We start from the raw sequence: 72,089 nt of genomic DNA on the forward strand, positions 1-72,089 counted from the left end.
TTTTTCAGTTTTTGTGGATGCCATATAGGGATTTGAGTCCTCATTGCCAACACGTGCTTACAAGGATTCTATAATATGGACTTCTTGTACTGCTTTAACTTCATTTGCAGTTGTAATCTGGCATCAAAGTGATAGAGTCCAATTGCAATTTGGCTTACGACAACCAATCCCCAATAAAGCCCATAATCTTGATAAAATGCACGAAATAGACATGAGAAGATACAACAACACCAACTGGGCTGAATAACATGCAAATTGGATTTCTATTTGGAAAGACAGACGCAAACATGTTATTTTTGGGCAACCACTTCAAGGGCCTCTCCAACACACTCCTAAGTATTTGCAATGGTTTCATGCCAATTCAAAATTATTTCTTTGTAGCCAATATTCTTCATATGGTGCATCCACTTCTAGTACATAACTCCCAATAACTATAGGATTTCAGCAACATTATCCAACACCATCACAAACCCCAGTGGCTGGAGATAACCACCCACCTTATAGTGTGGAACAATATCCCTAATCTTTTTTAATGAATCCACCATTTCATACACACCATGAACAATTCATGTACATCCCACTATCAACAACAGCTCCTATAAAGGACTTCATGAGCAATCTTTTTGGCGTTGATGTACACACGCCACAAAGTGTATATGATTACATGTAAAACATGAATTTTCCTTCATTTTCTTCTTATCACTCTGAGGTCGGTGGAAGTATTTCATTGAATCCGACCACAAATACTATTCATATAGAATATGATGAGGAGCAAGTTGAACTACAACAACCACGCATTGGTCATCAAAACCCAATAAGAAATCGACAACCTCCAAGGTGTGGAATTGGTGGGCATAGACATCATTAAACTAGCTTGCTGTTATGTAATTTGATAGATTGTGATTGTGTTGTTGTTCTTATTTATTAGATCTCCTATTTTGTTGGGATAAATATTTTAAAACTATTCATCTCAATTAAAGTATAATTTCATTTCCTATGTCTCAAATTAAAGAAAATAAAAAAAATTAAATTTTACATAATTATAATTTTAACAAATAATTTACTAAATTATAATATTACATTTTTTTATATTTTTAAAATGTAATTTCATTATTAAAAATATATTATTCTTTATATTAATCATTTTTAATTTAAATTTAACATTATTTTAAATTAATATTAATCATTTTTATGATATTTATAAAAAAAGATATTTTTCTACCAATTTAAACATATGCTATTTCATAAAATAATATTGTTATAAAAATTCAATAATCAAAGTTATTCAAATATCTATATTTATTACAGAAAAAAAAATAACTGAGTTATTCAAAAATATTATAATATTTATATGTTTGACTAAAATTAAAATTATTAAATTCATACAAAATATTAACTTATCTATATTTATTAAGTAAATTTAAAATATTTAAATTATAAAATATATTAAACAACTTAATGAGAGAAAGAAAATAAAAATATATACATATTTAAAAAAATTTAAACAAAACATATATTTTTTGTATAAAATATATTAATGTATAAAATTTAATTTTTCAATTTTAAATAAATTTTAGTTATTATATATATATAACCAAAAAATATTAATTATTTTATTAATTAAAAATATTAATTTTTTTTATATTTATTAAATATAATTTATATATTTAAATTAATAAAAATATTAATATTTTTATATTAAATTTTAATTATAAATTTATTAAAATGATTTTTAGATTTAAAAAGCTTAACAATAATTGGAACAAAAAACAAAATAAAAAAAAAAAACCTGCTGAAAAATTGATTTCTCAAACAATTATAATATGCAAAATGAAAAGGGGTTGAAATTGAAAGGTGAAAAATCCGTCGGGAGAAATCGATTCCTCACCTTTAATAGTGAGTGGGTTTGATAAATAAAAAGGAATTGGATTGTTTAGAAAAATAAAATAAAAAATAATATATTAAAAAAATTTCTCGTTCAAATGTTTGAATATTTTTTTATCCGTTAAGTTGAATGATATTTTTCTTTTAATGGATCTTTCACTCAAAGTAACATGACGTTGCTTTTGCGTTAATGGGTCACATATAACATATATTTTTGACTTATTTTATTTTTTATCTTTTACTTATAATAAAAATTTGGATTTATATATATATATATATATAATTTATAACATTATCATATTTCAATTGTTATGAAAATATTTAAATATTATATATATATATATATATATATTAATTTATAACATTATCATATTTTTTATTAATAATAATTTATTATCGATTCAAATATAATTTAAATAATAATAAAATAAATAATATTCATATTATATTATAAATTTACACATAATTTTATTGATTACACATTTAAAAGTATTTATTATTAAATTTAAAATTATTTTTAATTATTCATCCAAATAAATTTTTATTTTAATAAAAGTAATTTTAGAATAAAGGTATTCAAACATAAATTAAATTAAAATCACTTTAGTAATACTTAAATTTAAAAAATTAAGTTAAACTCAAATTAATTTTTTATCTAAAATCCAAACACACATAAAGTATGTAAGAATTTACGTAATTTTTAAATTATAAAGAATTTTTAAAGTATTTTTTAATTATAAAGATTTAATTAAAAGTCTTATAAATGTGTAGGATCTATATGTTAAGTTAATTAAAATTAGTATATTAATGCATAAAATAATTTTTGTATATAACTTAAATTTATAATAAATAATATTTTAATATATAAATATATTATAATTAAAATTTATTATAAATAAACATATTTAATTATATAAAATTTATTTTAGATTAATAGTAAATAATATATATTAATACAATAATTAATTATTATTATTTAAAAAATAAAATAAAATGATATATTAGAAAAATAAAAATAAAAATTCTAAATGTTTAAAAAGTAGTGAACCATATTTTTATTAAAAAATATTTCTGAAAAATCTTTAGTGTATGAAATTTTTATATATAAAAGACAAAAAAAAAAAATGACCACTTCACGTAATTTTTTCACCTCAACCCAAATTTAATGCGTGATGTGAACTGTCAAGAAATGTGAGGGTAGGCTTCAATGTAAGTTTGATGGCACCTACCCTTTTTTTTTTTCTTTTTTTTTTTTTCTTTTTTCTTTTCTTTTATTTATCTTTAGTTTTTTGTAGCTCCTGTTCTTTGAGAAGCACCTCTACTCTTCTGCAACTGCAGGTAAGAGCTTGAAAAACACGCGTTGGCGAACATGGTTTCCAAAAATCCACCGTTCAAGGTTTGGGCCATTTCCCGTTTATACTTCCTTTTCACCGCTCCCGACATATTTCGATGTGTCAAATGATGTACCTTCCCACCAACTCTGCCTCATAAACGGTCCAAATTTTATTTCACTTCCGCAATACTATTATATATTTGATAAATAAATAGTATGAACCTATCTTCATGTCTTGCAACTTCTTAATGGATGCATTATTTCATTCTTATAATTTCATTTCACATTGCAATGTCCTTTCATGTAATTGACAACTACCCTGTCTTTTTTTTTTTTTTTTTTTTTTTTTTTTTTTTTTTAAGTAATTAAAAAAGGTAAAGCTATTAATATGTTTGTTATTTTATTTTCTATAGATAATTCTGGGCTCTTCTTCGAAGGCTCGCAGAGAGATTCTTGCTGAGATGGGATACGAGTTCACAATAGTGGTATGTGTTATAATGTAATTGCTTCAAACTTATGACTATGATTCATTAATGTGATGAAAGATTGAAATAGTTTGGTTTGGCTTGCAATTTAGACTGCAGACATTGATGAGAAAAGTATTAGGAGGGAAAAGCCAGAAGATTTGGTAATGACATTAGCTGAGGCAAAGGTATGAATTCTTTGGTTTTATATTTGAGCCTGAGAGGCAGTTGAAACACAAGATCCTATCTTTGCTTGATTTCTAATAAGATTTATATCAGAAGAATACAAAAATTATTTAAGGTATTTGCATTGTCGTGATTGAACATGCAGAAGGATTTCAGGTTGTATGTGCCCATCCAGAAACTTCCTTTTAAAATAAATAAATAAATAAATAAAATAATAGAAAAATATATCATAAAGTTGAGAGCTGTGTCCACAAGCAGTTTGAAATCCTTCCCATCTATTGATGCATTTTAGTGTTCTAACCATGATATACTTATTAGGCTGATGCTATTGTGCAAAGGCTTTCTACTGGAGTTTCATTGGAGGAAGATACTTCTACAACACTGTTAATTACTGCAGACACAGTATGCCGTATTCTTTTTGTCTTACACTATTGTATGTTTCAACTATGTATCATTGATTAAAAGAAAAAAAATTACAGCTAACTTGTCCACATATGCATAAAGCTGAAAAGGCATTGGGCATGAGTTCAGTTTTCTTTTTGCTGATAAAATCTGTGCTACTCAGTCTTGGTTTCTACCAACTTAACCTTACGGATACAGTTGTCCATCCCAGCTCATATTCTAGTTTCTAATTACAATCATATAAATTAATTTAATTTTGATGAAAGAATATGTTAGCAGAAAGAAAGGAAAGTGGTACATCTGGGGGGAAAAATAAGGACTTCTCCTAGTGAAAGCTTTTTAGAAGATGTTCCCAAGCCATGAGCTTTCTTCCATTTTCATATATGAAACAGATCATTTAATCAGAGAAAGTTAACACAAATTAAAGCAGATAAACCTACTGAAAACATAAATCAAACTTGGTTGTGCTTTTATGTGTATTAACATTCTCTGATGCAAATTCTGCTTTTTCACTAGTCAAGCTAAAGATTTAGCCTAGACACTGCTTTTTTATTTACACTTTTGTTTTTGGGTTCACCATATTTTCTACATATCATATTCTATATGTTCTTGCTTAAACTTTAAGTTATAATTTGAGTCATGTATGGTCAGTCATCCTGTACTTATTTTCTTTTTGTTAAAAGTCTAGACTTTTGTAAGACTGCTTTTGTTGCTGCAAATTTTTTGTAGGTTGTGGTGTATCGAGGAACAATCAGGGAAAAACCAACTAGTGAAAAAGAAGCACGGGAATTCATCAAAGGTTTGCATAATGGACTTTAGTTCCCTCCTTATGTTGTTGAAGTTATTGACTAATATAACAGCCAAATTCAAAAAATTTGAAAATTTACAGGATATTCTGGTAGTCACGCAGCAGTAGTAGGATCTGTTATAGTAACTAACATTGCAACTGGAAAACGTTGTGGGGGATGGGACAGTGCAGAGGTATGAGTTGCTGCTGCTTGACCTTGTGTAATCTATTTTCTTCTGTGACAAGAAAAATCAAATTATTTTATGTTGTTTGGGTCATCAGGTGCATAAACAAATTCATTGATTCTTAGATTTAAGGAAGTACCTCGTGACATATGCATAAATTGCTGGAAATGCTTTTTTGAGGTTACTGGTTTGTCGCTCAGTATAAGAAAATTCACTAGCGGGGAAAGAAATTGGCAAATTGCCTTCATACGAAAAAGTATTCCCATCCTTTTTTATGTTCTCCGTGCCCCATCAGACTCAAGTTTTTTAGCTACCAACCAGACTTCACTGTTTTCATTGACACACATTGTATTCATTAATTCAACATTTCTCTTCACAGATAACTTGGCTAACATTTGTGTCTATTATGACAGGTTTACTTCCTTGAAATTCCAGATGAGGTCATTGATAGTCTGGTAAACTTTTTGGAAGTACACTTTTCACCCTTTCACTGAACTAAGTATGAAGGTGAAAAGGGTACTTTAACCAGTTTCTTAAAATACATGATCTTTTGAAACTTTATTTCAGGAAATTCTTGTCAATCTGAATACTATATGAGTTTTCTTATTTGATGGGAGCTTCTCAGATTGATGAGGGGATTACATTCAACGTTGCTGGAGGTTTGATGCTGGAACATCCACTGACATTACCCTTTGTGGATGCAGTAGTGAGTTTATCTTGTTTTCTCAATAACACCCACTTTCATAAGTATATGCATGCACATTAAAACATAAGATCCTTATGGAACCGTTGGCATCAGATCCACACATGATAAGCACTACTTTCATACCTTTTTTCTTGGGCTCCATTATTGAGACTTTGTAATCTTTTGCTGCCATTATTTGGGAGCTTTCTTTTATTTCTTCAAGAAAATATTTTCAGCTTTAGTCTTCACTCATTTTCAACACATATATGTCAATGCGGTTAATTTTCTAGATGAGCAAGATTTAAAATGTTTTTCATTAGTTAGATGTAAAAGTGGATTCATCCCTCTTAACAAATTGAGCTATGTGATGCTTGTGGTAGGTTGGCTCAGCGGATACCGTCATGGGTCTTTCCAAAGCTCTTACAGAGAAACTCTTATTGGAAGCTCTATAGATGATGCAGCAATAGTACAATTATATTCTGAGAGATTCCACGTGCTGGCTAAAGGCGAAAATTACTGCAATTATATTCAAAAATTGTTTGACCGATTCATGTAATGCAAAATACAAACAAGAATGCCCGAGACTTCACTGGTCATTTTTGTCACGAGCTGAAAAAGCTTGTTATTTAACTTTAATGATTCATTTCTCAGTTTTGCGTGCATGACATGATTGCGGGCTTTTCTCAGTCTTGCAAGGCATGATTGATTGTATCAGCAATTCACTGTTGGATTACAAGTTTATCACACCAATGAGATGCATCAGAGGTTATTCCTTTGAATTGCATTTTCCAGTCCAACTGTCCAAGGCTGAATATCAGTTCCGGGTGGGGTGGTCATTTCCTTTTACAACAGTACAGTTTATAAATTTCAAAGATTCTCTTGGAATTTACACTTTCATAATTCAGTACAAAAATTCTTGCCACAGCCCCATATCAAACACCAAGAATTTGTGGCCTAAGAATGCTCATTTTGGTGCTTGACTAGATCAGTTATTTTACTAGTGTTAATTCCTTCATGAGCATGGTGAGGATCTTGGGAACATTTAAGAACACAGTTTAACCCTTAACAAAAATTGAAGGAAAATGAACTCATACTCCTGCATACGGGAGAATTATATTCTCTTCTACTCCCCCCACTTCATTTTCACAAAGAAACCCTAAACTACATAATTGAAGGGAAAATAAAATAAAATTCCCGTCTGGTACATCTCATTGATGCAGTGGACAGTCTTCCAAAGATGGCATATTAGGTTTAAGAATGCTCTTCTAATTCTAAGTTTGAACCATTTCATATGAAATAACAATCATTAGTCAAACATGGAGATTCTAGAGGCTATCTCTTGGACCAACCAATCAAATCCCTCAAGCAGACCCTCACCAGTGTATGCACTACAGCCAACTATATTCCAGAGCCAAGATTTATTCACGGCTTCCAAGTTCAGTACCTACGCCATTTCTTTTGATTAGCCAAGGCATTGAATCAAGTATAATACACAATAGATATATCAAAATCAATTTTACCTTCAATGAGCATTGCTTGGATAGCAGATCACACAGCAGCTAACAATACAATGCTCTGTTAACACTAACAGATATTGCATCGCATAAAGTCCTAAATATTTTTTGGGCTTGAATATGTTTTTATTCTTTTAAATTTATGATAAATTTATTTTTGATCCTTTAAATTTAAAACATTTATTTTTAGTTCTTGTAACTTTTAAAAATCTTATTTTAGTTTTTCAGGTCATCAATAACATATGAAAAAAATTCTTTAATAAAATTTCAGTATAAAGACTAATTTTTTATTTTTGAAATTATAAGAATAAAAAAATTAAGTTTAAATTTGAGGGATTAAAAATAAATTTATGATCATATTTAAGTTTTTTTTTTTTTTTTTTTTTTTTTTTTTTTTTTTTTTCATGTTACAAAACATCTAAGATTAGTTGAATGGCCATTCTCACAAACCCCATTGCCCCAAATCACCGAAGGAGGCAAGGAAAACAAAACAGAGTTGCAGTTGCTATGATATTCGATATTCAATAGGTTCATGATATATATATATATATATCTTTTTTTTTTTTTTTTTCATAAGTACACTTCCTTTTAAAAAAAAGTTAAAATTTTAAAATATTCTTAATTTTTTTTATTTTTTATTTTTTAATTTTACACTCACAACATTTAATTTAGTACTTTTTCTTTACATATCTTTCCTCATTTTTTCAATTTTCACATACAACCCCTTACCTTTTTTTCACCTCACCTATTTTGATAGGTAATTTTAATTCTTTTGATTTTACATTACTCTCCTCTCTCCTCTTTCAGTTTTCTTACTCTTATCTCATCTCTTCCGCTTTTGATTTTCACGTACATGTAAAACGTAGAACTAGTTTTCAATAATATTATAGGTGTGTGTGACTTTCTCGACAATAGGTAAGAAATTAGAGAAAGACGAAATGGTGCATGTGAAAACTAAAAAAAAATATATGAAAAAGAAAAAGAAAGTAGCAAATTAAATTTTAAAGATATAAAAGAAGAAGAAAAAAATTACAAATATTTATAATTTTTTTTTTTAAAAAAGGAGATGTACTTATAAAAAAAAAGGAGGTGTATATATGATGAGCCTATTCAATATAATAATGGGATATGAGACCCATCAGAAACCCCAATGACCCAACTAAACGTCCGTAACCATGCATTGGGCTTTTGCTATTTGCAACTAAGTGCACCTGTTTTCGTATTTATTTTTTAAAATATATTTTTATTACCTATAATATCCTTATAAATTTTATCTTCATACTATTTTTGCACACCATGTTTATTATTCTTTAAATTCTATCTTCATCTCCCATGTTTATTTATATTTTTTTTTTTAAAAAAAGCCCATAATTTTAAACTCTCGTCTTTAGCCTCACATTCATAATGATTTTCATGAGAGTGATACATGTGTTTTTCATTAAATTTGTGTTATATTGTAGGTTTTCCTCTATGTAGTAATGTTTTTCAAGTTACATCCAATGCCTTTGCATTTCTCATCCATTTGAAATTAAAAGATCCTAATCAACTTTCCGTAACACTTCATTTTAGCCTTCAAATCAGTGTGTTTTTATTAGTCACTTTGTGTCTAACTTTCAAATAAGTGTGCCTTTAAATTTAAACTTCCTTTGAAAAAAATATCCAAATTTATCATACGTTTAAATTTGGCTAAGGTTTATGACTACCAAAAATATAATTTCTGGAACTGTGTATTTTTTAAAACATATTTTTGAAAGTTATTTTTCAGATTTAGAATTGTTATATGAGTTATGCTACACATTCCGAATACTTGTCCGAAATATTCTCCGAAATTTTAAAATATTAATATTGTATAATAAATTTATTATAATATTATTATTTAACTAAATATTTTATAATTTAAATCATTATTTTAATGTTTCGGAAAGAATTCGGCACACATTTTTCGGAGGAAGAATCATTTTCCTTGTTATATTTTGTTCTACAAAGTAATTTATGAAAATATATTTTAAAAAATACACAAGATTCAAGAAAATACTTATCAAAATTGGTATATATTGTTCCTTTGAAAGTAATTTTATATAACTTTTTAATTTTCCTTTAATATCAAAAGAGATAGTATTGAGGAATAGAATGCGAGTGAAATGTACAAAGGAATAAGGTGTTTCTAGAAGAATAAAAGCGAGCTAAGGAAACAAACTATTATTTGAAAGGAAAATAAAAATTAAAAATATATTTAAATAAATTTTTTTTTAAAAGATAACAAGGTATACTTAGTAAATAGAAAAGGTTTGCAAATGTGTTAGGAAGAAAAGTTCACAATTTACAAGGATTTGGGATACCTTGTTGGGTGAAATGTATTTTTAAATAAAGGAGAAATTATATTTGTAGATGTTTTTAATAGTAAATTACTAGAGTTAGTCTAGTCTATCAAAATTGATATGTCCCATTGAGTTAGTCCAGACAAATTTTTATTTTAGGCCTAAAAAAGACTAATCAATTTGGCCTAGCCTATATAACTAATTAAACCATTCTAATATTATGGAAATATTAACTTTTAGAGCATAGAAAAAGGAAATAAAATAAAATAAATTCACACACACACACGCACACACACACATATAAATAGATTGATATACAATGAATACCCCTAATCAAGCTAATAAAAATTGAGTTTGAAAGATATATGACCAATTTGGCCTAATATTTTTTCTTTTAAATCACATGTAAAATTATTGAAAAAAAAAGGTTGTTCTATTCGTCTTGACTTGACAAGTCAATGGGCTAGTCCAAGTCAAAGAAAACATAGCTCATGTAAAAGTTGTGTCAACCTAGTTTGATCTGACAACTTTTCCTAGTAGTAAATGTTGGAGTAGATGCTGAGGATTAAAGTTCAATCCTCTTAGCTGTTGTAATCTTTCTAATTGATTAGAAAAAATATTTCCAATGTTATTATGGATTTTATTTACATATGCATATAGTGTATTTTTTTTAATATATTTTCATCTAATGATATATGATAAGATTGTTGATTTTTGTAATAAAAGACTAAATTAATTAAGAGTTATCAAAGATGAATGTAGTTCAAAAACCAACTCATAGGGGAGTTGCAAACAAAGGAGTGGTGGTTATAAGGAGCATTATGATGAATATCTTGATTGGATGTCATGGTTAAAATGAGGATTGCAGGTATGAGAAAGCTTGAGAAATCTGGGCATCGGAAGGTTCTTCGTCATTCTGTTTTCATTATGGAATCAAGATGGTGAAGAAACCTATAATGAATATAGCTAAGAGAAAAAAGTGTATATTTGATTAGTGTTTTAGTGGAGTTACAAAAGCATGGGGAACTAGAAAAATCTTTTTGAAAAATGACCAAGTTTAGGGTTATGCTAAAAATGAGGTCTTGTAATGAGCTTTTGATAAAATTTTAATTTATAACTTCAATTTTGAAGGATCTTATAGACACATTATGACATACTCAATAAATCATAGATAGAGAGTTAAATTTTATAATTTATGCACTTGGTGTTAACAATTGAACTGTCTTTTTGTTTATGAAATCTAATTGAAACACTTGTTTGAGAACAAGAATAAGAGAACACTACTCTCAACCACAAATTGGGAGAAGCATCATCTACAAACCAAATATCCCTTCATTAAGTAGAATGTCTTTTTTTTTTTTTTTTTTTTCATTCACATTATGGATGCATTTTTTTGTCAAAGGCCCCATGGTTTTGCTCTAAAATATAAGACCAAACAACAAAATCATCAACAACAAAAAAAAATAACAATCTCCACCTTTTTCCTAGCAAGTTAAGGTCGAATAATTTTGTGGTTTTACCACTAAGACCTCTATATGATTATGGCTGCAAGCCTTTTTCTAGCTAACCACGCTATTTTCTACTTATTTTCACCATTATACCATAAGAATGTTCTCAATTGTCCAATCAAAGTTTGCAATACACTAGTATAAAAATAATATTTTACATTAGGATTGTATATTGGTTATTTTAGTGGAAAATTCTAGGGTGGACCATTTATGAAGGTGGTCCACCATGCACCATAATTATTGGCCCTTTGATTAAATTGAAGTGCAGATTGTTGCTATGGACTTTTTAAAATCGTAACAAATTTTCTTCTTCTTTTTCCTTGTGATCCTTCACCCTTGCTTAATCACCACAAAGCATCCAAGAGAGAGAAAGAGAGAGAGAGAGAGAGAGAGAAAGAGACTTTGCCATTGTTAGAGTGCTACCCATTAGAGGAAAAGAAAGAGATGCAAGTGCCACTGATTAGAAACAGATGTGACTATCATCAGAGCACCACTAACACGGTTATATCTACTTTTACAACAATCGTCATAATCACTGTCACTACCATTATTGTTGTATCCACTACTACTACCACTACGTATGATTGTATCTATCACTACTAACTGCCACTACAAGCACCATTACGACTATTATGAAATAGATTTGAGATCAAAAATCAAAACGACATTAGAAAAAAAAATGACGCAACAGGTTTGCATTAGGCACCTTTATCTCATGTCACAGTCCACATTCACACATTGTGTCTGTTGAGATTCATGTATGATGAATCAAACTCAGCTATGAAGTTTTGAGAGTTTTGATGATAACAAAGGATACAAGCTAATAAAAAAGGACACAAGCTAATCAAGAGAGGAAGACATGAAGATCGTGAAAGAATACAATATGTAATAAGAGTAGTTTATTTGTTCTTATATTTTGAGTTGCCTTGTTGAGTTTATTGTGCATGTGTATGCTTTGTGCATGAGTTAATCTTAATCTAAATTGACTAAGAGTGAGTATGATGATGATTCAAATAACTTGGAAAGTTGTCTAAAGTGTGAAATTGAATTTTTGAAAACTAACTCAAAATAATCGATTATTACTAACTATAATCTATTATTCCAGCAAGAGGTTCAAAGAACTTTGCTATAATAATCGATTATCTGTGAAATAATTGATTATTCTAGGAAGTACTCTCTAGAATAATCGATTATCCTGTATAATAATCGATTATTCTGTTCTTGAGTGATTTCTAGAAATCACGAAAAACAAAATAATCAATTATCCTTAACAATAATTGATTATCTGGGTCTGGAAAATTTTTTAAATAGTTTTCACACTTTGAAACAAGTACAGAGAAGAAAAGAGAACATAAGAGAGTATTCCACTGATTTTGTGAAGTCTTTGTGACCTTCTTGGAGTGTTTTCTTTATGAAACCAAGAAGAAAAATATTTTGTAAAATACTTTGAGAGAAATCATCATCATCACTACATTCTTGGAAGAGAAGGATTGAGATTTGTCAAGAATTCACAGTCTGATTTGTTCAGATTCTAGGTGAATTCATTTCTTTAATTCTTTGTCTAATGTGTAAAGAAATCTTGAGTAGGCGGTCTCAAGTGGTAAGGAATTCTTGTAGTGAATTTCTACAAGAAGTGCTTTCTTAGGTGCAAGAAAGTGTCTATCTTGAGTGTTGAAGTGTGTGCATGTGTGGTATGCTTGTAAAACTTCTTCATTGAGATAGTGGAACAAATGTTGATCAGGTTATGATTGAGGACTGGATGTGTAAACACTAATTTTGTTCCATCAATTTTTCTAATAATTTCTTTCTCAAATCTCCAAATCAATTATTCAAGAATAAAAGAATAAAAGAAAAAAAAAATATATATATATATATATATTTACTTTTGTGATTTGTATATTTAAAATAAAAATAGTGATTAATTATAGTTTTTCCTTCTAAAATATAATATAAAATAAAATAACAAAAAATAGAAAGAAATAAAAAAAAAATCAAATAGAGTATAAATGAGTCAAAAAACAAAACCAAGTAAAAGAATTGGGAGGCACCATTTTGAGTTTAAGAAACAGAGACTTTCTCTTGCACCCCTACGTTCCTCCTATTCTCATACAAGGTAGTGCAAGCCCTGTTCTCCTAAAAAGCTGTCTATGCTACCTCTATGGCTTTTCCCTTTTGATTGAAAAAAATCCTCGGTATAAGCAGAAGAGCAAAAGAAGGAATTCATGGATGAGGAGGGGGGACGATATACAGGGGTCGAGGTTCATTCTCTAGGGGGGAGAGGTTTTGGAAGCGGATAAAGGAAGGAGGAATCTGCAGTGGAAGGAGGAGAGGTTTGGAAGCGGAGAAAGAAAGGAAGAATCCGTAGTGGAAGGAAGAAGTAGTAAGGTAAATGGTTTTTCAACCTATTCACGTTACCCCTTTATTCATTTTTTTTTAGCTTAGATTATATTATTAGCTTGCACACGAACCTGAACAGGAAGTCACCACATCAAAGCCTTTGTCATTTCATGTCATTCCTACATTCACATCAGGTCACTTTCTAAAAGTATATATATATATATATATATAGGATAATAGGATAATATTTATTAATATTAAGTTAATATTTGTTACTATGCATCTGGTATACCTCGTTCATTTACATTTTTTAGAATGATCTTTTTAGTTGTACAGTAAATTTTCTGGAAAACTATGAACTTATGCTTTAAGATTTCGAAACAACTGTAGCAGTAAGACTCGTGAGTGGCCGTAAGACTAATTTGACGATGTTGTCTTCAAGTTCTAAAGCTAGTTCATAACGATTCCTTTTTGTAAATTTATGAAAAAAAAAAGAGTTTTTTAAACCCAGATTCATTGGACAGGTATTAATTTATGGGATCTTATGGAACCAAATGAGGGTAATGATACTAGATACTAGTACACCATGAGTAGTTTCCTCCGCTCCTTTTCTCGTCGTCTTACTGTTAAAGCATCCTCTTCCTCCTCATCTCCTTCAAAAAATCTACTCACTGAGCAAAATCAATCCATAGAGGAAATCCCTCCTAAAAACAATATCTTCGAAGAAGAGGTCTGCTTTGAAGATATCAACCAAGCAATTGATAATTGGGAAATTCCCAAAATACCTCAGGATGAGTTATATATTCCTGATGAAAAACATGTGCGCAGTTCTGATTACATTATCAAGACTACTGAAAACAATATACCTTTAGACCCCCAAGCTGGTGAGGAGTTCCATCTTCTTACCAAACAATCTATTACAGAACATTCTAGGAAGTACAAGTACCTCCATATAGGATGTGTCCAAGTTGCTGTTAAGCCCCTAATTAGGGAAGGTCTTAATGCTTCAATTCTTATGTGTCTTAGAGATACAAGGCACAATGATTTCCATGACTCCCTTATAGGAACCGTCGAAACAAGCTTAGGACATGGTCCTGTTTTTTTCAATTGTTTTCCAAATAAAACTGTGAGTCTTTTAGATAAAAATGTCTTAGACTCATTGTTTTTAAACATTAGACTGCATGGGTTAAACATGAAATAAGGTTCTATCCCTGCAGCCCTCCTTTATAGGATCCAATACAAAGTCATGAACACTTGTAATTCAAGGGTTCTTCTTAAAACAAACGATAGGGAAACCACCTTGTTTGTCACAGACATGACAAAAGCCAATGTTGTTGTTCCCAAACTCATAAAATGGGATGAAGTAGAACTTCCTATAGCTTGGAAACTTGAAAGAGCCACACCAACCCTACCCAGACAAGCCCCTGAATTCCAAGAAATTAGGCAGTCTGATGCTGGCAAGGTAGAGATTATTTTTGATAGGAGAAATTCTTTCTCCTCAAGAACCGAAGCTACTAGATCAGAATACACTTCTGCTAGAAGATCCTTTTCAGTAGCATCACAATCTAGTACAAACACTATTCCTAGAATAATTATTCCTAATACAAATCTTAGAGGAATAGAAACAAATTCAACCATTCCAAGAGCTGTTTACCAAACCAATGAGGAGGATGATCAAAAGTCTATCCAGTCTCCAACCTATTCTTCCCTCAATGATCATTATGATACAATCTGAATTCCAAATTGATAAGGAGGCCCTCCGTAAAGATTTTGCCTCGGAGGAAAACCAACCCCAAAGATCTTGGTTTTTGAAAAATTACCAAGGTCCAAAAAGAATACAGATTCAGGAGATTTATTATAATTTCTTGAACCATGTCAAACTTAATATACCATTTCTTGAATGGTTTCATGCTTATACCATTAAGAAAAATATAGATTATCCTTTTAGAGATGATCTTATAGGACAGTATTCCACAAATGTTGTTTGGCATCTCAAAGACGGAGAGAAGGTCCAATCTGAACTTCCTCCCAAAACCCAATATCAACTCCCTCAAATTAGGGATGACAAAAATAACCCTGTGCTTGCTGCACCATTCAAAACCAAGGATGTGGATGAAAATTTGACTCCTAAAGACATTAAGAGTCTTATGGAGCAAATTAACTATACAAACAAGTATCTTCAGGTTTTAGGTGACAAATTAGCTGCCCATAAATCTGAATCAAGCCAATCACTGGCTAACCAAGCCACAAGTTCAAAACATTTAGAAAAACCTCTATTTCAGCCTTTTAAGCTTAGTCAAAAGGCTAAACAAAATTTGCACAAAGCCAAGGCAAAAGCCAATATGGATTCTTATGCTAGTGAATTATTAAGTAAAATTAATAATTTACTTAAAGCAACAACCATTCCTGAGTCTCCCCAAGGTACTGAAGAAGCCTCTTCTAGACCTAAAATAAGGATGCCAGCAAGAACTATAAGTGTTTTAAACCAAGGATCAGATCAAGATTCTGATTCTAGTAACCCTCAATCCATTCAGATTAATCCTATTATGACCACCTCCAGAAACCAATGGAAAGGTCTAACAAAACCTTATCCCTCCACAGCCTTAAACTTGGCCATAGAAGATAAGGACCTCAATAATAGTAGTTTTAATGCCAACAATGTTTATGAATGGAATATTGATGGTAAATCTAAATACAATATCATGCATATGTTACAACATATGACTATGGTTTGTACTGCCTATCAAACAGCTCATGAGAGTTCTGAGGAAGCTATAGCAAACATTATAGTATCAGGATTTACAGGGCAACTTAAAGGTTGGTGGGATCATTATCTCACTGAAGCACAAAAATTAGGGATCTTTTTAGCTGTTAAAATTGATGACAATGGTGAACCAATCTTCAATAATGGTGAGACCATTCCAGATGCTGTCAATACCTTAATTTTTACCATAGCCCAACATTTTATAGGAGATCCATCTTTATGGAAAGATAGATCTGCTGAACTATTGTCCAATCTCAAGTGTAAAACCTTAGGAGATTTCAAGTGGTATAAGGATACATTCCTCACTAGGGTTTTTACCAGAGAAGATAGTCAACAACCATTCTGGAAAGAGAAATTTTTAGCCGGTCTTCCAAGGTCGTTAGGAGACAAGGTTAGGGATAAGATTAAGTCTTTAACACCTGATAACATTATTCCGTATAACCATCTGAGTTATGGCCAATTAATTTCTTTTGTACAAAAAACAACCTTAGAAATTTGCCAAAATGATAAGCTTCAGAGGCAACTAGCAAAAGAAAAAACCCAAAATAGGAAAGAATTAGGCACTTTTTGTGAACAGTTTGGTTTACCAGGGTGCTCTAAACAAAAAACCAAAAAATTTGTTAAGCATGACCAACCTACCCACTACAAACAACAACGACGATTTAGGAAACCTACAAGAAGAAATCAAGCATCCACTAGGGAACCTAAAACAGAATCAAAACCCCCACCTAGGAAGAAGAAATCTATAGTCTGTTACAATTGCAAGAAACCTAGTCATATCAGTAAATACTGCAGACTCAAAAGAAGAATTATCAATCTCAATTTAGAACCAGAACTAGAAGAACAAATTAGAAGTCTTCTAGTTGCAACTTCTGAAGAAGAATCCACGGATGACTATTCTGATGAAGATATTCATAATATTCAGCAGGATGATGAAATTTCATCATCTGATAGTAGTGATGCCCCAACCATAAATGTTTTAACAAAAGAACAAGATCTTTTGTTTGAAGCAATCAATTCTATTCCTGACCCAGAAGAGAAAATAATTTTTTTGAATAAACTCAAACAAACTTTAGAAAAGCAACCTAGGAATTCTGTTGTAACCAATAAGTACGACTTAAATCCTATCCTTAAGAAGTTAGAGAAAACTTCTACCAAACCATCTACTATCCAAGATCTCCAAGCTGAGATTAACAATCTTAAAAAGGAAATAAGGAGTATTAAGGAACAACAGGTTCTTCATCAAAATATTCTTTCCCAATTACAAGATGATTCTGACCAAGAAAAACCTCCTTCTGAACAAGATTTAGAACAAAATGAAGTCGATTGGAGTGATTTCTTAGGTCTTATCAACCGTTTAACCATTCAAAAATTCTTCATCAATATCAAGATTATTGTTGAAGATTTTGTCTTAGAAACCATAGCTCTTTTTGATACGGGAGCAGACTCCAATTGTATCTTAGAAGGGCTCATCCCAACAAAATATTTCGAAAAAACATCTGAAAAGCTTAGCACTACTAATGGATCTAAATTACAAATTAAATACAAGCTTTCAAAAGCCAACATAGAGAACCATGGCCAACAAATTGAAACCTCCTTCTTACTGGTCAAAGACCTTAGAAATGAAGTTATTCTGGGAACTCCTTTCATTAGGGCTTTATTTCCCTTAGAAATTACTGATGAAGGAATAACTTCTCACAAAGGTGATAAATCTATTATCTTTAGATTTATTAAGAAACCTATTAGTAAAACTATCAACCTGATAGAACAAAAATCCAACCAGATCAATTATCTAAAGGAAGAAATTTCCTTTAAGACTATTGAGAAACAACTTGAGCAAAGTCAAAACAAGATCAAAGATCTTTTGCTTATAATCCAAAACTCTGTTTGTTCGGACCTTCCTCATGCTTTTTGGGATAGAAAGCAACATGTTGTTAGTCTTCCTTATGAAAAAGATTTCAAAGAAAGTCAGATCCCAACCAAAGCCAGACCCATTCAAATGAATGAGCAATTACTCCAATATTGTCAACAGGAAATCAAGGATCTTTTAAACAAAAATCTCATCAGACCTAGTAAAAGCCCTTGGTCCTGTGCATCTTTTTATGTCAATAAACAAGCTGAAATTGAACGAGGAACCCCTAGATTAGTCATAAACTACAAGCCTCTCAACCAGGCACTTCAATGGATTAGGTATCCTATACCTAACAAAAAAGATCTTCTCAATTGTCTTCATTCTGCCAAAATCTTTTCAAAATTTGATATGAAATCTGGATATTGGCAGATTCAAATACAAGAAAAGGAAAGGTACAAGACCGCCTTCACTGTTCCCTTTGGATAGTATGAATGGAATGTTATGCCATTCAGATTAAAAAATGCTCCTTCAGAATTCCAAAAGATTATGAATGACATTTTTAATCCTTATACAAGTTTTGCCATCGTCTATATTGATGATGTCTTAACTTTTTCCCAATCTATTGATCAAAATTTCAAACATGTAAACATCTTTGTCCGAACTATTAGGCAAAATGGCTTGGCAATCTCAAGCTCAAAAATTAGCCTTTTCTAAACAAAGATCCGGTTTTTGGGTCACATTATCCATTAGGGGAAAATTACTCTTATTAGTAGATCCATAGAATTTGCTGATAAATTCCCTGACAAAATCACTGATAAAACTCAACTCCAAAGGTTTTTAGGATGTTTAAATTATGTGGGAGATTTCATTCCAAATTTAAACAATATTATCAAACCTCTGCATGATCGACTAAAGAAAAACCCTCCTTCCTGGAGTAAAGATCATACTACTTCAGTTAAACATGTCAAACAATTGGTTAAGAACCTTCCTTGTCTTTCCCTGCCTATTCCTCAAGCATTCAAGATCGTAGAGACAGATGCTTCTGATGTTGGTTATGGAGGAATTCTTAAACAAAAACTAGGAGAAGTAGAACATATAGTTGCCTACACCTCCAAACATTGGAATCTTGCACAGCAGAATTATTCAACTGTTAAAAAAGAAGTTTTAGCAATTGTTTTGTGTGTTTCAAAATTTCAATCCGATCTTTTAAATAAAAAATTTTTAATTAGGGTTGATTGCAAATCAGCCAAAGAAATTTTACAAAAGGATGTTAAAAATCTTGCATGAAAGCAAATTTTTGCTAGATGGAAAGCAATTTTAAGTGTTTTTGATTTTGACATTGAATATCTCAAAGGCACTTCTAACTCTCTACCTGACTATTTAATTTGTGAATATTTACAGAATACAACAAATGCCTAAAAAGGCAGTTTTGGCCTCAGCCAGAGGTCGAGGTAGAGGAAGACAGTCAGCCTCTTCCAGGACAGAACAACCTATGGAACCATCCTCTCCGGTTCTCAAACTCTTAGAGTCACTGACTCAACCAAATCAAGTTGCAGAGTCATCTACTCAACACACCAATCAAACCCAAAAACAAACAAAGCTAGATTATGCTATACCAATTTCAATCTCAACCCTTATGAATCTTCAAAACCAAAGTCTTACCTCAATTCCAAACAAGACTTGGGCTGACATCATGTCAGAAGAAGAAGATGAAAAAGAATCAAAGGCTTTGGATCTCATTATTGGGAAAATACCAGAAAAACAGATCCAATCCACCTCTCAAAATCAAATTACAACCCAATCCAAATCTCAAAAAACCCAATCACATTACATTCCCAAGAATAAATTTTGGGTGATTACTCAAATGGAATCTGAATTTTGGGATAAAAACCCAAATAAAATTCCACAAAAGATTTTTCCTGAGGGCTTTCATTTTAAACCTCTGGCCCTTAACAAAACTCGAAAGTTTTATGAGTTTATCCTGGTTGATACAGATTCTATAGCAATCAAGCATTATAAGGATTACAAGGATCCTTCTAATGTAACTTATACAACCTTCCAAATTTTAAAGGTTTTAACCCCAAGCCAGTTTGGCCAAAACTCGAGTACTACTCAGAAATTTTCAATGCTTTTTGACCCTATTGGGTATAATTACTGGGATTATATTGATGCCTGGAATAAAACATTCTGGTATCAAAATAAGACCAACCGCCATTCATGGCTGATATATTTCAAACGAAATGTCCAATATAAGTTCCCCAGTTGGTTTCTCCAATGGTGGGACTTCTTTGGCCCAATTGAAGAAATCCTTCCAACCCTAGCAGACGAAGGATTTAAGATCTTCAAATCCATGTATGACAATCAAAATACATGGATCCCAGCAGATCTTCAATTCTTTTCAAGCTTCTCACTATCATGGATACATTCATGGCAGTACAAGTTTGGAAAAGCACAACATCCATTGCAACCTCCTCCATTACAAAGAAACTCTTATGTCAAATGGTGGACTACATTTGATGCAAGTAAAGAAAACCCACAAGAAGTAAAAAATTGGTTTGCTTCCAATACAAAGTTGCTAAAACCAGCTGACCCAGAAACATCATTGTTCCTCAATCAGAAAGCAAAAATTACAGCATCACTGGTTGCTGCAAAAACAAAAGAAAGTTTTGCCAAAAACCTTGAAGAAATTTTAGCTCTACTTAAGAATGAAGGCGAAACTTCAAAATCCTCTTTATCGAGTTCATCAGAGTCTACAGCTTCTCTAGATGAATTCTATCAAAATGAAGATGACTATTTTGGTATAAACCTAGCAAAAATCTGACAATCTTCAATCTGTTTAAAGTATTAATCATGATATATTTATTTAATGGTGGACATATTCACATTACATATTGTGAATACCCTGGACCGCATATTATCGTGGCTATTTACCGATATCATTTTAACCCGACATTGTATGTAGATATCTACCCGGTCTAAAGTGATCAACAGTTCCAGTCAAGATACCGACACTGTAGTGAATAGTTCAAGTCAAGTAACTTGTACTGTTGAAACAGTAAATTTTTAGTCTTTAAAAGGAGGCCTCGTCCATGTTGTGAGGTACCCTTTCATTTTAGCACTTCTTAGAGAGAGAGTTCAAATAGAGAAGCTCTGAGATATTTCTTTGTAAGCTTTTCTATTTATAAAATCTTCCTTTCTTCATTTGGTTTCTTTACTTTCTCGCTTCATTTAAAAAATTTGTGAAAACCTGGGATTTGTAAGCCTGATTCGTCAGGTGTGCCCTTGTCCCTTGATACCCAGTATTGTGCGGACTACCGCCGTGTAAATCTGGTTCATTGTTGCATATTTCCTCTTTATATATATATATATATATATACACACACAATGAAAAGCAAAGAAATCACACACGAATTGTTTTCCTATTGTTACTGTTGCACGCAATTCTCATTATATTCATCCATTTATTTAGTTTCATTTATTTTAAACATGTTTTACCTTTCCAGTCAACAATGAATTCAGTAATATGCCTTCGATAATTCTCAGCTATGTAATTTGTGACTTAAGCTATTCGTCAAATATATTACTTCTAGTATTCTGTAAACTTAGATTAGTTTATATTGTAAGAATTATGCCTAAAGCATATACGTTCTTAATATCATCAATAAGGAATTAATAAAAATATACACTAAAACTAACGAGGAAATATTAAAAATAAAATAAAGGAAGAAAGATAAGTAATATTATAAATTAAGTTTTAGGTAATTATATTTTTCTATTGGATGTTTATTTGATCATTTTTAAAAAAAAATTACCTTCTTATAATACACTTAATCATCGTTTAAATTTATTTTATTAAGAAATTAATTGGACGTAATGTCTTCTTAATCTTGAAGTCTCAAAGCACAAGTTGTGACAACTTAATAGTTCTAAGCTTTCTCCTAAAAGTGAAATATTTCATAATTGTTAATCTAGATTAAGTCATTATAATAAAATAATGAAAACAATAATTTTATTCACAATAAAAAGGGGAGGACTTTTCTAACATTTTGTTTTAAAGAGAGTGAACTAATTAGATGAAACATTTATTTAATCCTAGATGCTTGGAAGCACAAATTGTGATAATTTGATAGTTCTAAAACTTCTCTTTAGAACTTTAAAACATATCAAATTAGCTAAGGAGTATACCTTAGTTGGTTCCATCCTGTAGGACACATGAATTGTGACAGTTCAAAGATCCTACAGTAATAATAATAATAATAGTAATAATAATAGAAATAATAATTAACGTGATATTCTCTTATCAACATTTATATTAATAATATCTATTGTTGGTCACCGCATTCGAGGTATTGTCCGCTTTGGCACTCGTTGGGTCGTCACGGTTTTGTCCTTTAAAAGGCGCCTCGGTGGGTTAAGGAGGGAGGGTGTTTATAAACTATCTTTAGCCTCAACTCATAAGCGATGTGAGACTTTTAGGCATACCAGAACATTTGGCGCTAGAAGGAGGACCTAGGCCACTTTTGCCCCTTAGAATCGACTGGGGGGCTTGTTCTAGTATGCCTAAAAAAGTCCTACATCGCTTAGGAGTCGAGGCTAAGGGTATTTTATAAACACCCTTCCTCCTTAACCCACTGAGGCGCCTTTTAAAGGACAAAAATGTGACGGTCTAATGAGTGCCAAAGCGGACAATACCTCGGATGCGGTGACCTTAACGATGACAGTGGACTTACGGTAGGAACATTTGGCGCTAGAAGGAAGGCCTAGGCCACTCTTGCCCCTTAGCATCGACTGGGGGGCTTGTTCCAGTATGCCTAAAAAAGTCCCACATCGCTTAGGAGTCGAAGCTACGGGTAGTTTATAAACACCCTTCCTCCTTAACCCACCGAGGTGCCTTTTAAAGGACAAAACTATGACGGCCCAATGAGCGCCTAAGCGGACAATACCTCGGATGCGATGACCCTAATGATGACAGCGGACTTACGGTAGGAACATCTATCATTTTAAAAAAGGATTATTTGAATGTAACATTCTCTTGATTCTAGAGCTTAAAGGTGCAAGTCGTGACAATTTATCATCTTAAAGTCTTTATTTAAATTCAAAGTATGACTAAATATCAAAAATATATTTTTAGAATATTCATTATAAATATTGGAAGTCATTATATCAAATTTTTTTTTGGAGGAATGGTTAATTAAGTGTGACATCTTTTTAATCTTTGAATTTAAAATACAAGTTGTGACAACTTAATATCTCTAATTTTTTCTTCTCCAAAATAAAAATATTCAACCAAAAATTCTTTCAATATAATAATATCTATAACAATTATAATTAAAATTTCATTGAGTTGACTTTGATGTACACCTCATTCAATTTTATATTTTAGGATGAATGAGCTGAAACAGTTCAGAAATCCTAAATTAAATAAAAATAGAATTTAATTAAAAAATATCAACACATAAATATTTTCTACAAAGAACTACATGACTCTGATTCTCCATTGCATATGGAGATACGTAGGAGCAAGAAATAAATCTTGTCGAGCCCCAAAAAATAATATTATCTTTTTATATAATAATTTTGATTTTTTAGAAAATAAATGCACTAGTTAAATAAAATATATTTAATTTTTATTGTTAATTTCGATTAATCTAGGGTGAGATAAATATTTTATAAATTATAAATAATTTGTTTAATTAATTAAAGGTAATCGTCTTAGGACGAACGTTATGAGGTGCTATTACCTTTCTTACACGTTATCGACTCCCGAACTCAAAATTCTGATTTTCGTAGACCATTTTCTACTTTGTGGTTTTTCTAATGTTTTTCAATGAAAATAAACATCAGTGACGACTCCTTATTTTTCAATCTATTTTTGTCATCTCATGGTAACCAAGGTTGCTATAGGATGTAGGTCACATGTGGAGTGGTTGAATCAGGATAAAACACTTTGCACTCTTCTTTTATCCTTGTCTCTTGTATTGATTAATCTTTAATTGAATTTTACAATGACTGATTCTGAGTGATTTGCTTGCATGCTTAAAACTGATTAGAAGTGAATATTGTCATTGCATACATATTATTGTGAGAGCTGATTCAATAAAGATTAACCAAGAACTCATATAGAAGTCATTCCCATATACAACTGATTCAATATACTTCTTTGAAAAGTGTCTTAGAAAAGTTTTATATGAAATAAAGATCCTTAAACTCTGAATTTTTTTTTAAAGTATCATTGAATCCAATTCACTCCCTCTTGGATTGAGTTATTCTTTTCAATCAGTGTCATCTTTCCCTCATATAGTGTGCCTCCTTCGACGTCATGTCTCCATCATGTGTCATAGTCTCTCCTCCGTGTGTTGTGCCTCCTCTACATGGCATCGTCTTCCACAATGCTTGCAAGCCTCCTTTTAATCAAACTTATTAATCAGAAATCAAGGGGAAGAAGTTAAAAATTTTGCTGCAGCTGAAAATCGTCTCTAATAATGGTGCATGGTTTTAGTCACAAAATAGAATAAAATATAATAAGATATAGTGTCGAGGGTACACCTCACAAACATGTGTCTTAGATTAATCTAAAGGATAAAAATAGTAATTCTAGATAGACCACTTATAAAACTGGTCCACCTTGAATTTGTCTATTAAAAAATTATTGATAAAAAAAAATAATATCATAATTGAATGCAATTTTTCTATATCGATTATAAAGGAACCAATATAAAATGTCATCTTTTACATCAATTATAGGGTTGATAGATAATAGAAAGCATTTTACATTGGTTTAATCTGTAACCAATGTAAAAAGGTCTTTTAAATCATTCCCAAACCTGTTTGACTCTCACAATTCCATATAGTTCACAACCTTCGACGATGTCTATTAGGTATTTCATTTTTGTTTTTGTGTCATTTTCGATTTCATTGATGTTCTTCATTTTAATGTATCTCATTTTTTAAGATTTCCCTTACCTTGCCTTCAATCCTTATACGTGTGTTTGACAAGTTTTGCCCTTGTTACCACCAGGTACATGATTTTTTTTTTTTCCATAGTTGGTTTCATTTCTTGTTTTTTCTCTATAATACTTTCATTTTTGTTTTTGTTGTCTATGTTTCGTTTAACTTTTGTTTTCGTTTCCAACAATTGATGATAATTTTTTTGTTTAGGATCTATTTACAAATTTGAGATTGTAAACAAAAAACCATTTTTTTTAAAAAAAATTACATTGATAGTACAATAGTAAATGTAGAAATGTTCTCTTTTTAACATTAATTTGCGAAAACAACATTAGTTCCACAACCGATGTAATGTAGAAATGCCTATTTGAATTAGTGATACCTTCTTTGACGCTATAAGTAGTAAAGGGACAAACTAGATAATCGAGTTTATTAATACAATTCCGCCACCCATTGATACTCTATGGGCTTTCCATTTGGCAAGGTTTTTTTTTTTCTCATCGACTCAATAATTAGGATCTAAGTAGAATGATTACAAGAATTGATGCTAATTGGGAGGCCAAGGTAAATAAATGATGAGTTGTTGGCTCTATAATGTAAAAAATTTGGAGTTGTTTAGCCATGTTTTCCTCCACATAATAGTGTATAGATTACTTTCACTACAAAAAAAATTATTATGTAGTGGCACATTACTTGTACTAAAGTTATTTTTACCTACATTATAGATGTAATATTTATTAGTATATTGTTAAAAAAATGTAGGTATAAACTACAACTAGTGACACATAAAATATTTTAAAATAGATGCTTACATATATTATATCTATAATGACACTTTTTATATGTCACTGTATGTAACATTTCTTATAGTATTATAAAAAAAATCAACACATTTAAACCCAAAGACTCAAAACCTCTAAGCATTGCCCACAAGTTCTCCTATGTTGTTGTACCAATTAGGATCATATCATTTGCATATTGGATCTAGGGATGAAAAAATGGATTTGGATCCTATAGGCACTTGCAAAAACACTAGAGCTGTCAAAGTGGGCTCCAGCCCATGGGTCAACCCGGTCTACCTTGAAAATGGGTCAGGCCGGGCCGGGCCAAAAAATGAAAAAATTTATGATGGTCAAAAAATGTGACCCGGCCCACCTGAGTTGAACTCGTGGTGGGCCGGGCGGCCCACTTGACCCACTTACCAACCCATCAATTTAACCCACTAACAACTTACTTAACTATTTATTATTATATATGCATTATTTTAATAAGATATTATTTTTTTATAAATAAAGATAAAATCAATGTTAAACAATATGAAATTGGTATATATTTATCTACCCAAACCACCAATAAAATTTAATATTGATGAATAATCACTCTCATGAAAGAATTTTTATTTTTTTGTTTTAACTTTTTTAAGTTGTACACTTTTTAATTTAATTTTAATGTTGTATCCATGATATTTAGTTTGATAATTTTTACTTTAGATTAGATATTATCTTATATTGAAATTTATTTTAAATTATAATTTTTTTAAAAAAAATTTAGGTGGGTTAGTGGGCGGCCCGTTTAGCCCACCAACCTGTGGTGGACCAGGCCGGGCTAGAAAAATTTGCATAATAAATTTGGTGGGCCAGTCTGGGTTGACCCACTTAAAAAGTGGATTGAGATGGGCCGGGCCAAATGGGTCGGGCTAGCCCGTTTTGACAGCTCTAAAAAACACCCACATGGTGAATGGGTAAATACCAACTTATATGGGAATGAGTACGAAGTGGGTATAGACCTGCAAAATTTAGTGGGTATGGGAGCAGGTATGGGTACTATGGTACCCGCCCCACCCTACCCCTACTTAATAATAATTTATTTATTTTTATGTATATAAACATATATTAATTAAGATAATAATATTGCTATTATTTTATATCCAAGATACAAGTTAAAATTGTTGGAGTACTTTTTTCTCGAGTTTTATGATAGTTCGTCTTCAATTGAAATTAATAATATCAAGAAATTATGCTACTCATTGTTTGAAGAGTATCACACTAAAGTTAAGAGAATAATGGATTTTTCAACTTCGCAAATGTTAATGAGTCAAACTTGGATAATCTAAATATTAAAAAATTTCTTAATGATTATGACTCATTTGTGAATGATACATTTGAAATACAAATAATGTTTGAATTAGAGCTCTACTTGGAAGAAAGTTTTTTGTCTAAAAGTGCTACTTTTGACATTCTTGGATGGTGGAAAACAAATGGGATCAAGCATTCAATTTTGCAAAAAATTGCTAAAGATATTTTAACAATCCCAATTGCAATCGTAGCTTCAAAATCTACATTTAGCACATGAGGTAGATTTTTGAGTCCTTCTCGTTTTAGGCTCCATGAATTTACTTTGGAGGCATTTATGTATATACAAAGTTAGTTGAAATACAAACAGCAAGGTAATAAATAATTGAAATTTGTTTATTTAATAAAAGTTATTTTATTTTTTATTGTTGGTTTTAATTATTAATTTAAATGATCTAATCATTCATTTTCTTATGATGTAGTCTCTATTGGTATTATTGGACTAAAATAATAGATAAACTTGGAAGATAAGCATTTGCAAAAATATGGAAAAGTTGATTCTGATGATGATGTCAAATGCCAACATATTTATTTTTTAAAATTTATAGTATATAATTTAATCTATATATAATTTTAGTCTAACTAATTTTTGTATAATTTTTTTAACAGGTCTTGGAGAATATTGTTAACACATGATCATGATGTTGGAAGTTTAATTACAATTTTTATTATGTTGATTTTTTTTAAAAGTTTATTTACAAGAATCAGATGTTTTGTAATCTTTATTTATAAGAATTGTTATGTTAGATTTTTTTTTAATGTTAAAGACTTGACAAATTAATATTATGTTTGCTTGTGTGAATTGTTATTTTTATATTAATTTATTTCCTTTATACATAAGTAAAATGCGGGTCATAAGTACGAGTATGGATACAAAGGTACCTATAGTAGGTATGGGGATAGAGATTAAAATTACTACCCGCACAGGTATAAGGCTGGATATGAGTATTGTTTATAAACGCGAGTATAGGAACATGTATTATACGACCCTACCCAGACCCTACCCATTGTCATCCCTAATTGGAGCATAAGTGGAAAATTTTCTTTTCCTATTTTGAAGCCATTAAATTTGCCAAGCTTTATTGGTCTTGCCATAAGTCTACTCAGGCCTTATGCTACAAATCTAAAAAAGATAGCAACTTTAATCCAATTTTTTCTATTTAATGTAAAAATTCATGTCACGATCATGTAATCCATAAGTTTTTTCCATCGATAATTGTTGGGCATACGGAGGAGGTTCACACAAATATCTTCACATTAGTGTCACTACAAGAAAATGACGATTTTGCGACGGTTATATGACCTACATTGCGACAGTTAGAACTGCCGCAAAGACAACATTGCGATGGTTTGGGAACCATCGCAGAATTGTCCGTCACCAGGAAATTTTGCGACGGTTCTCAGAACCGTTGCACAAACCTTCGCAAAATTGGAATTGCGACCCTTTCATCAATTGTCACACCAACTGCCTCTATATTAACATTGTGACCCTTTCATCAACTGTCGCACCAACTGCCTCTAAATTAATATTACGACCCTTTTTTTACCCGTCGAAAATTATAATTTTTTTTAATTTTAATAAATTTATTAATATAACAATCCTCATATTTGGTCTCTCAAGGGTTCTATTTCACGATATTTCACTGTTAAGCGTGTTTTATCCTTACTTGTGTAATTTCTTAGAAACTTCCCAGAAGGTTACCCATCCCTGTACTACTCCAGGTCAAGCACGCTTAACTGTGAAGTTCTGATGAGTAAGCTACCAAAATGTATATGTATGTTGTCAGTATAACTTGTACAAATTAATTCATTTAAGTCATCCTCAAATATACAATCTCATATTTGTACTATAATAATAATATATAATAATTTTATATTACAAATAATAATAATAATAATAATAATAATATATTTAGTTATTCTGTATTTATATGTACTTACTTTTATAATTAACATCTACTTATTTCTATTTAAAATTATAATTTAAATTATTTAATTTTATAATTTATAATGATAATATAATTTATAAAATTATAAATATTTATTTATTACATACTTATAAATTAAATTTTAATATTTTAAATAAATTATTAATTAATTTAATATATTTATTTACCTTAAAATCAAACATATAAAATTCAAAAAAAATGTATTTATCCTTGTTTTATTTTCTAATTATCAACTATTAATAAAATACTAACTTAAAATCTTATCTAATTATATATAATATTCTCATATCAAATTTAAAACCAGATATTAGTTATACAAAAATATTAAGATCATATAGTAAATTGTCAATAAGATTTTACTTAAATAATTTAAAATAATTAATGTTTCAATTATATTGTTAATTAGCAAATAATTTATTCCAAAACTAATTAATTTTTTTATATTAATTATTAGTAAAATTTAATAACTTTTAAATTAACAATTAATTGGATCGATGAAATTCAACACACACGATGAGTTATTGAGCGGAATAATTTTACCAAGAGTTATTTTGTAAGTTATCTTAAATCAAACATATAAAATTTTAAAAATTTATTTATCCTTGTTTTATTTTTTAATTATCAACTATTAATAAAATACTAACTTAAAATCTTATCTAATTATATCATAATATTTTCATATCAAATTTAAAACCAGTTCTTACATTTTTGACAAATATAAATTTTTCTGAAATATTTCATCAATAATATAGCTTTTCCTACAAAAATTTTCTTATCGAAAATATAAATTTTCTGACAGATTTAATTTTGTTTTTATAAGAAATCATCTTCGACTAATATAAGATTTTGTATATATGATTTAAGAGTAAAAGATTTTCAATTTAACGGTTGAATTTACAAAATTCACATTTAATATAAAGTTATTGAGCGGGGTAACACTTAGTAAATTTACACCGATGTAATTATAACCCTCCTCATATATATATATATATATATATATATATATATATATATATATATATATATATATTAAATGTGACTTTTACTAAGTATTACACCGCTCAATAACTTTATATTAAATGTGAATTTGGTAAATCCAACTGTTAGATTGAAAGTTCATATCTCTCATAGATTATATATACAAAACTTTATATTAATCCAAGATGATTTGATACTTCATTTTTATAAAATAAAATTGATGTAATATATTCATTTCAAAATACATTAAAATATAAACACTTTGATTACCTTCCAGTTGTTCAATTTTAACAAAATTTGATATACACTTATAAAGTGATATGAACTTTCAATTTAACGGTTCGATTTACAAAATTCACATTTAATATAAAGTTATTGAGCAGCATAATACTTAGTAAAAGTTACACCGGTATAATTATAACCCCCTATATTATATATATGTATATATATATACAGGGACAGATGCACGTTTGGAATAGTGGGGCACTTGCCCCCACTACTATTTGACATATACATAATTTTTTATCTAAAAAAATAATATATTTTAAAAAATAAAAATTATATTCTAATAAAATAAAAATATAGATTCAAAAAAAATATTTATTTATTTGATATCTGTCAAATTTTTGAAAGAAATTAATTCTCATGTGATAAAATTTTTTCTTAATAATGAATTAATTTTTTAAAAAAATTTAATTATAATATATATATGTATATATATATGTCTTAATATTCACATATACAATGTAATATATTAAAATATATAATTTTTTGATAAAATAAAATTTGTACCATGCATGTTTATCTTTTGTGTTTTTTATTTATTATATACGTTGATTGAAAAAATCAAAATAGTATTGTATATATTGATTAAAAAAATCAAAATAAGAAAAATCAGAAGATTTATATTTCATTTAGAATTGTTATTATAAGATATATTTTAAAATAAATTATCATCTAAAAATATATATTAGATATTAAAAACATATTTATATCATAAATAAATTAAATTGGATTTTTATAAAATTTAACATTTTTATTTTTATATTTTTAATAGTGTTAAAAAGATGGACATTTAAAATAAAATTTATAAAATTTAACATTGTAAATTATTCAATAATATGTGATCTGATAACTCAAAAATTAAGTTATAAAATGATAATTATATTTATTTATATACTCTAACACATCCTACATACAAGATAAATTCATAAGTTTGTTGAAAGATAAATTTATATTCTAGTCACGATTTTGAAATTATATAAAGAAAAAAAAATCGTGTACCTCATGTTAAAGGAAGTATATATAAAATTGTTAATAAAATATAAGTTCATTAAGATAATATACATAATACTTTAAAAAAAACTTTTAAATTCTAATATAAAAAATTGTCTTGTAGATTGCGACGGTTTATAGTAAACTGTCGCAATGCTGAAAATTTTGCGACGGTTTATGACTAACTGCCGCAATGTTAAAAAAAAATTTGCGACGATTTATGATTAACTGTTGCAATGTTAAGCAAATTTTGCGACGGTTTACGATAAACCGTCGCAATGTTGAACAATTTTGCGACAGTTTATGATAAATCGTCGCAATGTTAAACAAATTTTGCGACGGTTTATGATAAACCGTCGTAATGTTAAACAAATTTTGCGATGGTTTACGATAAACCGTCGCAATGTTGAACAATTTTGCGACGGTTTTGAAAAACTGTCGTATGAAGGGTCGCAATATCAAAGCGACGACGATTTCTAGATAACCGTCGCAATTTGTCCGTCGTAATTTATCATTTTCCTTGTAGTGTGTGATATCATCTATTTTGGGTCTAAGCTCTCATGATTTTACTTTTGGTCATTTTTTTAAAAAATCTCATACCAATGAAGACTATATGTATATTTTATAAATTATTATTTCTCCTTAATTATGATCCAACGATGTGGGATACTGTTTATACTCTAATAATCCTCCCTTTAAACAAAGGACCATGGTTTGGTTTAACCTCCCTTTAGTTGAAACCATTTTTTTCATCCACAAGTATTCAATGGTGGCCCTTTATAACTTTAGCCACACCTATCAACTTAAGATACTTGTATCGTTGTTAGCTCACATCAACAAGACACGTCACCTAACCTCCACATTGATAGGAAGAATTTCGACATAAAGGATCCATACCTGAATCCACTACCTCTCATTGCTAAATACTCATCCAAAACTCTAAGTCAATCACCTGGTTGAAACCATCAACTCTGATACGACAATTGGACACTAAGATTTACACACGCACATGTCTCTATATTGGTATGATATTGTACACTTTGAGGTTAAACCCTCATGATTTTACTTTTGATCATGTTCCAAAAAGGCTTATACTAATAGAGATTGTGTGCTTTATAAATTATTGTTTCTCCTTATAATCCAGTGATGTAGAACTTTGTTTGTACTCTAATAATAATATACATTTATGCATATTATTGATGTAAAACTTCAATTTTAATTGAAGAACAATGTCAATTGAACCTAAAAAAATTATACTTAAATTTTATTCATTCATAATTCTCAATTGACAAAGTCGTAAACCTTTTAAAATCCACTATTAAGATCGGATAATCTAGCTTGTGTGAACTTCTTAGCTAGCCAAATCGACTAACTCATTTAGCACCAACACACCATCAAAGTTGTAATTTAATTAATTACTTGTCTTGTCTTTTTTTCTTCTTCTTCTTCTTCTTCTTCTTTTTTTTAATACCATCCCACAATGTGAATCAATGTACCTAATTTAATTTATTGATACTCTCAACTAAGTACAGTATGGAAATCGTGTTTAAATAAGAGTCTTGAATTTTAAAAAATAAATTTAGTGAAAAATTGTAATTGCCTACCAAAAATATTCAACCTTCCAATAACTTGTCACAAAGTCATTGTATTGAAAAATTAGTATGCATGTGTATAATTTTTTTCTCTGATAATAAGATCCATCCATATAATTCATTATGTTGATGATTTGAAAATGCTTCAATTTATTTATGGTATATACGCAAATCCACATCATCGGTGAATGCATCTTATAGTTGCATCCACATTGTTTTGAAAGAGAAAAAAAACGGTATACCAAAAAAAAAGGAAAAAAAGAAAAAGTGGATAGTACGCAAGGGATCCCTTAATCAATTAGGTAGTCGCCCAAAGTACTTCACGCTTAATTAAAAACGAACAAATTCAGAGAATTGCCTTTTAGCATAATTAGTCCACATAATCGACAAGGCCCGTACTGTATAATTAATAATAATAAATGAAAAGATAAAGAAATGCTCTTTTAAGGCGCATAGTATATGCACAGTGGTTTAAGACCACCTTTGACCAAAAGGTTAGACCTCCTTAGAGGAGACAATTAGAGGTTACAGTTTGTAGCCTGAGATGTTATGATACTGACAAGAACTTAACTTTCTTAGGGTAGCATGACTTATTAGGGGTTTCTCTTACAATACAATCCCCTTTTCTAAACGTTGGTCCACAGCCTCCACCCTCGTTTTACTATATACTACTTTATTTTTCTTCCCCCTAGCTAGCCCTCCTTTTCCTACTTCATATTCTTATTCCATTTCTTCAATGTTGGTACTTTGAAACCTTACCTGGCACTGCCAAAGAAGATCCCGTCAACAACAAGATCACTAGACCAATCCCAATTCCCCTAGCCATTGAAAGTATCTCTCTCTAGTCTAATGAATCACATTTTTGAACTAAAAATATAACAAAGTGGAATGTCCCTAACCCCAAGTGAGAGAAAGACAGACATTCCAGTTGTATCTTGTTGCTTTTGAGGAGTGTAATTTTATGTGTTCCCAAAGTTTATCACGGCAATTATTGTGTTATTTGTTTAATCTTGATATGTATATACGTACTTCTATATGCTTGTACTATAATATAAAAATGTAGCTACGGCCTACAGGCGTTGTTTAACACATTTGCATGCATGCATGCAAGCAAATCCCTCCACGATACCCACGTGGCATCTTGATAGACGATATTGTTTATTGTTCTTGTTAATCGTTAAAATCAATTCTAGGATTTTCGTCGAATTAGGTGTTGGATACGATTTGGGTAATTATTATTTTTATTTATTTTTTCTACCCCTTTACATTGGGAAAGTGAAACACTGTGACAGATGGGTCCCATGAAATCCAACAAGCCACGTAACATCATGATTAGGGAGAGCATTACATGTAAGACCGTGTAGAACTGCGGTTGTGAGGCGGTGACCATTACTTACACCACTCGCATGCACGTACGCTCTCGTTTTGAAGACTGTAAATACTTTGGACTACTACAACAACAAAAACAACGCTAATTTGTTTTGAAAACTTGCATTTATTTATATGAAATTTAAATAATTACTACTATTAAACGAGTATTTAGATATTTCCCTCGTTATACGTGATTAAATACAACTTTACTTATTTAAGGATAAACAAAGTAGATACATTATACATACATTCCTTCACACGTCACATGCTAACCAGACAGAGCAGAAGAGGAAAGGCTCAAACTTCGATGTGAAAAAGAAAATCTTGGTTATACATACATAAGCTCATGACAGCGTATTAAATCGATTGAAAATACTATTAAAAAAAATTAATCAAGTACAAGTTAAGAAGGAAAATATTAACACTAGCCAAGAACTTTTGTTGTTCAAAAAAGTATAAGAATCACATTAAAACTTGAAAAAACTATATGGTCCCACAAATGATAATTTTGAAAGAATTTATTATTAAAAGGTAATGAGAGAGTGTGCTAGAGTATGATCCACGTTAGACGAGGTTGCGTGAGGATGTAGAAAATGTGTGTAAATGAAAACATAATGTCTTGGGCTAATCGTAGTTTACAAAGCGAATAGAGAGAGCATCTTTTGGAAAGCGGTGGTCGTCCCCGTTTGTCGAACTATGGTTCATCAATCTCTAGACGATCTGATTCTCTCACTCTCTCTCTCTCTCCGTGAATGTTTTTGAATCTTTTGATCGAATGGGGTCGATATTCCAGAGGAGGGTGTTTGGGCTTGGCCATGATGAATGTGGGGTCCCTTTGCTTGTTTTTATAATATTGATTTTGAAAACATAGTTTATTTTTTCTTTTTGGTATAGTAGTTTCTATCTTTGACCCATAGAAATGTGTTGTTGTCTAGTGGACTAGACACATAAGAAGCCAAGTGAGAAGCCAGGGCAGGCAGAGTTGCTTTGATGATTGCAGGGTATCTCATTTGTGATACCTTTATCTCTTTCTCTCTCTTTGGCCACTTTTTCTCACTGTGATCCAAAAACCAATCCAAATCTCAGGATCTTCTTCTTCTTCTACTACTACGGCTACTAATACTGTTGCCCCCATCAGCAACTGGTCCTAAAAAGCAATGTTGGAGTGATGGGGTTTGGATTCGGGGCATGAGGTTACTATCATGACAATTGACGAACTTGGCTTTGTTTTGGATTCACGTGATTCCCACGGTACAAAAACTGGTCGTTGTGGTTTGATGTTTCTTGTTGCTGCAGACTTGATGGATTGGACGGCCTATAACAACTAACGGAGTAGTACTAGTTTGGAACAAGAGTGGTCATTGTTCTGTTCAACTTCAAAATAATAATAACTCCTCGCATATATGTACACTCAGTACTGCTACTAACCCCACAAATTGGACCTATCCCACCACTCATCAAAGTGCGTGACAAGCCAAAAAATAAATTTTTTCTCGCATCTACCATTAGCCAATCAATATTTAAGATTAAATCATGTGCATCTCACAATCCTAAACCGACAAACATTGCAACTTCAGATTCACTTACACACATGATACAATTACTATATATCAATTATATATGATTCTTTGATGTTAATTTTTTTAAGTGATTTTGTCATATGAGAACTTTGAATTTATTTTATAAATATTTATAATATATTTTTATTTAATATATAAATTAAAAAACTTTAACACGTTTGAATTTGACTCGGTCAAACTAAGGTTCTTAAATTAACTATGAACACATATTATTCTGAGTTTTATTCATATAAATACCGTTTTAAAATATTTTTACACAAATATTTAATAGATTTTGATTATTTGTCACATTATCTTTTTATTTATATAACGTACAATTTTATGAGTTTAATTAATGGTGATATATAGCCATCGTAAGATACCTTTAAAGTGTCATTCAATCATAAACTATAGTTTTTTGATTAATTGATTATGTAAAACTTTTTACTTTAACAGGTTATTATTATTAAATTCAAATTTTATTGAACTCTTAAAAATTAAATTCTTATTATGTTTCCAATTTATATACTAGAACTTTCAATAATTCTTATTTTTAGTTTTTATAACTTTAAGGTTTAGAGTTTAGGGTTTCAATTATAATTAAAGTTTTATCTTTAATATACATAACATTATTAAGATAAAATTTTAATTAGAGAATAACATCAACAACATTTATGATATTGTATTTCAATTCTATCATTTTATCTATAGTTAAATTAATTTAATAATGAAACGCCTATTCAACTTTGGTACACATGAATTTATTTATTCTCTATAATAATATAAGTTGGACTAATGAGTTAAAATATTATTTTTTTAATTAAATATAGTATTATTATAAAATATATTTTTTTTCCATTGAAATAAAAAAAAATGTAATAAGAGAAACAGACACTAACAAATAATGTTATACAAATTATTTTATGAATTTGGTATACATGTATCATTTTTCTTAAATATAATCATAATTTAGCCTAGTGATTGGGTGTGGAGAGGTTGGGGTAGTTAGAAGCATGAGGACCTAGGTTCAATCCTCATTGCAACCATCTTTATAATCTTTCCTATCTTTACAAAAAAAAATATAATCATAATTAAATCATTTAATTCAAAGAACATGTTGAAAATAAAATTTAAATTTATGAGATTATTAACTAAAATTACTTAACACTTTTATTAATTTTGATAAATTAATTATTTATTTCCTATATAAAAAAGTATTTTATACTTTCCTTGTTGTATAAAAAGTGTCGTATTAAAAGAAAAATTTGTCTAAAACTAAGTGTTATATTAAATTTTTAATGTACTATTAATTACCTTTTCTTCATTTATACTCTTAATAATATTATGTGGAAAGTGATTGTTATATTGCATCATTTTTAGAAAAGAAGATTAATTATATGATTAAATTTATTTTTTCATCTATTTATTAATTTTTTAACATGTGTAAAATAACTTTAGACCATACTTATTATGAAATAGGAAGAATATTTTATAATTAATAACTAAGTTTTAAGATTTATAGATGATAAATTGTGACTTTTTGTATAATATATAGTTTTTAATTTATATTTACATAAATAATCTATTTTATATATTATTTACGTAAATATACTAAAGTACTGTGTGTAGTGAAGAATTATTTCTACATCAACCGATTTGTGAATTAAAATTTTTTTTCCAGTTTTTTTAAGTCTCATGAGAAATCGGTTTTTCAAAAACCGATTTCTCAATGAGGTTACTTTTTTTTATAATTTTTTTTTCGAATTTTTAATTTATTTTGTTTAATTTTTTTCCAAAATTATTTAAATTATAATTAAAATTTTAAATATAATAATTTTATAATTTTTAATTAACTTGAGTATTTAATTTTTTAATACAATATAGATATTTTAATATTTTTAATTATTTTAATAATTTTATTTTATTTCAAAAAATAAACATGTTTTAATATTTTTATATAAATTTTTAAAAATTATTTTAAAAATACATTTTACTTCATAAACAATTTTTTTGGCGTATAATTACAAAGCGCATATAATTACATGCAAAGCATGTAATTATAAAAATATTTGCATAAAAAATATTTAAATATGTATATTTTCTGAAATAAAATGAAATTATTAAAATAATTAAAAATATTAAAATATCTATATTTTATTAAAAAAATTAAATACTCAAATTAATTAAAATTAATAAAATAATTATATTTAAAATTTCAATTATAATTTAAATATTTTTTAAAAAATTAAACAAAAAAATTAGAAATTTATTTTTTTTAAAAAAATAATAATAATTTTTCTATTTTTCATGAAGCTTAAGAAAACTGAAAAAAAAAATTACGCTCATAAATCGGTTGATGCAGTAACAAATTTTTATTGTGCACAGTACTTTGATATGTTTACATAAATAATATAAAAATAGATTATTTATGTAAATATAAATTAAAAACTATATATTAAAAAAAAAAAAAGTCGATAAATTGTTGTAGAGATAGAAATAAATGCTGTGTATTTAGGTTGAGAATATCAAAATTTTAGCATTTAATATATGGTATTTCCAATGGCACAGGCGTGTATAGCAGAGAGTATAGGGTTAATTAGGCGTATTGGGATTAGAGCGTGTTGGTTGGGGCAAGGGAAGGGAGCGTGAGTGAGGTGGCGTAATGAAGAACTACTACTACTATTCCATTTTCCTTGGCACTTGGCAGAGATACGGATAGAGACAGAGGTTTTGATGTAGTAGTATTGGGTTTGAGACTCATAAAGCCTCGTGATCGGAGAAGCCAGGCAGATAGATCCACACTGTTTCCACTGTCACGTGCCCACTTTTGACTACCCAATGACCAAACCAAACCACACCACACTCCCCTATAAATTCACATCATGCATCAAAACATTTTTATATAACAACACTCTTGCTGTTGCTGTTGCTCATACTCTGGGTCCCCTCCCTCTCACACACTTGTGCATCCCCTCCCTTGGCAGTTAACGACAACGTGCACTGCACCTGCTGACTACCATTTTAACTCTTTCAAACGCTTTATCATTGCACTCTCCCACTTCACTCCTTCTTTTAAATTCCACCCCCAACGCTCACACTTGATTAGTTGCTCGCTCGCCATGCATCCTTGTTACTGCGGAGCCTCCCAGGGGCACGTGATAGGCACCTGCACCTGCACCATGCTCTATGACTATGACTATGCCCACGCCCCCTACGACGACTATTCCTCTTTCACGCCCTCTCCTTCTTCCGTCGACTGCACGCTCTCCCTTGGCACCCCCTCCACGCGTTTGACCCAAGAAGACCGTCGCTCTTCTGTCTCTAACTTTTGTTGGGACTTGCTCCAATCCAAACACACCTCGCACAACCCTTCCAAGTCTACCAGACCCTCCAATGCTTCCTCCCACAACGACCCTCTCCTCGCTCGTCGCTGCGCTAACTGTGACACCACTTCCACTCCTCTTTGGAGGAACGGTCCTCGTGGCCCTAAGGTCTCTCTTTCTCTTTCTCTTTCTCTTTAACCAATTCAACATCTCTTCTCTTCTTCTTAATTCGACATAACTCTTTTAATATTAGTAGAGCTTATATATAATATAGTGTTTCTTAACTGATATATTCTGATAATGATGATACATTGGTAAGCCCAAGTGAGATAGACATGGCAATTAAGAACTAAGGAAAACTTTCATTTCCAAGAATCTGAGCAGTTAATGTTTTTTTATATTCTATTGATATTTATGGTGTGGTGTGTTTGAATTGAACTGCAGTCGCTATGCAATGCTTGTGGGATCAGATTCAAGAAGGAAGAGAGAAGAGCGAGCGCCGCCGCCGCCAGCGCCACGTCAGCGGCGGTTCCCGGCGGTGTAATGGAATCGGCGCACGCGTACGGGCAACACAGCAACACGTGGTACGCGCAGTCGCAGAGCCAGAAGATGGGGAACGAGTACCGCTTTATGGAGGATTCCGATAGAGAGTCGGAGAATGGCATTCCGTTTCTCTCTTGGAAGCTCAACGTGGCGGACCGAACTAGCCTCGTTCACGACTTCACCAGATGATGGAGCATCGAACGAACGACGCTGATATGATATCGTTCATACGTTAACAATAACGAAGAAAAATGACAAAAGCATGTAGCTAGCTACAACCTTGACGTTCAAGACCACGCAGGTGTACGTCGACGTTTTACGATGGATGGTGATGTAGATGTTTTTGATTGCGATGGTTGCATTATGGTCTCGTCAATGTGATGTTTTTTTTTTTTATTCATTTTCTTTTTTGTTTGGTTCCTTTTTCTCCGTCTTGTGAAAGATGGAGTGAGAACGGGATAATTCTATGTTCTTAGTTTGCTTTTTCTTTGGTCTTGGCTCTTTAACTTTCTCTTTCAGTTACTTGCTAATCCCACCTTTCTGTTGGTTCACTTTCTCGGACTCTCGGTTATATATATTATTCTAATTCTATAGTATCGATGATGTCCATGACAATGATCGCATGTGGACCTTTTGATGCGTTTTATGGTCCATTTTGCAGTGTTCTAAGCCGAACTCGTTTTTTGAGTTTGTGTAGACTCATACGCTGATTTGATACACTTTGGGAAAGAAAGAGAGTGAGAGGTTGATGGATTTAACTGGGGTGTTGCAATTCTGACGGTTCTATGTGTATATGTTGGATCACTGTTCTCTCTGAACCGGACACCGTGCGGTTCAGAACAGTAAAACTGAAATATCTTTATAGATCATTTCATCCAATCCCTCGGCACTCACTGCCTACTAAGTTACCTTTTCCATCATCAAATCTACCATCATTATTTACAAGTACTAGTACTATTTTTTTGTTGACCTATGTGCTCATCAAAATTATGTACTTAGTTTTCAAATAAACGTTTTTCAGAAATTATAAGCAAGAAAATGATTATCTGTTCGAATTTGTATATTTAAAAAAAATTAGAAAAAAAGGGAAACCACATTCTTACAATTGTATATCTAGTTACTTATTTAACAAAATGGTGGAGAGAAATTATAAGCAAGTGGCTATCAGTTTGAATTTGTCTATACAAAATTTGGTTTTAGTTTAAAGGGGGCAATTCGTTATTAAATATCTTTAAAATAAAAGTTGAAAGAGTATTGTCCTACAATTATGATCGACCCACAATGATAATTTAGTTATCGGAATATTTAATAAATCTCTTATCTTTATTTTCGATAGATGGGTTTTGTTTTTAAATTGAATATTTATCTCCTCTAAAGCATTTCATTTTTTTTAACATAGTGGTTGAGCCTTGTGGCCTTGATTTTTTAGCCTATTTCCTAATTCTTGATCTCAACATTTTTTTATTATATCCGTGATTATTAAGTTTCATGTATATTGTACATACTTATCTTATCAAGTAGTGGTTTATATCTCTTGTTTGGTATTATAGACAGGTCATAATTAGCGAGATAGATCAATCATCTACCCTCTTATGATAGATTTAGTCAACATTTGAGTAACATAACGAGGTTGGTCAACCAAAGACTTATCAGGGTACAAATTGTATACATAAAAAAAAATAATTAACAAGATATTGAAATGAGTATGTGATACTTTGGAGAAATACTAAAATTAATTTTTTTTTACCTAAACAAAATTTTTGGTGTAAAATTCAAAGTTAAATATTTAGATACCTTCAAGTTAGAACCAATATGTCGGTGTACTGATGATGCTGCTACAAGAAATGTTACATATAGTGACATACAAAAAATGTCACTATAAGTATAAAATAAATAGGTATAAATTTCTTTGACATATAACTATATACAATTTTAATATTGATTTTGAATAAAATTTAACAACATATATTGTGTATCACTATAATCTATAACTATACTTTTTAATAATATACTACAATATATTGTACATATATAATGTAGGTAAAAATTATTTTTAATGTTAAGTATTATATCACTATTGTGACACCTTCTACATTGCATGTGATAGTAAGCATAAGAAAGAATGTTTTAATCAAAAATTGGCTTTATTCATAACTAACTTACTGAATAATACCAAGTCTGGAAAAGGTTACCACATAACTAACTCCACATGTCAATACTCCAACAATTACTTCAAAATAAAAATATAACAAAATAGTCTAACATCATGTCCTAAGGGAGGACTGAACAACAAAAGCAATGAACTTTAGCTATGTCTCGATGTCGCATATTTTATCAAAATATTCTCATATAAGGATTATGTCTCGTCAGTCGTCACCAATATCATCAACATTCCGATGAACCTCCCCTACAATAACATACATACAAAAATAACATTAAAAACAAAGAGTGAGAAACATCTCGCTTTGGTTCATAGCATAGAATAAGGTTGAATAGTCACACTACATTAAGATATTATCAATGTATATATAAACACTTAAATTAATATCAACCACGTACAATTGGATCAATCAAGATTCACTATATCATTCATCATATAACTCGTTACACTATACACAGACTACAATTTGCATATGCATACAATGCCAATCAAATTTATATGTATATACACACACACAATATATATGTATGGATTTGTAGATTTACGTGCATATAATACATGTCACACACAAGACTCAATACAATATCATGTTATCAATATGCATATTCATAACGATTTTTCATCATCACAACAATTTGCCAACATTGTTCCATTTGCAACATTCATTCATCATAACATCACAATCATATAAATTCAATCATCATACTTAATCATATTCATCAATTAGCACAAGAGTCATTCATATCATTCACTATTAGCTATAACAAAAAAAGATACTTGATGGTCTGGCACAGGATGGTGCCCAATGACAATCAAATCGCACCTAGCGTGGCACAACCAAAAAGCATCTATAGCTCTTTGAATGACCTGTGTCCGATGTGACTCACCTCACACCTAGTGAAATATCCACAAGGAGTTCACACACTCGGTGAGGACCAACCCACGCCCAACATGAGCGGTACAGAGAGAAAATTTTGCTCTCAACCTATTGATACTATCACAGTGTTGATAGATCAGTATTGAAGAAAAGGAAGGGAAAACATACTGCTGAAAAATACATCAGAATTGCATTCAGAAAAAAATGATGAAAGATTACAAAACTATATCTTATATACACGAGGCTAAAAAAACTAATTAACAACCTATAACAACCTAACAATTAACCCAAGAAAAATATAAACTAACTAGAATACATATTTACAGTATAAAGACAGTTGTATAATTGTATACTCCAATATCCCCCCCTCAAGATGGCAGAAAAGCATTCTTCGGTAAGGATTTAGTGAAAACATCTGCTAGTTGATGGTATTTTCTGACATGAATCAACTTGATAACGCCTTTGGTGACTTTATCTCTGATGAAATGTAGGTCAATTTCAAGATGTTTTGTTCTTTCATGAAAAGTAGGATTGGAGGCAATGTGGATGACAACTTTATTATCACAATATACAGATGCAAAAGGGGTGTTGATGTTGAAATCAGCTAGAAGGTTCCTCAGCCAAGTAATTTCATTAGATACAGAATATATGGCCTTATATTTTGCCTCTACAGATGATTTACTCACTATTTGCTGTCTTTTGGATTTCCAAGAGATTAAGGAATTTCCTAGGAAAACACAAAAGCCAGTTGTGGACTTTCTACTGTCATGACAAGATCCCCAATCCGCATCAACATATTTATGCAATCTGGTATCTGAATTGGCTTTGAAGAAGATACCTTGTCCAGCTGTGTTCTTGAGGTACCTAAGTAACATATTAGCTTCATTCATATGGTTAGTATATGGATTAGAAACAAATTGACTTAACTTATGTACTGTGAAGCATATGTTAGGCCTAGAGATAGTCAAGTATAACAATCTGCCAATAAGCCTTCGGTATTTTCCAATGTCTAGTAGCTTTGTGCCATATTTTGTTTTTAGTTTCAAATTGGATTCCATTAGGATAGATGAAGGTTTGCATCCCAACATTCCACAGTTTTCCAAGATTGACATAGTATAGTGCCTTTGACACATAAATATTCCTTCTTTGGATTTGGAATATTCTAATCCAAGAAAGAATTTGAGGTCTCCGAGATCCTTCAACCTGAAATGTTTTTGTAAAAGAGTTTTGTATGTGAAATAACATCATTGCTAGGACTAGCAATGACGATGTCATCCACATATACTAAAAGAGAAATGAAATTTGAATTAGTCCCTTTAGTGAACAAGGAATAATCAAATTTTGATTGCTTGTAACCATGAGATAGTAAGGTAGTACTGAATTTATTAAACTAGCTCTTTGAAGCTTGTTTAAGGCTATAGATAGATTTTTTAAGTTTACAAACAAGAGGAACAGGTGTGGTACTAATGATATTACCATTTAAAAAATCATTTTTGATATCTAGTTGAGCTAAATGCCAATGTTGAGATGCTACCAAGGATAAGAGTAACCTGAGTGAGGTGATTTTTGCCATAGGGGAAAAAGTTTCCTGGAAATCAAGACCATACCGTTGAGTAAATCCCCTTGCAACAAGTCTGAGTTTAATTTTAGCTTGAAGAGCCACTTGCAGATAATGGGCTTTTTGTCTAGAGGAAGAGACACCACATCCCAAGTATTATTGACTTCCATTACAATCAATTCATCAAAAATAACTTTCTACCAGGATGTGTGTTTGATAGCCTGAGCATAAGTTTGTGGTTCAACATGTTTTGAAATTCGAAAAATATAGTGTCTATACGAATTGGATAGATTGGAATAATCAAGGTAATTTTGGATAGGATATGTAGTGATCGAAGAGTTTGTGGCATTATAACAATGATAGTCACTTAAGTATCTTGGAGGATTGGAAGTTCGGTTGGATCTTCGAAGAGGAGGGTGGTCCGCAATGGAAGGTTGTGTGTCAGTTGAGGTGATGTGAGGAATAATGGTAGTATGAGGTGCAGTAGGAGTGTGATCATCAGTGTCATCCAAGGTATGTGAATGAGTGATATTAGGGGTAATATAAGAATCTGTGTTGTCAGTATCATAAATGGTTTGATGTGCAATTTTGAATGGGAAAATATGTTCAAAAATTTTTACATCTCTTGAAATAAAAATTTGTTTGGTGGAAAGGTCAATAAGTTTGTAACCTTTGTATCCCTTGGGGTAACCAAGGAAAACAGCAGCAATAGCCCTATGAGTGAACTTGTGTCTACTAGATAAAAGGGTAGATGCATAGCATAAGGAGCCAAAAACCCTGAAATCAACATAGTTAGGAATTTTATCATACAAAATTTCAAAAGGTAACTTAGAATCCAAAACAAGACTTGGAGTTCTACTCATGAGGAACACAACAGTTTTGACACATTCGCCCCAAAATTTTAATGGAACATTAGATTGAAACATTAAAGCACGGGCAATGTTTAGGATGTGTAAATGTTTCCTTTCAATCACACTGTTTGTTGTGGTCTTTCTACACAAAAGAATTGATCAATGATACCTTTCTTTGAGAATAAATCAGTGAAAGAAAGTTCCTTGGCATTGTTAGACCTGAATGTTTTAAGAGTTTTATTGAATTAAGTTTCAATATAAGATATGAATTGTGGTATGACAATATTACAATCAGATTTATTTTTCAATAAGAAGATCCAAGTGAACCTGCTTTTGTCCTCAACAAGAATTAAAAAATATTTAAAACTATCATATGTATGTTCCCTAAAAGGTCCCCAAATATCAAAATGTAGTAAATCAAAGAAGTTAGGACTAAAATGATTAGGATTAAGGAAATAAAGTCTATTCTACTTAGCAAGTTGACAAGTGCTATAATGAAAATGAGAATCAACAGAAGATAGAACAGTTTTATTAGCAATCAAATTGTACACATTAATAGGAACATGACCTAATCTTTTATGCCAAGTATCATATGAAACAAGGTTACAAGAATCAATGGTATTGAAAGTAAATTTTGACTTAGGAAAATAAAGGAATAGTAACCCTTGATCTTGTTTAGCAGTGCCAATCCTCCTCATTGTAGCGAGGTCCTAAAGTACAAAATTGTTAGATTGCATAGTAAACTGAAACTAGTTTTCATTAATCAAATTAAGAAGTGAAAGTAAATTAAATCGAAATGATGGTATGAATAACACATTGTGAAAATGAATGTCATCATTTAGTTGAATACTTCCTATTCCTTCTATTTTTACTTTAGTGGAGTTAGGCAGCATATCATAAGAATCAGATAAAGAAGTGTATGAATGGTACATGTTTCTATCATAGTATATATGAGATGTGGCCCCTGAATCAATAACCCATCTATAATTAGTATTATGCATCAGTAAATTTGTATTCATGCAAATACTTGTCACATTTGTAGGGATAGCTTCAACAGGATTGTCAAGCTTCATTTGATTGGTTAGGAAATTGATTAATTGTTGGCATTGAGCAGGTGTTAAATTGTCAGATTTGTTCTGATTTAAAGATTCTGGGTTGTCAAGGACTTGATTGGCAACATGAGTTTGCCAATTCTTAAAGCTGTAGTTAGGAGGATATCCTACAAGCTTATAACATTTATCCTTTGTGTGGCCTAATATACCACAATATGCACATTTTGGCCTTTCCTTTCTATTGATTTTATTGTGATCAGTAGTAGAAGATTTAGTGGAAGAATTAACAAGAAAAGCCATATTATCAGAGTTTATAAAAGGAGTGCAGGTTACAACAGTATCAATCTCTCTTTGTGTTTCTTCTTGAAGAACCAAAGAAAGTGCATTACCAATTAGAGGTAGTGGATCTGATAAAAGAATCTGGCCATGGATTGGGGAGAAAGAATCGTTCAAACCCATCAAGAACGACATTACATATTCTAATTCATTGTAGAATTGAAGATGTTGCAAGCCTCCACAAGTGCGTGGAAAAGAGGGTTTGTATCCTGATAACTCCTCCCAAATTGACTTTATTGTACTCACATCATTAATTCCTTGTTGAAGAGACATGAGTTGCCTCTTGAGTTGAAATATACGAGGACCATTTTTCCTCGAAAATCTTGATTTCAAATCGTCCCAAATTTCTTTGGCTGTATTTACAAATAGTATATTGGTTATAATCTCATTGGAAACAAAATTATAGAGCCAAGAGATAACTACATTGTTCCCACGAATCCACATAGCGTATGTAGGGTCATCAATAGTAGGTTTTGGAAGGGAACTATCAACAAACGAAATCTTGTTCTTCACGGAGAGAGCCACCAACATAGCACGACTCCATGTTGTGTAATTCTTGTTGTCAAGTGGCTAGGAGGTGAGAACAAGGCCAGGGCCATCGAAATGGTGAAGAAAAAGTGGATTGGTTGGATCTAAAGTGAGATCTTTAGGAGTTTTTGCCATGGAAGCAAGATTACAGACGCAAGAGGGTCAAGAAGTCTAAGTTTATCCTTCTGATACCATATTGATACTATCACAGTGCTGATAGATCAATATTGAAGAAAAAGAAGGGAAAACATACTGCTGAAAAATACATCAGAATTGCATTTAGGAAAAAATTGATGAAAGATTAAAAAACTATATCTTATATACACGAGGCTAAAATAAACTAATTAACAACCTAACAGTTAACCCAAGAAAAACAGAAACTAACTAGAATACATATTTACAGTATAAAGTCAGTTGTATAATTGTATACTCCAATACAACCATAATGGCACCTGGCGGTCCCAATATGGCACTTGACATCGTATTAGAGAAACCGTGACTTTTAAAAAGGAAAATTGCATACAATGAGTATAATTTATTCATTTACAAATGCAATCAGTAAAACACTTCAAAAAGTTAAGACGCGAATCTAAAAGATAAAAATCACACATAATTATATTCTCATGTCAACTTCTTATACAATTTACCAAAACACATTCTCTTAGGGTTCTTACGGTAACCCATGGGCAATCCAAGATCCACAAAATTAGTTTGATACACAAATTTAATCATACATACAAGTTAGTAACATCAATTAGAGCATTGAAGAATCATATAGAAGATAGAAACCAAGAATCAGATACAAAATTGAGGTTTTTCCTCATATGATGCATTTGACAGAAAAGATATTGGGGTCAATCTCACTACTTCACAATTATCCCATATTCAAAGTGAGATTACTCACTCTCCTTGTACCTTGATGAACACTAGTCGAAGGAAGTCAATCTCCAAGGTGATCTCCCACAAATTTTGGTTTTTCTCCCAATTCTTTAGAGCATAAGTGTAGAATGAAAAAGATGAGAACCTAAAAATAGAAAAATTGTTGTAATTCCTCTTTTAAAACTTAACTCTCATTTAACCCTTCAATAAAAATATTTTAACCAAGGTTCACCTTTGCTTCCCTCAAATATTAATAATAACATATTATAATAAACCCCACATATTTCATATAAATAAATTACATTTATAAAAATTCTCCCTCATATATAAAAACTAAAATTTAATAATTAATGAAAATTTTGAGGTGTTACAACTATGGTATATATCACTATATGACATTTTTTTGTAATGTGTTGTCGTGTTTGTAATATTTTTATTAATAAAAAAATATGTTTAATTATACCAAATGATTTTAAAATAAATTTATTATTACTTAATTCAAATTAAATATTTTTATTGATAAAATAAGATGTTCAATTTTTGGATTTATCAAATAGAGACTGGAAGCTATAAAAGAAATAAAGAAGTTGGAGAATGTTCTTGTGCCATGAATGATAAGATATAACTTCATGAATAAGAGTTTAGTATATGGTATTGTGATTTGGTGAAGTGATTCTATAAACATGATGGAAAAATTCATACATTTTTAATAATTCACACGCACTGGGAATAATAGGATATAACTTCATGAATAAGAGTTGAGTATATGGTATTGTGATTCGATGAAGCGTTGATTCTTTGAATGTGGTGGCAAAATTCATATATTTTTAATAATTCACATATGCACAAAAATCATACATTTTTAATAATTTACACTCGTGAATAATAGGATATAACTTCATTAATTAGAGTTGAGTATATGGTATTGTGATTCAGTGAAACTCTGATTCTTTGAATGTGGTTGCAAAGTTCATACAATTTTAATAATTTACACACACACATAAATGTTGCCTACACACACATGCATGCATGCACACCACACACGCACATCGCACACATAAAGACGCATGCACATACACACACACCTAAGGCACACTTTTCCCTAAACATGCATAAAAACTAATATTATATTAGAACATAGCATGACGAACAATACTAACAAAAGAAAAACGGAAAAACACCTGAGACAATCACATTCACCCTCCAAAGCTCAATCGAGATTAGTCGCACTCAACAACGCGAGCATAACCTTGACATCCAAAGGAGGAGACAGTTTCACTAACTCATTACACTTACTAACCTTGGCCTTTATAATCTCCATTTTACCCTCATCGCTAAATCTATGGGAATTATTAGGGGTGGCAAAACGGGCCAGCCCGCCCCGTTTTGGCCCGCCCCGCCAATGGCCCGCCAAAAACGGGCCGGGCCGGGCTGGCCCGCCAATGAAAAACGGGTTGAAAATGCTGGCCCGCCCCGCCTAAGGATGGGTTGGCGGGCTGGCGGGCCAGCCTGTATACCCAAAAAATATTTAAAAAAAAATGGAAAAAAAAAATATTTTATGTTTAAATAAAAAAAAAATGAAAAAAAAATTATAAAAAAAGGAACCATTGCTTGTTACCATAAGCATAAGTACCAGGAGGAATGGTATGCTCTTCGGTGGCTGCGGCTGGAATGGAATTCATTTACGTTTTGGCTGTTGGCTGAAATTGGTTTAGGTTTTGGCTCTTTGGTGGCTGCAAATGGGCTCTATTGGGCCTGATTTTTTTTTTTTATATTAAGCCTATTATTTATACTAGCCCAATCACTAAATCAATAAATTACCTATACGGGCTTGGTGGGTTGGGACGGGCCAGCCCGCTATTTGGCCCGCCGGGTTGGCGTGTTTGGCGGGCTGAAATGATGGGCCCGGCCCGCCAATTTTTGGCGGGCCAGCGGGCCGGCCCGCGTGCCACGACCCATTTTGCCATCCTTAGGAATTATCCCTCTAGTACTAGGGAACATCGATTGTCCCATCGAAGCCCTAAAATATATAATTCCCTACCTCATACCCAATGGTAGCCTATAATGAACATACTCACTCTTAAAACCTTTGAAAAACTAGGCAAACAAACTAAACAAACCCTTCTTTTTAACCTGTTCAAAGAAATCCAACCTACACCCGAACTCTCATTCATCTGATAAAAGAACATGAACTTCGCCAAAGTCAACTTTATCCCCATATAAGTACACAACACTTTTTAAGACTTAAAGGAACACCTAACTGTTTAGATGAAGCTAGCTCGAGGCAATGCTTACCCATCTCAAATACTCACATTGAATAATGTTGAAAGGTAAAGTGACCCCAATATCCTAAAGGATGTAGCGATAAATATACATAATTAGGCAATAACACATCTCCTTACTCAAGTATACTTAGTCTCCCTCAGCATATAGAGTCAGACCATGAATAAATGAAAATTAGAAGGCATAGATAGGGCACAACTATCTAGTAGTGCCACCAACGCCTCCTTCGTATGTAACCAAATCTCAAGTATACCATCCCTCTCCAAAGGGCCTTTACCTCTATCATCACCTAAATCCTTCGAAAATGACTTCGCAACTTGTTCAACCCTAACAAAGATGGACTATACCACCACCACTCACTAAACCATGCTAGCAATAATCATCCCAACACTACCCACACCAAACATCCCCTCACAAACAACAAGAGAAACATTCTCGTTGGGCAACCTCATAATAACATTGAATGAGTCACTATCCTTAGAAGATAATCTTAAATGCCTCATTTCCATTCAAACACACACAAAGACAACACGAGCCAGAAAACTAAAAGGTAACAAAGGCGAAGAAGTATACCTAAAGCATTAATAAATTGAAATGAAGATTGGAACACAGAACTGTGGAAGAATATATTGTACAAGATTTTGATGATGGCAAAGCAATTGTAGAAAAAAAAAGGTCAAGATAAAGCAAGTTGATCAAGAAGCAAAAATTTCAAGAAATATCTAGATAAGTCTTGAATACTTAGTTTAATATGTAAAATGAACTTTTAAAGTATTGCAAATTTTTACTTGGCCTTTAAAATTAGAATTACAAGAAAACCTAAACTTAATCTTTTTGAATTTAAGAATAAGTTGTTTGAAAAGAAAACAAAAAGAGTGTTCAAAAAGATTTTACAAAAATATTTTTGACTGAAAATTAGAAGTTTCCTATAATCAAAAGTTTGGAACATTGTATCTTTTAAATTCAAATTTTTGAAGATTCATCTTCTGGTAATCGATTACAATGACTGGTAATCGATTACCAGAACACATTTTGTTTTCAAATTTCAAAGTTGATGTTTCCTTGCTCTGGCAATCAATTACATGAACTGGTAATCGATTACCAGACAAATATTCATATAATTGTTACATAAACTTTTGATTATAGGAAAATTCTAATTTTTAGTCAAAAATATTTTGTAAAATCTTTTTGAACACTCTTTTTGTTTTCTTTTCAAACAACTTATTCTTAAATTCAAAAAGATTAAGTTTAGGTTTTCTTGTAATTCTAATTTTAATGGCCAAGTAAAAATTTGCAATACTTTAAAAGTTCATTTTACATATTAAACTAAGTAGTCAAGACTTATCTAGATATTTCTTGAAATTTTTGCTTCTTGATCAACTTGCTTTATCTTGATCTTTTTTTTTTCTACAATTGCTTTGGCATCATCAAAATCTTGTACAATATATTCTTCCACATTCTCCCCCTTTTTGATGATGACAAAATATTGTTGGAAAGAAACATAAAATAGTGTATATCGATCGGTCCCCTTTAATCTCCCCCTTAGTAAATCATTTTTTGATGTTAATTTTATTTTATACAAAGATTTGTATTTAAATAGACACTTCAAATCATAAAAGTCAATTTTTGATCAGGATTTATAAAAAAAATTATAATTTCTTTTCCCTTTTTTTTTCTTTCCTTTTCCTCTCCCCCTTTGGCAACATCAAAAGGAATGAGACAACAAAAAAAATGTCGAATGAGATAACAAATACCAGTTAGAACAGAAGTGAAAAACAAATATGTTCCAATATCGAAGTAGTTATAGTCAAACTGCAGGAAATCCTAGAACACCCTTAAAACCAAGAGTTCAGAAATTGATTAAAAGTAACCCAAAACATAAGGTAAACTAAAAGAAAACTATCAGAACCATAGCCAACTAGCTACTCGAAAGGTTGGCGAAGAGATTTTACTTCATCTTTAAGACGAGTCATGCGAGTGTCAAGGGAATCAAACAGTTCACCAACATAGAAACGAAGATTTCTAATTTCATTGAGAACATCTGAGAGAAGTGCCGATGAAGAATCCTGAGGAGGTGGTGAGAGAGTTCTATCATCAGGATCAACTGCTTTAAAATCCTGCTTCCTGACCCAGGTATTTTCCAGTGTCTTCTTGTATCCAAAAGAAGCAATCGCAGTGGCCCTAATCTCAAAGAACCTCTTAACTGGAACCCATGTTTCATCATCCAGAGGAACATTAAAATGTTCCAAAATAGTAGTGATAAAGTGTGGATAAGGAAGAAAAGCATTAACCCGCAAGGCCTTATTCATACGACACCTAATCAGATGAGCCCAGCTAAACTCCTAACCAGTTATTATATCCCATATCAAGATTAAGTCTTCCTCAGTTGCCTGTGCAAGGTTAGTGGTATGGGGAAGCAATACTCGAGTAATTATATAGTGCATGATGCGATAATCAAATTTTATGGATCCAGCCAATAAACGTCCAGACATGTCAGCATCATCCACAAAAATCATACTACAAGCATTGGGATGGGAATATTCTGGTTTCCATGTATAAGGAATTGTTCCCTCAAACAGTGTACCCTGATCACTTAATTTTGATAGATTACAGAACAGAGATTGATCTATTACTATTGGAATTTTCTTAACCTCATTGTGAATAACCCCATTCCTGATTTCCAAATTATTGTAAAAGACCCTGACTAATTCTGGATAAATAGGGTTCTTCAAAGACATAAAATTCAGCAACCCAGAATTTTTAAAAATTGTATAACACTCAAATGACTCATCCTCAAAAAAATATATACTTATATACTTGGGATCAACAATATTGGACTCTGAAAATAACTGGAAGTACCTATCTCGTTGTTCATCCGTGGAGAACAGAGAGAGAGCGCGTCTAGAGTACGGAATTGGATTCGTAGGAGCAGGGGGTCTTCGAAGGGATTTCGTCGTTGGCGGCCGGCAGTGGTTAAACGGGATGACAAACCCTTATGGAATTTTGATGATTCTGGCATTGAATGAATGTTTTGAAAAATAGAATTGGTAGAAGTGAAGAGAATTGAGAATGATGAAGAATGCAAGAAACGAGACTTGATTCTAATAAAAGAAGAGAAAGATATGATGATTTGAAGTTCTTTGGGGTTTTGACGGAAGCGAGAAAAGGTGAGACCTTTGAGCTGCGCGGAGTGAGAGAGAGAGAAAGGGTTTTGAATTTTAAGTGCAGACGTCGTGTAATCGATTACATATATATGGTAATCGATTACACGTTTTCCAGATTCGTGCATTTTGTTTCTGGTAATCGATTACATTTCATGGTAATCGATTACTCTTTTTCCCAGATAAGTGCAAACACACAATGTAATCGATTACAGGTTTTTACAAAAGGAGCAAATAGCCTCTAGTAATCGATTACAATAACTCAAAATTTTGGATTTTTAAAAATCATTCCCCTGGTAATCGATTACTATCTCTGGTAATCGATTACTAACCTTAAAATTGTATCTTTTTAATATAGTGTCAAAAGTTAATGTGAGAGGAATCTAGAATCCCCAATTCTTGTCTAATTGAAAAGAAGTTTTCTTTTGTAAGGGCTTTGTGAATATATCAGCTAATTGATTCTTTGTTTCAACAAAAGTTTATGTAACAATTATATGAATATTTGTCTAGTAATCGATTACCAGTTCATGTAATCGATTACCAGAGCAAAGAAACATCAAAGTTTGAAATTTGAATACAAAATGTGTTCCGGTAATCGATTACCAGTCATTGTAATCGATTACCAGAAGATGAATCTTCAAAAATTTGAATTTAAAAGATACAACGTTCCAAACTTTTTGAACTTAAACCGTTGTAATCGATTACCAAGTCTTGTAATCGATTACCAGAGCCTCTTTTCTGAAAAAAATTATAGAGAGTTACAACTCTTCATAAAAAGACATATCTTAAGAAACAATTGTTTATAAATACCTATAATTTTTCAGAGAAAGGTTACGAACTCTATTGTGAAAAATTCATTTACAACAACTTCTTGGCCAATTTCATTTGCATTATTCTAAGAGTTCATTAAGATCTTTAAAGGTGTAATATCTACTCTTAAAAGAGTGTTCTTATGAAATTCCATATTGATCATTGGATCTGTGAAGGAGAAAGGGTTTTTCTCCTTGTTGTTTTTGAATCTCAACACTAGGATAGGGTATTCCAAGGTGTTGGAGGATTCAAGTCTTGTAAGTACTACAAGAATAGTGGAAATCTCAAGTTAGAGACTTGAGGACTGGATGTAGGCAAGTTTGGCCGAACCAGTATAAAAATCAAGTTTGCAATTCTTCTTCCCTACACTTTTAGTTACTTGCTATTTAATTGTGGTTGAGTAATTTTTATATCATTACATACATTTTGCTTAAATAAGTAAATTTTTAGAAGGCATCTTTAAAAATTGAGAAAGAGAAGAAAAATTAAGATAACTTAATTCACCCCACCCCTCTTAAGTTATACGAGACTTATTGACTAACAAGAACAACAACCAAGAACTCACAAATGAGCAAAAATAATAAGCAAATGAAAGATGAAGTACAAAAAAGCAAGAATTGAACAGTCCATGAACCACTATTAAAACATAAAGCATAACTGTTAACCCCTTCTCTTGTAATCAATGGACCACATTCAAATCTAGAACAAATACAACCATTAAAATAACAATCATTACTCATTAAAGCAAAAAAACTATCAAAGAGAATATCATTTATATGAGAAATTGTTATTTTTAACATTTATGATTAAAGTATTTGACTCTTTAGTAGGGCTTGAGGTATTCAACCAAGTCATGTTATTTAGATGAATTATGATATTAACTTTTAATATTGGACTTAGTCACGCCTAAAGTTCATTATCTCTCCCAAACAATGTGTTTTAAGATATTTTGATCGCACATATCCATGACCTAAGATTGTTTTTCCCATTTTATTGGCCTATGAAAGAGTAGATAAGTCTTCCTTTTATATTAATATTTAACTAGCATTTTCACTTATATAATCCAGAAGTTAAATATTTATTATAAATAATTAAAATTTTAAATAGTTTATGCATATAAATGTTATGTTTAAATATATAAATTACATTTAAAATTTGAATAATAGATATTTTTAACACATAAATTATATTTTAGATATATGATAATAATTTATATTATAACACAAAATTATTTTTATTCTAAAAATATAAAATTTAATTATAAATAATTATAATAATCAAAATTAAATTAAATATGAATTTATTTTTTAAAAAATTCTTCATCTCGAAAAGAATTTTCTAAAAATATTTTCACATAAAATAATCATTTGTATTTTGCACATAAAGCGGGATGTATCCACCAAACCACTTATTCTTAATCCATTGCCTTCATCGTCAATTGCATCCTCTAAACCATGCACAATCCTTGCCACCTACTTCCTCAAAATCCTTTATCCATTATTGTCATGATTGTCTCTCATGATTTGTCACCTATAAAAGGTGGCGATGATATGTTAAAATTCTCTCCTAATTGGGTGTTGAAGGCTCCTCTTGCTTGGGAATTGAAGGATATTAGAACGAAGTAGTGGGTTTCGGAACAGAAATTGAAGTGCTTAATTGATAATTCGCATTATTGGGTGAAGGAAGAAGCCACGAAAGTGTACGAAAGCACTTGGCAGTTGGCAGTGACACTGATGGGCAAAACTTCCGCAGTAGAACACCGTAGGATGGGCCATACATTAGTCTTAGCCCATAGTCTTTAATGTAACACTACAACAGGCAAAGAATCGTAGGAGTCCACTAACGCGTCTGGGCCTTGGATTTACTATCAATACAAAACTTAAACATGTGGAATAATTATGGCAGGTATATATATATATATATATATATATATATATATATATATATATATATATATATATATATATATATATATATATATATATATATATATATATATCAAATAATTCAAATCAATGCATAAGATGATTTTATGATTATCTGTCAATCTGAATTAATGAAATAAAATATCAAATGATTTCGAAATTTTCTAAAAATTTGCAGACTTGATCTATGCATTAAGAACTTTAAATTCAATGGTTGGATCATTAAAATTTAATATAAAACATGAGTTATTGAATAAAGTAAATCTAGGTAGACTTACTTCTAGAGTAAACGGATCTCTCCTCTTTCTCTCTCTCTCTCTCTCTCTCTCTCTCTCTCTCTCTCTCTCTCTCTCTCTATATATATATATATATATATATATATATATATATATAAGGATCCATTTATTCTAAAAGTGAGTTTATCTAAACTTATTCCGTTCAATGATTTATGTTCTACATCAAGTTTAAAGATATAACCATTAACTTTAAAGTTCTTAATGCGTAAATCAAGTCTAAAATTTTTAAAATAATTAAAAATTATTTGATACTTCATTTCATTAATTTAAATCAACGTATAAAATATTTTTATGATTATCCGTCAATTTGAATTAATGAAACAAGATATCAAATGATTTTCAAATTTTAAAAAAATTTGGATACTTAATTTATACATTAAGAACCCTATAAATAGAAATTTTGATCTCGCTTCTATATTGTTAGAAAGTTTTCCATGAAGAAGTGTTTACATTTTGTTAATTCTTCCATGACATTTTGACTAGTAAAATATAATTTTATAAATTGATTATCTCTATTATGATTATCAATATTTGCTTTGTTATCACGTGATATATTATATAAATACTTATCTCCATGTTCTTGTGTGTTTGAGCATTGTTTCTTTATCTTCTTGTCTAATATTTGTTAGGTTGGATTAAGTTTAAATTATTTTAGTACTTAATTCAATTAAATTTAATTAGGTTGAGTTGGTTGAGTCTGTGAACATTTTTTAAGCAATCAAACTCAACTCAATGTGACTATAATCAAGTTGAGAAATTAAAAATAAATATATCTTAAAAAAGTAAAACAAATAAAAAATAAAAAAGAAAGATGCTTAATTCAAATTTTTAACAATTTAAGGTATAAACAATATTACAATAATTATAAATGAGAAATTACAAATATTTGCAAACAAGAAGCAAATATTATGTTGCTTGTGACACCCATCCTAAGATACATATCAATAAAATATATATACATAGTTCGTAAAATTTGAAATCATCCACATTAAAAGTTATAAAGAAAGTAATTAGATCATCTGAAGATTAAATAACAATTATAACTTAAATGTACTTAAACTAAAACCAAAACATTTAACATAATTTCCTAACTACTCCAAATCCTCGATGTCACATTAACATCAGAGTTTTCCTCACGTACCTAAATTTCTCTATGTTCCTCCCAAGACTGAGGATTCTCGTCTACTAAACATACAAAACATATCAATAAACAAAGAGGAAGTGAGAACAATCTCACTCTATAAGGAATGGGTGTAACGCTCAGCATCCCATCCCTTCACGACAAACAAATATAATAACAACCTTTAACACTTCTAATTCTATTATAACATCATCAATGCCATTCACAAAAGACATACACATAAATGCAATGCCATGTGCACCTACGCCTAAATGCATGAGGTACCCATCCATCATCATCGAGATTATACAGTTGGTACCTAAGTCCTGAGTTAACCTTAGGCTACCAACATAGAAGTGTTCCCACCAGAACACCAACAAGTTCCTACCAAACCCACAAAAATAGGTTCCTACCAGAACCACAGAATCATGCAAATATGATGCATGTCACAACCATGCAAATGCTTCTATATCAATTCATCATGATCATCTTATAATTCATTATTTCACCAACATCTATATTCATCCACATTAATTATCACCCATTCCAATAATAATTATCATTCATAGAGTATCTATATACATTCATCATCATATAATTCACCATTCATCAACATCTATATTTATCCACTTTGAATGTCATCCACCAAGATATAAATCATCATTCATCAAGCATAAATGCATATATACATATTCATCACTACATAATCAATCGTTAGCATCATCATATCAACATTTAAAACATCATAAAAGAGTCTCTTGACAATCTACGTCGGGCTTGGGAACCCACACCTAGTTTTAAGCCGAGATAGAGAGCATTTTGGCTAACTCACGCCCAACTTAAAAAAGAAAAAAACAAGCTTGGCTTTAAGCCAAGACAGAGAGCACTCTGGGCACTTCACGCCCAACGTGGGCATCTCCACGCCTGGCGCCAACACATCTGGGCAATGCCTTCATACACCTGAAGGCACGCTTAGCATCGCGTGCGATCCAACACCCAAACACATCAACATTTGAGCAATAATCTTAAACACACATCACCATAATCAATTATACAAATTAATAATCACCCAGAACTCGTTTTACATCTAGAAAATTACTAACTACAACGTCTACAACTTTTATCCCTAAGATTCATCAATTCTTTTACTTAGGGTTTTAACCCCTTTCCACAAAGCACTCAATTAATTACTTTAGAAACATTTGATCATCAACTAGAATTCATATTCAGAATCTACTTAGTAAATCACATCAAACACACATAAAAATTCACCAAACATAATATTTATGGGATTGGGGCTAATCCCTCTAGCCTTCATGCATACACCCAATTTCCTGAGATGAGTGTTCTCACTCCTCCCTTACCTAGAGAAATGCAATGTATGTAATCTAAACCTCTGTCTCCTCTTCGATGATTCCTTCTCCTTGTTCTCTAGATGCGTGCTCTTTAGAGCACTCAAACGTTAAAGAATGTGAAAGTAGAGACGTAAGAGAGTTTGATCAGAAAACTATTATTTTAAAAATATTAACCTTTCCTTAACCCTCCTTTAGTTAAAACACTTAACTAGTTACAAATTCCCTGCCCCTTTAATAAATATTATAATAACCTTTAATAAAATCTCTATCTATTATTACATTCTGAAATATATTAAACAATTAAAAAAATATTTAACAACCCTTACTAATAAAATAAAATATAAAAATTATTAATAAAATACTTATATTATATTTTATGAAAAATGAGGTGTTACATTACTAACATAGCAAATCTTGAATTATATAAAAGTATAATTAAATCATTCTTCTTACTCTATGTCTTCTTCAATTTAGCTAATCAACTTATTTCTACAATATTTGGTGAAGAAAAAGTAGAGTTAAATATATGTACAAAAGTATATTATGTGTTGTATATAATATTTTTAATTTAATATTTTATTATAATTTGAGTTGGTTCAAATTCATGAGATAACAAATTCTTTAATCCATTATCTAACTCAAATAATTAAGTAGTGTAAAAATTATCCAGCCTAACCTAATGACCTAACTTACAAAAATATAATTGAATTAATTTGAGTAGGTCTAGTTTGCGAGTGAATCGTTATCCACTTATTTATTATGTTTTCCTTGGCTTGTTAGATGGTAGCAGACAAAATCAATGTGATATAGCTAATGCTTGATCCCTCCATGTTTTTTAATTAATAACATATTTTTGTCATTTACTCTGTTCTGTATAAGAAAAAAAAATATTCTTTTGAATAATCATGGTATATTGATATAGAGACTAAGGCTAAGGTGAGCCATCATTTTATGTGGTGTATGGTATAACATAAATATTAACCTTCAAATTAACTGTATACTCACTTTCTTGTGGTGCACCCGCTACATCATATCATTTTTTATCTACTTAAACAAACCTATCTATAACACTTCCTCTTCCATAGAGCCCTCTGTAGACACCCAATTTCGTCCGGGGGCATACAAACAAGGACATGGACCTCTGTTACGAAGGGAAGGAGCTCCCGAAGCATGCCAACAAGAAGACAGGACTTTAGAGGGCCCAAAAGCACAAATTAAATATTTTTATTGGCCCGGAACGGGCCGTTTCAAGGTACAGAACGGGCCGTTTCGAGGCTCCCAAAAGGCCAAAAACCCTTATTTGGAATGGGCTGTTCTGAAATTGGAACGGGCCGTTCCAAGATTGGAACAGGCCGTTCCAAGATTGGAACATGCTGTTCCAAACTCCTCAAAAAGGGCTAAAATGGTTAACTGGAACGGAGCTGGAACGGGCCGTTCTTAAACTGGAACGGGCCATTCCTAAATCTGGAACGGGCCGTTCCAAGGCCGTTCCGGTCTAAGAAATCACATGTTATTCTCACTACTGGAACGGGCCGTTCCGATTTCAGAACGGGCCGTTCCAGTATACGAATTTCACATGCAACGGCCATATCCAGAACGGCCGTTCCGATTTTGGAACGGGCCGTTCTGGACCCCCTTCCCGAAGTCTATAAATAGACATCTGGGGCTCATTTCTCAGGACTCCAAAATTTCGTCCAGACTCCCTAGAGCACGAAATTTCTCTCTCCCCTCTCTTTGCATTTCTTGAGATTTTTGTGAGGCATTGTAGTGTGAAAGGTTGCCAAAAAGTACCCAAATCTCCATCTTTGAAGATCAATAGAGCTTGTTCAAGAGGTATTTCAGCTAATTTTCTTCTCTCTCTTTTATTTCTTATTTTTAATAAATATTATTTATAATAAAAATAATCATGTAGACATTTTAGGGTCAATCGTATAATTTAAATTTCAAGCATGTAAATAATTATTAGTAAAAGGGGATTTAATATTTCTATTATTATCATTTATAATGCTAACTTCATCATAGGGTACCAATTAAGGGCGTTGTATGGGTGCTTAATACCTTCCCTACACGTAACCGACCCCTGAACCCAATTCTGGTTATCAAGGCCATTATTGGACTTTTAAAAACCTTTTCTTTTTCCAATGTTTTGAGTAAAACATTAGTGACGACTCTATGAACTCATTTTTCAAAACCATTAATTAAGGATTAGTTTGGTGTCCGGGCATTCCTTAATTGATGAGCCTTTTAAAAGGATGTCTAAACCATTAATCGCAAGATCGGAAATTTTCGGGTTGCGACACCCTGCACCGTAGTTGTTGCCATCAATGACCGAGCTCTCAATTAGATCTATCGTAGGGTCCTCACTCTCTTCGACTTGTTTAACCTTAACAACAAAGTTGTCTATAACAACTCGGCTTGGTCCTTACATTGTACGACACAACAACTAGCAGCGGAAAACATCTAACTTAAGACTCTAGATATACAAATACTAAAACATGTATTATATTGCAAGTATATAAGGAAAATCAACTAAATAAATAGACGCAATATAAATACACTAGTCTAGTAATATAAACTATATATCCTAAGTTATTAGTCAATCAACTACACTATCTACACAAAACTACCACCAATAGGTAGTCATCAAAATTTCCTCTATCTCCACACCATTGGGTGGTCTCCACAGCCACTCTCTAGCCTTATCCTTGCCCTTTTCCTATACCATGTATGATCATCGTAGTCCACACCACATAAAAACATGCAAGGGTAAGCTAAAGTAAAAAAGAAACAACATAAATACATCACAAAAACATCACATCATTATTTCATCTTTAACAACACAATAACAAAACAACACAATATACAATACAAATCAACACAGTGCAACTCTAAATCAACACAACATCACAGATAATCTCAATACAACATAGCATGTGAACATCACAATTAACTCAACACATCATATGTTTAACACCGCAACTATATGTGTCATCATGCATTTCCACTAGGAGATCTCCTACAGCACAAGGTGAATAGTTTAAGTAGCTTGATTCTATCAAACCGATAACATAGGGTGATTTTTTTGGGCTTGCTAGATCAACAATAAATTGGATATAAATCCACAAGACAACAACTCAATTTCTCGGATATCACCACTTAAACAAGGAAGTATAGTACTAATGTCAGGATTGAACAGTTGGGTACGAGCCTACCACGACATTAGCTAGCTTAACCATGCCTCCTATGGGATTAACCAATCGACTATCCTCCAAATACTACAACCTTTTGATATTTGACTAAGAACTAATTTTTCAACTTCGTACTTTACTTGTTTGGTCACTTGTAATCAATATAGCTTGACTTGTCCCCTATACTGTGGTCATTTCATACACGTGTGCCTCGACATTACTCACACACGATAACAACAAAGTTATAAAGGAGAACAACACAACATTCACTTCAAGGATCAACTTTCCAAGAAGGTTTTTCAACAAATTGGACCATTGGAGCACCACAAGACAATATCCACACAATGAGATATGCAACTTTAAAAAATATTCTCTCTAATTCTAAGTGGTTAACATAGCTCAACAGCACAATAGCTCATTATATTTTTAACACAACAACAAAATCAACACGTAACTTTACAACTCACATTTCAATCATCACAACTCATTTTTAACTCTTTATCAACATGCATCTCAACAATACATCGTACTTTTAACATAATTACACGATCAATATATAACTTGGTCAACACAAAACATAGTCAACACACAACTTACAACTCATATATATACTACTCAACTAACAACTCACAACTAAATCATCATATACTATGTCATCTTTTTACAACTCATTCATCGTATTATCATATAACAACTTAAATCATCAAGAAAACAACTTTTCATCGATCATACCGTCATGCTTTTCTTCAATAACTCACACTTGACACTACTCACCTTATGCTCACCATCATCCAGATAGGGAGTTTTTTTATCTCGCCCATGGCTAGTGCTACACAACTTACACTCGTCGTGGCTGAGGTAGAGGCCTCTAAGACCTCATGCTTAGTGTGGAAAAGCACCACACCTAGCCCCATCTCAGATAGAGAGTCTCTACCCGAGTCTTGCTGGGCGTCACCACCTCGACACCTAATGAAATCCAAATAGAGGGCTCTGGCTTGGCCATGTTGGGGACCACACAACTTTGGACCTGACATCATCAAGTTAAAGAGCTCTTAAGGCTCCCACGCTCGACGCCATTCAACCATGCTAGACATAATTCCAACTTGAGACGAGTCTTTCTCCTCACGCCTAGTGTCACTAATCCTCTGCTTAGTGTGACAGAGAACCTTGAATTATAACAATGCCTAGCGCCTTGAAGGTGCCCTTGGCGTGGCATCAAAATTCTGTATATGTAGAACTTGATCTAGCTACAACCTAAAATTCAAAAAATCACCAACACATGCAACACAAAACAATAAACATATACATCACAAACAACTAAAAAAGGTACACAAACTCAACATACAACTACAAATCAACTCAATTCATCTTATCTTTCACAAGGAACCCAAAACCCTAACTTTCACCTCAACCTACTCGAATTTGATCCACACCCAGCCACGATTCAACAACAATTCATGCAACAAAAAAGTCATAATTCATTCAACATTTAGCAATCCAATTCCAGGACAAAGATCTAGTATCCTTTACCTTGGGTAACTCGACTCTAAGGTAGAAGAAGAACGTCCGGCTCTACAACGAGATCAACGACTTGATTCGAGGTTTTCACCACCTGAATCACAATAACACAACTTAGAAAATCATTAGGAAGAAGAAGAGAAAAAAGATTGAAAGAAAAAGAACTCAGGGACCATGACATTCTCTCTGGAATCCTCTCTTTAAGAACTTGAAGAAAATGAGTTTATGAGACTCTGTTTGAAATAAAAACCTTATATATTTTTCCTTCCAAGGTCAAATTGGATGTTTGCCCAAATAAACTCCTCTTAACACCACTAAAGCTTAATAGGAATCCTTAGACTCTCAATACTAACAACTTAACTCAACATCACAAAAAAATTAAGAGTGATATAATACTATCACAACTTATAGTATTACATCGTCAATGACATCCAATGCAACCACTCCACTAGATCCGTCATAGAGCCTTCATTCCATGTCTCTCCTTTCTATTTTGGATTGTAAATAATAAAGGAATATGTGTTCCTCAATGGCAACAAATGAAAAATAATTGGTATTTAAAGTTTCAAGACAACCAGATAATTATATCCTTTCACTTTGCAAGAAATGACAAAGACAACAAAAAAGTCGTAAGAAATTGCCTTTGACAAAAACATACGGTAGTCGGTGGTAAAGTAGCTTTGAACAAAAGTTTTTCTATCATATAAAAGGTGCATGATAATGATATAAAGATTAAATTAATCTAAAGGCTTACAATTCTTGTGCACGGTAGATCACCTTAGAATTTGTAGAATTTGTCCGTTATACTACCAAGTATCCCTTACAAAAAAAATATCTTATTTTATTTTATGGTCAATTTTAGGTAGTTTAACATTCTGTTTTACTATATTTGGAAAAAAATACTTTGTATTTTCGAGCATAGGACAAATGTTGCATAAACATTTCATGTTATTATTATTAGTATATTTATATTATTTAGTGATGTTTCAAATTTTATTAAATAAATAATTAATTAATATTATGGTAAAATAATTTTAACAATAATATTTTTATTGATATATAAAATTAGCTTATTTATATATTTTGATTAAGCTTATACAATAATATAATTTGGTTTAAACATTAAAATTAAAAATTAAAATTTTAATTAGTTGGTTACATAATAATATTCAAATTGACATGTAAAATTTTTGTTACATCAAATAATATGTAAATTTTTAAGTCTTTATGAATGCAAAATATAAAAATAATGGTATCAAATAAATGAATATAACAAAACAATATAATATATGAATTGAACACTACTAGTACTATTATATAAAACAGGATTTTTCCTACAGCTGATTCAATGTCAGGTTTAACATATTTAATATTATTTTTTTCTTCTAAAACTTTAATTACATCATATTTTATTTTTATTTTATATTTATAGATAAGAAATATTAACTGAAATCAAACAATTTATTTATTACATATTTTAAAAAAATTACTTATTTATATATTTATACCTTGTCTAATAATGGTATTACGTTATATGAAAGAAATCAAACTAATTTATACATTAATGGAATTAAAGAATTAAAACTAAAATGATATAATATAAACTAATTTAAGTTACATATATATATATATATATATATATATATATTTACAATTTGTTTATCTATTTTCAATTAATAATATAAATATAATTATTAAATATAATTTTAATAAAAATATATAAAAATATGTAAATTGGACGAATAAGTAGTTTACTATTTTTATTTTATTTTAAGGATATTCCTTAATAAATATTATTAAAATATTTTTTCCTCAATAAATTGTTTTTTCAAATATTTAGTTATAATTTAACACCTTTTAATATATTTAAATACACAACTACGTCTTGATTCTATTTTTAATAAATGCTAGTATGTTAAGTTGTCAACGAAAAGAAGATCCACCATGTTCATATGCATTTATTTGACAATATGATCCGAAAATAATCTCCGTAGGGGATAACAGTCGGTTTTTTTCCCCCCAGAATTTGACAATCAAATTTTTTGAATTTCTTAGTGACATTACTTGTGAAACATTTTTATCAAAATGTCACACTTTATGTTATTTTGAGAAGTCGGGTATGGAATCCGAGTTCTCAATGTGTTTTTCTATTTTTTTTAACTTAAAATTAATTTATAAAATATATTTTAATATATAAATATACTTTTAAATTATTAAAATAAAAATGAAACTTAAATAAAATAAATTATAAAAGTAAATACATAAATATTAATATTTATTAAATTATTCAAACATAAAATATATTTAAAAAAATATTAAAATAATTGGTAATCACTTTCTTTTTATTTGATTAAGTTTTTTTTAAACTCGTTGTAAACGTTAATTTTGGTGTAATTTGATTAATTTTTGTGAGATGTTTTGATTCCAACAATAATTCATATTCATAATTCTTTTTAGCGAATACAATAGTATCACTTTCACATATTGAATTGGTTTTAAAAGGTTTTTAAAATAATGTCTAAATTGAAGTAATAAAATATTTTTCTTACTTAATCAAGTCGTTAAATGTCATCTTAGGGGCCATTTTTTTTTTCATTGACTCTTTTAAAAAAATTACTCAAGCATAAATTTCATTAAAAAAAGTGCAATACAAAAAGTAATTAAAAAGTATCAATGTCAAAGGTGACCATCAATTCCACAAGGTGACAAGTTTTGTTTCACATAGGATTATAATAAGGAAGAAGTTGTCTTGGATGTTGTGTATGGTTATTTTTATCATCAACAATATGTTGGTCTTACAATAGAAGTTTATGATAATTGTCGACATAATAAACAACAAAAATATTTTTCTTTTACTAAAGATAAGATTCATGTTAGTTAAAAGATGGAATGTCATTGGGATACAAACTTTGCAAATATATTTTAGTTGACTATGGTGAACCAACATTTACACCAAATATATTATTCATAAATTCTTTCGTTGTTGATGTGAAATAATGTTAATGATTGTCATATTATTGATTAGGTTGTTGTTGTGATGGAAGAGTTACAATAATGAATTACATTGTGGTTCCTGGCCAACCCGTGAGTTTGCAACCTATGAGTTTTGTAATTATTGGGACACAGAAAAATAAAGATTTGTATGGGATAAATGACCATTGACAAGTTTCTATGCTAAAACGTTTTATCGGTGTTCCATCCATTGTTGGATCCACTAAGCATATTCTTTTGCCAAGTTATTGTAATCATTTTCTCACATGGATGTCTCATCTTATTGATCCAAATTTTGAGGTGGTTGTGGTATATCCTACCATAAACCAAATTTGAGTTTTACCCTATTTACTTGTTGTCATTCAACCACCGTGAAACAAATTAAAGGTATACAAGTGTTCTATATTGTTGAATTTTTAAATGCATTATTTTTTGGTAGTACGCACTCATAACCTCCAAAGAAACTGCAGAATTAAGAATGAATATTAATGTCAAAATACATGATAATTAACAATTTAAAGGAAGTATATTTACCCTCATATTTGGATGTGGACTAGGTCACCTCTTGGTGTCTCATAATGCCTCAACTCGCTACCACTTCATTTGGTACAACATATATGACGTGAGTTAATAAGCAATAGTAACAATAATAAGGAAAAAAGTGTGTTTAAATTTTATATACTTAATTTTTAGAGGATATAATCCTTTCGGATGATTAACTTGTGGTGCCATGAAAGGCATGTGATATCATGCCCAATACTGTAAAAATAATGCATACTCACCCATAAATCATGCACCTACAAGACTTCCTAGACACAACTCCCTAAACAAGATTGCACTATACAAATTAGCAGTCAAGATTGCACTGATTTAAACACAAACACAGTTCACAATCACATAACTTTGTAAAGGGGGGGTTATCTTTGTGACAGACAAATCGATGGTCGAGATCGTACTATACAAATTGACGACCGAGATCAAACTGATTCAAATGTAAACACTATTTATATGTCGGGGATTTTATAGGGGTTTTTCTTTTGTGATATACAAATTGACGATCGAGATCCCATCGTACAAATCGATGGCTAAGATCACATTGATTCAAATACAAATACTATTCACATGTTAGATAACTTTTACAAAGAGTTGTCATTTTTGACAAACAAATCGATAGTCAAGTTGCACTGATTCAAACACAAACATTGTTTACACATCACACAACTTTCTAGAGGATTATCTTTTATGATGGACAAATCGACAACTAAAATCACATCATACAAATTGACAATTGAGATCGCACCAATTCAAACACAAATACTATTCATAGAGCATGATCCAAGAAAGAATAGTGTCATGATCCAACAATGTAAAGAAATCCTAAAGATCATCCAAAATCTACTTGCATATACACTAAAATGGACCTAAGAAAAAGAGCAAACTCAAAAGATACGATTATTGTCGAATTGTTGATCATTTAAGAAAAAAAAATGTCCACAATTTCAAATATTATGATCCATGTTTTTTTTAAAGTAATTTGTGTTTGAATAATAAAAAAACATGTATTTATTTCTTTGTAATTTATATTATTTAAATTTATTTTGTCCTTTAAATTTAATTTATACTTTAATTATTTCTTAACAACATTATACTTTACTCATTCATATATATATATAATTACATTGGTGTAACTTTTACTAAGTATTACATCGCTCAATAACTTTATATTAATTGTGAATTTTGAAAATCTAGCCGTTAGATTAAAAGTTCATATCACTTTATATGTGTATATCAATCAAATTTTGTTAAAATTGAACAACTTGAAGGTAATCAAAGTGTTCATATTTTAGTATATTTTGAAATTGATATATTAATCAATTTTGTTTTATAAAAATAAAGTATTAAATCATCTTAGATTAATATAAAATTTTGTATATATGATTTAAGAGATATAAACTTTCAATCTAACGGTTGGATTTACAAAATTCACATTTAATATAAAGTTATTGAACGGTGTAATACTGAGTAAAAGTTACACTGGTGTAATTATAATCCCCCTTATATATATATATAAAATACAGTTTTATAAATTAATTTTTAAATTAAAAATAAAAAACATGTTGAGACTTCGTACCTAACTTCTCAACGTAACATATAATGTATGATATTTTGATAAATGTTTTACAAAGAGTGAAATTATGAAATTTAAATATATCAACAATCTGTAAATTGTCCGAATAAGTTAACTAATTTTTTCCCCATTAATTATAAATTATTTTTTGATTATAATTAAAAACCTTTTAATATATTTAAATACATAACTACCTCTCGATTATCTTTTAATAAATGCTAATTTTATGTTAATGAAAAGAATATCCACCATATGCATTTATTTGACAATATGATCCCAAAATCATGTCTATAGGGAATATAAGCCATTCTGCCTTGTTTCATAGAGAAAAAATGATAAGAAATAAGATGAAGGAAATAAAAATAATAGAATAAAAGTAAGAAAAATTGTTTGGTTGAGGAAAAATAGAATAAAAAAAATTAAAAAATGATAAATCTCATCTTCTTATTTATTTATTTATTTCTCTCTTCTCTCTCTTACATATATCTTATTTCTCACTTATTTTTTTTATATATTTCTTTTCAACTTAACAATCAAATTTTTACTTTATTTCTTATTATTTTTTTATTTTATATTTTATTCTTTATTTCTCACCTATTTCTCTCCTTTTTACCAAATATATTTTTATGCATGCATTTAGTTGAAGGCCGCCATCCGAGGCAATCTGATCGCAAGGAACAACTGTGCAACTGTGACTATAGTAATAATTATATCCGACAGTTCCAACAATCACCATCTTTTATTGAATCAAGAGTGTCAAAAGTCAAATTAGAGGATAGAGAACATGTTTCAAAGTCCACAAATAATTTCTCACCAACAAGGATGGGCAAAGGGCCCACAAAAGCCAAACGCTGGATGATATTACATATAAGGCGATCTGGTGGTTGATCAAAACTAAACAACGTTGTACGTGGTAACTATATGCAAGACAACTATGTTAAGCCAACATTTACGCATAATAATATTCTTTATATACGGTCGAGATTGCGTGCAAGAAAACTGTGCAAATCCTTTGATTAGATTTTATTACCATGAACAATATATCTCGTGGTAGGACCAGTCTCATTACATAGGCAAAGCTAATATGTACAAATTATATTATGTTATATGTTTATAATTTGCTTAGGCAAAGCTACTAAATTGATTTCATATTAATTAAGTAAATCACTAAAAGATAATCACAATTTGAACCTTTCATAATAGTCATCAAGTTCGTCCAAGAGTTACAATACATCTTTATTAATAGGTGGGTTTAAGTTGAGACTAAGTTACTTTTACAGCACTAATTTGTAACGTGAGGCTATCCCTTCCCTCATCTATATATGAGATCTCTAACAATATACCTTAAACATGATCCATTACAGTGATGAGCGTGGGATCATAATATAAACAGGGTTGAAAAAAAGTGAATTAACTGAATTGGTGTCGAATTAAATTATAAAAATTGAATCATTTTTATAAAAAATTCAACTGAATTATTATTATAGAAAATTAAATCGAACCAGATTATTTGTAAATAACTGAATTATAAAAAGTAAATTATTTTTAAAATAAATAAAAATTAGATATGTCAAAAATAGTCCACCTAGATGAACTAGTTTAATATTTTGATGGTTTGGACTTCGAAAAAAAAAGTGGTCCAACAAATTTAGACAAGTTGATCATGTCTAATGGACATCCCAGTTTATTTGGTTTAATATTTTTTTTATAAGATATAAATAAAAATGAAATACAATGAAACCAATTTTACTAGTTTTTACAAACCAACAAGTCAAAATAATATAATTCAAACTACAAAGCCAATTCAGATAAATTTGAATTGCAATTTTTTGATGAATCAAAAAATAATGCAATTCAATTAACTATTTTTCAGTGGAAGCACTAGGACACAATACACATTTTACGTCGGTTATTTTAGGGGTTTTTACGTCAGAAAAACGTCCGACGTAGAAGCGGGAGACGTAAATTTACGTCGGGGTACGAAAACCGACGTAAATTTACGTCGGACATGCCAAGGTCCGACGTAAAAAGTCATCAAAAATTTAAAAAAAAAAAAAAAGAAAACAAGTGCAGCAGAACGACCCGTGCTGCTTGAAGAACGGCCCGTTCTGCTTGAAGTACGGCCCGTTCTCCATGGAGTACGGGCCGTTCTGCCAGCAGAACGGGCCGTTCTCCAAGCAGAACGGCCCGTTTTGCTTGATATACCCAGAAACGCATTCTCCGAACCCAGACTTCACTTCCTTCTCCTTTTCCATCTTCAAAAACTCGAAACAAACAGAAGAAAAAAACATCATTTACGTCATAGAACCTCATAGAAAAGCCCAGAAACAAAAAAACACAAACTTGATGGAAGATGCTACCTCATAGAACCTAGATCCCAGAAAAGCCCATGACCACGCGAAGAAGAAACAGAAGAAGATGCAGATGAACGCCATGAAGGAGGAGGCGCAAGAGAAGGAAGAAAAACAGAAGAAGGAGGAGGAGGCGCGGGAGAAGGAAAAATTGAAGAAGGAAAATTAAACAAAATTACGTTTCATGCCACCACATTTTTATTACATCGGGTATTTCTATATCCGACATAAAAAGAATGACGTAGTATCCTATTTTTCCACTAGTAAAGCCTTCCTAAGCTTAGTTTATTTTGCACCCATAAATATGACATCGTTGATAACATTACATTGAAAAAAAAAAAATTATAAGCGAGCTACGATTAACTGCCGCAATTTAGTGTGGGACCATGTCATATAATAATTGTATAAAATTTTTACAGTAACTTTTGTCCAAAAATTGCAGTTAGCGAGCGACAATCAGCTACCTGCCAGCCACATTAATGCGGCAGTGTATTTAAATTCGTCCTCATAAAAAGAAAAAATTATTATATTTTTTTATTATTAAAAAATTAATATTTTTATAAAGTTCAAAACATAAATTCAACATCTTAAAATTCGAAACACTAATTAAGTTAATATATTTTATTATTAAACTTTTTTAATAGAGTGACGGGTTACAATACAAGTGATAACAACCCAGCACCAAACTTGACTAATCCACGTTAGCCTCCTCGTATATAAAGGAAAGCCGTTTCCATTGTGATTGAGTTGATAGAGAGAATGGTGAACCTAGTGGCGGCACAGAAGCCATTGCTTCACGGGCTAATGAAGATGGCCGGGATCAGGCCCTACA

At 30.8% G+C, this 72,089-nt stretch overlaps 3 protein-coding genes and 1 long non-coding RNA gene across 11 annotated transcripts in view; 3 read left to right on the forward strand and 1 right to left on the reverse strand.

The window, feature by feature from the left end:
- The first annotated feature begins 3,123 nt into the window (after window positions 1-3,123).
- On the forward strand, window positions 3,124-6,717 carry LOC109810484 (Maf-like protein). 8 transcript variants are annotated; one of them, XM_029273793.2, is made up of 9 exons: window positions 3,124-3,280; window positions 3,631-3,702; window positions 3,795-3,869; window positions 4,186-4,269; window positions 4,999-5,068; window positions 5,159-5,250; window positions 5,655-5,696; window positions 5,867-5,947; window positions 6,307-6,717. In XM_029273793.2, exons 1-9 carry the CDS (start codon window positions 3,254-3,256, stop codon window positions 6,376-6,378), a joined length of 615 nt encoding a protein of 204 aa, XP_029129626.1. In that variant the 5' UTR covers window positions 3,124-3,253; the 3' UTR covers window positions 6,379-6,717. The 8 variants fall into 8 exon arrangements, 5 of the variants coding, with proteins under 5 accessions (XP_029129626.1, XP_020229550.1, XP_082931232.1 ...); XM_020373961.3 differs by having other exon boundaries at window positions 3,187-3,378; XR_014433997.1 differs by lacking the exon at window positions 3,124-3,280 and adding an exon at window positions 3,457-3,520 and having other exon boundaries at window positions 5,655-5,681; window positions 5,809-5,947; window positions 6,307-6,375.
- A 31,912-nt stretch (window positions 6,718-38,629) lies between these two features.
- Window positions 38,630-40,375, forward strand: LOC109810503 (GATA transcription factor 18). The gene is made up of 2 exons (XM_020373991.3): window positions 38,630-39,514; window positions 39,791-40,375. The coding sequence occupies exons 1-2, from the start codon at window positions 39,143-39,145 to the stop codon at window positions 40,076-40,078; spliced, it is 660 nt and encodes a 219-aa protein (XP_020229580.1). The 5' UTR covers window positions 38,630-39,142; the 3' UTR covers window positions 40,079-40,375.
- A 1,639-nt stretch (window positions 40,376-42,014) lies between these two features.
- Window positions 42,015-48,373, reverse strand: LOC109810454 (uncharacterized). Its single transcript, XR_014433741.1, has 2 exons — window positions 48,168-48,373; window positions 42,015-42,296 (listed from the first exon to the last, which is right to left on the reverse strand). It is a non-coding gene; the product is annotated as an uncharacterized LOC109810454 (long non-coding RNA).
- Window positions 48,374-71,985: 23,612 nt separating this feature from the next.
- Window positions 71,986-72,089, forward strand: part of LOC109810485 (uncharacterized) — a 6,274-nt gene continuing 6,170 nt past the window's right edge. The window contains exon 1 of the mRNA XM_020373964.3: window positions 71,986-72,089. This exon is cut by the window's right edge and continues 581 nt beyond it. Coding sequence (XP_020229553.1) covers window positions 72,017-72,089 — 73 coding nt within the window. The 5' untranslated portion in view covers window positions 71,986-72,016.

Source organism: Cajanus cajan, chromosome 5 (assembly GCF_000230855.2).
Source record: "Cajanus cajan strain Asha chromosome 5, NIPB_CcT2T_4, whole genome shotgun sequence".
Classification (NCBI taxonomy): Eukaryota; Viridiplantae; Streptophyta; class Magnoliopsida; order Fabales; family Fabaceae; genus Cajanus; species Cajanus cajan.

Excerpts from the sequence above, each read along its gene's own strand:
- LOC109810484 (XM_083075105.1), top strand. The coding sequence starts at position 3,470 with ATGCATTATTTCATTCTTATAATTTCATTTCACATTGCAATGTCCTTT. Across the intron at positions 3,521-3,630 it reads ACATTGCAATGTCCTTTCAT|ATAATTCTGGGCTCTTCTTC; the intron begins GTAATTGACAAC and ends TATTTTCTATAG. Across the intron at positions 5,251-5,654 it reads GGGGATGGGACAGTGCAGAG|GTTTACTTCCTTGAAATTCC; the intron begins GTATGAGTTGCT and ends CTATTATGACAG.
- LOC109810503 (XM_020373991.3), top strand. The coding sequence starts at position 39,143 with ATGCATCCTTGTTACTGCGGAGCCTCCCAGGGGCACGTGATAGGCACC. Across the intron at positions 39,515-39,790 it reads ACGGTCCTCGTGGCCCTAAG|TCGCTATGCAATGCTTGTGG; the intron begins GTCTCTCTTTCT and ends ATTGAACTGCAG.